Source organism: Gossypium hirsutum, chromosome A11 (assembly GCF_007990345.1).
Source record: "Gossypium hirsutum isolate 1008001.06 chromosome A11, Gossypium_hirsutum_v2.1, whole genome shotgun sequence".
Taxonomy (NCBI): Eukaryota; Viridiplantae; Streptophyta; class Magnoliopsida; order Malvales; family Malvaceae; genus Gossypium; species Gossypium hirsutum.
The window spans coordinates 16,402,373-16,473,909 of record NC_053434.1 but is presented as its reverse complement, the minus strand read 5'-3'; the positions used below and the strand labels follow the sequence as shown (position 1 = coordinate 16,473,909).

The following is a 71,537-nucleotide window of genomic DNA, read 5'->3' as shown; positions in this document are numbered from 1 at the left end:
TTGTTATTTGAATGGATTAGATTTCATTGTTGTATTCTATTCGAGGTGTTGGTAGTTGCAACATTGTTGGTTAATTGATACGTTGTTAGAAAACCACTGCATTGACTATCACTTTTTGGTTGTTGAATATCTGGTCATTAATTTGATCAAATCCCATCATTTTTATGTCATTTCTAGGCAAAACCCAAAGCAAATGTAATAGTGTCCTACAAAATAGTATAACCAATTCCAAAGCTATACACCATGAATGTAAAACTTGCTTCTTACCCTTAACTTGTCAGTCTCCTCTTCACTTTTGCGGCAATCAGTGCCATTGTCAAGCTGAGCCAGTCCACCATATTATCAAAAAATTGGAAACTGGCAGGATTTCCAGGCCAGTTGAGCAGTAAGGTCCAGCAAAGTCCCCAAAAGCCTAGAGTGAAACCGATAATTGAACTTACGTAAAATCCGGAGCCTTTGTACCATTTGTACCATTTGTACCATTTCTCGTCATCTAGATTGCTGTGTTCAACACCTCCGTCTTGCTGTTTCTCGTCTTCAGGGCATATGGCATTGAATGGAAGTCCATTTCCCATATATGATTCAACAAGAAAGCTTTGGAGTTGAGTGCTCAATGGGATTTTTCCAGGAAGGTTGTTATTTGATAGATTCAAGCAACTCAGGAAGGAACAATCAGCCAAGCTCAATGGGATTTCACCAGAAAGTCTATTTGTGGACAAATCAAGAGATTCCAGTGCTCTCAATTGGCCAACTTCCTTAGGGATGATACCACTCAACAAGTTCCTTGACAGGTTTAAGGTAACCAACTCCACAAGACTTGTTAATTCTCCAGGAATTTCTCCACTCAAGTTATTGCTTGATAGATCGATGACCTTAAGTAATCCAAGAGTTTTCCCGTATTCTTGCTCCACCCCTTTCCAAACAACTGATGCATAATCAGTGTAAGTTGCAGCAGAATGGTCACTGGTGCCACCATTACTGTCCCAAATGGAGTTGGAATATAAAATTGTGTACTTTACGGTTGCATTTGAACTCCCTTTCTTGGTCATTGCAGTCAAATTTTGTAAACAAGTTGGAATTGTGCTTGATAAATGGTTGAGAGAAAGATTCAATAACTGCAGATGGTTCAATTTACAAAGTGTTGTTGGTATGTTACCAAAGAATTCATTTGATCTTAGACGCAAAACAATCTAGCTCAACAAGTTTTCCCCCATCCATGCCAGGATATTTCCAGAAAATCGATTTTCACCGAGGTCTAATAGCTTCAAACTCCTGCAATTTGTCAAAGATGGAGGTAGTTCACTGGAAAAAACTGTTGTTACTCAACCGTAATGTTTGAAGTTTGTGCAGCGATCCAAAAGGGCTTGGTATTACGCCGGATAAACTATTGCTTTCCAAGTTGAGAACGACCAGTTGTTTGAAATTCATCCAGCAATCAGGAAGGTTGCCTGATAGCTGATTGTCTGAAAGATAGACATGATTGAGATTGTAATTAATCAATGAGCATAAGGTTGACAGGGTTCCTGAAAACATGTTCTTTGAAAGATTCAGTACTATTGTGTCGAAAAGAAATCTTGGGATAGAGCCATGAAACTTGTTCGAGATTAAAGACACCGAAGGAAAGGAATTGAATCTTAAATGAAGATCTGGAAATTTCCCACTTAGATTGTTGAAGGAAAGATTTAAGAACAGCAAGTTGGAAGGTAGTCTCCAGAACCAGTTGGGAATGTTGTCTGAAATCTCTGAATTGGGGATATCGAGGTGGGAGAAGTTCCTTTGTGTTTGAAGCCAAACTGGGAATGATGGACCTAACTTACAACATCTCAAATTAATAGTATTCAGTTGAAAAGGAGGAATCCAACCGGAACTGAAGTTCAAAGATAGTGAGTTGAAGGATAAAGTGAGGAACTTCAATTTGGATAGCTTCAAAAAGTGGATTTCAGAAATGAAACCATTGAAAGAATTTGATGAAACATCTAAAACCTTGGGACCGGACATTAGTCCAATACTTTGAGGCAATGATCCTGTGAGTTTATTTCTTGACAGATTCAAGACAGCAAGGGACGACAAGTTCCCAACATTATCCGGCAATACTCCATCCAACTTGTTATCGTCAAGATACAGTTCCTTCAATGATGAAAATCTTGTAATAATTTCAGGTAGTGACCCTTTGATTTGGTTTACACTCAAATCCAAAACCTGCAAGGAATCCTTGACACAACCACTCGGTTTCTCAAGAATTACAGGAAGGGGTTCATTTATATAGTTCCCATTCAACAATAAAGTTCTTAATTTGCAGAGATTCCCCAATGAAGAACCCATGTGAGCAAAAGAAATTGGAATTGTACCATTCAAATGGTTCTTGGAAAGATGAAGAGCAATCAACTTATTACTCATATTGAGCAACAAAGGAAATGTTGAAGAATGAACAATACTGTCAATAAGCTGAAGAACTGCAAGAGACTTGGAAGAGTTAATATGAGACAGAGATGAAGGATCAACCACAGGGAATTCGCAATCCTACAAATATAAGCTTGATAAAGAAGGATGGGCTTTAATCGAGTAAAGCCAGTTGACGGGCATGGTTAAATTAGTTCGACTCAGTTTGAAGGTTCTTAGAGAAGAAAGACCAGAATGCCATTCGAGATTATCAGAAATCATATCACCATTGTTGTTGCTTACATCAAGAGAAAGCAATCTTGAGAGATTCCCCAGCCAGTAAGGAAAAATTCCACTTATACTATTACCTGATAGGTTAAGGTACACCAACTCTTTGAGTGAACCAACGAAGCCTGGAATTTTCGTATACTGGTTCCGGCTAAGATCCAAGTGACTCAAGTCGAGCAACGAAGAGCTTATTACACCGTCCATGGGAATCCAAGTAAAGTCATCATGGTCGGCATACGAGAACACGGGATGAAGATCAAGCCGAATGATGTGACCGGCTCGATTGTCACGCTAAACACCTCTCCACCTGCAGCAATCTTTTTCAATTGCCCACGAAGCAAGGTTTCCATAGTCAATAAGTCCTTCCTTGAACTTAAGAAGAGCTTGCTTCTCATGCTCTGAGCATCTTCCATTTGAACCTCCAGAAACAGCTAAAATGTACATGAGCACCAACATGTTCAGAGTTTGAACTGTTCTGTTGTTCTCCTTCATGAAGACGATCATAATTTGGTAACTAATCAATACTGCTAAATGTAAAGCTCCAACTGAATTAAATTTCGGGTTCATATTATTTTATCCTAGTGATTACGTATGAATGCAGGACTTTTAACAGATTAGGTAAAAGAAACTTGGCCAACTTTATAAATTATATCAAGTTTATTATGAGTCACCATTCAGCCTTATATGCCTTTAAATATGTCAGAAATGGATTTTTTTTTTTATAATCATAGGTGTTATAATTTATTTAGTAATACTAATTCATAGTTTTTGACTTGTTCTCCGGTCTTACCAGTGAAGGAATGGATCTTAACTTATCCTGACGATTAATTTTACTTTTGCATGTGTAAATCTTCTTATATTTAAGAAAAAAATAGTGCAAATATCAAAGGTCGATAAGATTTTATATATTAAAATAGTAGAAAATGGCGGGAAAAAAAATAAAAAGTCCGTCGACAGCAGGGTTCGAACCTGCGCGGGCAATGCCCAACAGATTTCAAGTCTGTCTCCTTAACCACTCGGACATATCGACTGGATGGTAGGTTTTCCAAAATTAAGTTTTTACACAGAAAATAAGAATAATAACCCTAATAGACGTTATATGGAAACTACATTAAAGGGAAGTCGATCGAATTACGGTATGGCGGTCCACTGTTGGACACGTGTCAATAAATAATCAAAGTCAACTTGGAACAGTTAAATCACTATGTTCTTGGAGATGAAAGGTTGGCATGTATTGAACTTTGAAGCCCAAAAGTGTGAATCACATCTGCTTATAGTCTCTAGCCCTTAATTACTTAATTAATTGATAAATTAAATGTCAATAACAATTATGACCACATATGTAATTGCCGTTGCTTGCTTAAATACGTAATTTCAGTTTTTTCACACATTATTTATTTACTTATTCATGTATGGCTTTAAATCCTAAATTGCAATGAAAAATATATTCTATCAACGTGTAGAGAAAACAAATTAAAGTTTTATAATACTCTTTTTAGGTTTACTTAGTTATTATTACCAAACTATGGTCCATACTCTATACCTCCCAATCCCTGACAGGGGTATAAATGAAATGAAATAAAATTGTCAATGATTTTTTGGTTTAAACCTCGTGTGTCAAATTTAAATGATTTTTTTTATCTAAATTCATTTTGATAAATTCTCTTTTTACATGGTAAATCAATCACAATAACCAACAATGATAATAAACATTAAGACTATGAGAAGGATATGCGAGCTTTTGACGTACATTTCGCTTATCTCTTTGTTTCTCTCTTTAGTATTTGATTGTGGTCATCGTTGTTAGAGTTGTGACTCAAATTTTTATTAAAATAAAATACAAGTGGCAAGATAGGGGGATCCACGATAAGAATCCGTATAAAATTTTACTTCCTCTATTTGATATTGATTTGAATAAGATGTTTCAACATTACTACATTACTTCTATTAGATGTTGATTAGAATTAAATTTTCTAAACCTATAAATAGACGTAGTCTATACTCCTTGTATTTATTTGAATTTGACATAGTAAATTTGTGTATCCTTAAAAGGTTTTCACTTAAAATCTGTGTATTATATTTTCCTTTCTTTTCTTTGCGATATATTGTCATTATCAACATTCTATTTTAACAATTGTTATGAATAATTTTAACTTGGACAAGCATAGATTGGATGTCTTTGAAGGTTGGAAAAAGTTTCCATTTGACCCTCGACATCCTTAAAATTATATTTATACATTCTTTCTCCTTGTTGATGAGGTTGCAAGTCTTAATTTGTTGTTCCTTGAGAATAAGCAAAATGTGTTGAAGAATAAGAATTTTTACATGTAATTTTGAGTAAACCTTTAAGCTTTTGCAAATAATGAAACAACTCTCTTCACAATTTTAGACCAAAGCTACACCTCCAAACATGTTCCCAACATTTCTTTTAAGGGGGCATAGACTCCAATCCACTTCTTCCCCATTAGTTGCCTTAACTCCACTTGGTATGATGTCCCCATCCTTTTCCACTAATTTTTTTGTTGTACAAAAAGAGAGTTTATCTTTTTGCTAGAACTCTATTAAAATCTCTAATTTCAATCCATTCTCTCGACACTACTTTTGCAAATGACATTAGTAGGTCCCAAACTTCTTGTCTCTCCAAGATACTAGGACAACCATAAATACAAGTAAACTAAAGAGCTTTTGAATGCTTTTTAATATATAGAAAAAGTTGATTTTATTAATAAATTCCACCTTACACATGATAGACTTCGTTCAACAAAACATAGTACTTTCTCTCTTTCCAATACAACCAAACTCAATAAGATCATCATAATCCCAATTGAAGGATTACTTCCTACACTCATCGGCCTTCATTTTTGTTTCCATTAAAAAACAACATCTAACATTAAATCTATGGGTCAATTGATGACATTGAAAGGATGTTAGGGGCCAACTCAATCCCCTAACATTCCAACTTAAGACAATTATTGATGGTTGGGTGGTTGTTGAGGGATAACCTACCTAAACCCAACCATTCTTGTGGAGTGTGCCTTGTATTTACAAGCCAACGTTGTGATAAGGAATATCTGACGTCGCAACAAGACGACCACGATGTCTCAACCAGAAGATTGGCCATATCCTATTGATGCGAAGAACGACGTCCCGACTAAGAGCAGGGGATGTTGCGACGTGGCAATGTGTTCTCCAATTCAACCAGGTTTTCTTCTCCTAGTTAAACTCTGCTATTGTTTCCCAGTTAAACTCTGATTATTCTAGGTTATTTTAGTCACATGTAGTTACGAATTTAGCCTATAAAAGGGGTTGTTGTAACCTAAAATAATAATCTTCATCATCTTTGAGACTTAGAGAGTTTTGTGAGTTTTGGAGGATTTCAGGTTTTAGCCAAAATGCTTTGTTCTTTTGGAATTTAGGGTTGTTTGTTGAGATTATCTCCATATTTGTATTCTTTTGGTTTTTGCTCATTTAGTGAAGTCTCTTTTGTTCGTGGTTTTTTATATTTGTTCTTTGGAGGAATTTTTCCACTTAAATATTTGTATGTTTGATCTTCTCTACTTTTACTTTAATTTTCTCATTGAATAAACAAGTTAATCCTCAACAAACTGGTATTAGAGCCTAGTTCAGCTTCCGCAAATCCACACGTTCAAATATGAAAATGAGGTTCGATATTGAGAGGTTCAACAACCACACAAATTTTAATTTATGGCAAGTTCGGATGACAAAAATTCTAGTTTAGAACAACTTGAAAAAGGTCGTTACCAGGAAAAAAACTGAAAATCTAAATCAGTCAGAATATGATAAGTTTGTTGAGAATGCTCTGTTTACAATTCAGTTGTGCCTCAAAAATGATATGTTGCAAGAGGTACTTTTTGAGAAAACAAAAACAAGCTTATGGAGAAAGTTAGAATCCTTATATATGACAAAGTCTTTAACTAATTGTTTGGTGTTGAAGCAATAGATGTACACATTCCGTATGAAAGAAGATGACTCTATTAGGGCTCACAGCAGTGAGTTTATTTCTCTCTTGAATGATATAAAGAATGTCGAGATTCATATTGATAATGAAGATTAGGTCATGTTATTATTGTGCTATTTTCCCCCTCCATATAAGTCTTTCAAGGAAAACCTGATTTATGAGAAAGATAAGCTCTTGTTCGAGGAAGTAAAGGGAAACTAGTTGAGTAAAGACAAACTCGACAATAATTTTGGTTCAGATAGCAGTTCAAGTTTAACCCTAGGCGTTTTTTTGCAAAAATTATGACTGGTTCGAGATCGAGAAATCAAGACAAAGTATGTGGCTATTGCAAGAAGAAAGGTTGCATTAACATAAATTGTTACAAACTGAAAAATAAGAACATGAGGGTTGCTGAGTACAGCAAGGATGAAGTAGTTGATGCTAATACAATCGAAGACAAGAGTGATGATTAGTTTTTGGTGTCTATTATCGAAAGGTCTCAATATTCATCCAAGTGGATCCTAAATTTGGGGTGATTTTTCCACATGTGTCCCAATAAGGATTGGTTCTCCACATACAGTTCAATTGACAGTGGAGTTGAGCGTATAGAGAATGGTTCACTCTGTAAGATAAATGATATTGGTACCGCTCAATTTAGAATGCACAACATGATTATAAGGACACTGTTGGGTGTCAAGCATGTGCCTGACTTACAGAAAAACATCTTGAGTATGTCAGACTCAAAAAGTGCAGAATCGTTATTGAGCATGACAGTTTATATGTCCTTCAAGGTTCAATCGTGATTGGTGTAGCAGCAAATTTCTCTACAATTACGAAGTTAGAGTCTACTCGACGTTAGTATAAGAAATTTGACTCTTTCAGGTTAGGCAGTGGATTTGCAATTAAGAGTCTTTTATTTTTCAAGTTCAAACATCGGTTTGGACTTGGTAAGTATCTTGGAAAGGTTTAGATAGGCCCGTGGTGAGCTAAAAAAAGGAGACATGAGAAAATACAAGTCAATGGGGAGATTTGTTGAGTGTGCATCATATTTACGGGCCGACGTCGTGATGAGACAACCACGACATCCTGACGAAAAGATTGGCCATGTCCCGATGAGGAGCAAGCAACATTGCAACGTGCTCCCTAATTCAACCAGTTTTTTTTCTCCTAGTTAAACTCTGATTTTAATCTAGGTTATTTTAGTCATATTTTATCTACGAATTTAGCCTATAAAAGGGGTTGTAACCTTAAATAGTAATCTTCATCATCTTTATGTTAGATTAATGCCTTAAGTGTAGTATTTTCGTCAATGTACACTTCTAATTTTTCAAATAGATTGGTTAATAAAACAAACTCATTGATTATAATTAATATACTTTATATTAGTGTCCTTAAATGGTTTTTCCACGCAAAGCAAAATGGAAGCAAATGTTGCTCATTGATTGTCTAATGTTTAACTAATACTAAGCGGTATTACTAGTCGAATCGTAATACAAAAAGAAAACTTGTATTAGTAGACGAATCTAAACATATCCTTAGTCTAATCAGAAATGAGCAAACTAATTGAAAGACTAGTATGTCATCTATCAAGTTCAATTAGGGAGATACTTTGTCTTAGGCATCAGAGTGAATGACTCTGAGAAGATAGAGACATAGATATGATTAACCGAACTGACACCCAAATAGAATAGATCCCAAATCCATTTATGGATTTATTCACTTATGATGTTGATAGTATAACATACTTAAATCCTAAGTGGATGGCGGACTATGTAAGCGTGACTCATACACTTTGATGTAAGTAAAAGCCTGAGTTCAAATAGATAAGGAACTGAAAGCTAGTGTATTGAGTGTATAGGTGTCCATGGGCCAGGCTAGGCCTAATAAATTTTTTTGGCCTATTTGCTAGGCCACGGGCTTTTCCCAACCCAAAAAATGGGCCTAAAATTTTGCCTAAGCCTGATTCGGATAAAAATGCTAAAACCTGAGCTCAACATGACCTGGCCCATATTAATTTTTTATATTATTTTTTATATATACTTTTTTTTTAAAATATAGTACATAAAAATTCTAAAAATATTAAAATAAATGTTTCCCAACAAATTAAAAATAAAATTTTAAATATATATATATGTATAATTAAATAGTAACAAACAAATGCATCTAAAATAGTAACAAAATTAACAATAAAACAAGAGTTGTGCAATATCCAACTAATAACAACAAAATAGTAGCAACATAATTGTGAAATGGTAGCAAAATAGTAAAAAAAAACAACAAAATAGCAAAAGATAATAAAAAACAGAAAAAAAAAACTACAGTTTTTTTATTTTGCATATTTGGGCCTGGTTCGGGCCAAAAAAGCCCTACTCAAGGCTCGACCCCTTTTTTAAATGGGCCTTAATTTTTTTTCAAGCCATTTTTCGGGCCTATATTTTTACCCAAACCCTTCAACGTTTTGGGTGGCCCGGCCCATGGACAGGTTTAGTCGGGCGTACGAATTCTGTATTTTGTAGCGTTATTCACAACAATAGAATTCATAGGCCAAAACATGGGTAAATGATATCCTCTCATTGGCATTACATGGTTGATGAAAAGTAAACGTAGCCACGGGTCGTCCATCTTTGTGATGGATGCCTTCATTATTTGATAATGATTGACCTTTCATGAAGGAAGATATAATGGTTACCATGAGATAAAATAAGATTATATTGGGAGAACATATATTATCCCAAAGAGATCAAAGATATCCTATGAGGGTAACACATTAATTACAAAATCATTGAGTCAGCACTAAGCAGTTGCTTTCATAATAGTATGTCGTTGGGAAGAGTTCAGTCACGATACTATAGTGGAATGAATTCTTGACTAAATGAGTTTAAAAGTTAATAGATGAAAAAACGAAACTTAATTATAAATTATTTGAGCCTCAACTTCATATGTTCAATCGGTCATTCTGCTAGCTCGTTGAAACCATAAATGAATTGTGTGCTTGAATAAAAATGAACGGAATGAATAAAAAAAAGAGAAATGGAAAACATTCAGGAATGATTATGATTTTCTCCGAAATGTAGAAATGGAATAATTTGGAAATGAATGTAATGGAAATTTGCAATCCTATATAGGATTACTTAAAAAATGATGGAAGAATGAGTTTATGTTTTTGAATTGTTTTGAAGCCCAAAAATAAAAATAAATCATTTTGTCATAGTGAACATGTTGAGTTGTCACATATTGAATGAATTTTCTCAAAATTTTACTGGGGGTAAAATCATCAAAATTTTATCAGGGTAAATTTGTAAAAAAATTTAATAGGGTAAATTTGGGATGATAAAATTATTTAATATGTAAATATTGAAATTTATTTTGGGGAATAGAAAAACTGAATCAAATTGGATCATATTACAGAGTACTGAGTCAAAAAGGCCCAAGAAGTACTCGTAATTGGACCCTACATGAGAGAGGCCGAAAACCCTCATATAACATGAAAAGGGTGGCAACCCTAATAGAAATACAAGGGTGAGTCAGTCACGCCCCTCCTATTCTAAGTAGGATGTTGTTTTTCTATTTAAAATAAACTTCTATAACTCTACAAGGGTTTTACCTTCTATTCCTATAAATAGAAACCACCGGTAGAGCTATTAACACAACTTTTGGAAGATTGTCTGCCAAAAAATAGTGAAAATTTATTCTAAACTTATAAACATATTTTTCAGAATAATAATTTTATTAGTTTCTATTAAAGAAGAGAGTATTTTTGTTTTCATCCTAAAAGGAAAACTTTTTCTAGTTTTGTGTTTTGATTCAATTGGTTCGAGCCTACACTTGAAGCAGTTCATAGTACGAGAATAACGACGGATATTGTTTGGTTGAAAGCCGAAAAACATCAATGATACGCTTATCTAAAAACACAAATATGAATTTAGTTAAGGTTTGTTGCTATAAATATCACAAATCAGGTCAATTTTCAAAATTTTAATTTTCCACTGTATAAGAATACCATTTTGAAACAGGGTTTTTTCCCAACACTTTGAGATTGAGAGAGTTTTGTGAGTTTTGGGAAATTTTGGGCTCTAGATAGAGTGCTTTTCTTATTTGGGATTTAGGGTTGTTTGTTGATATTATCTCCATCTTTGTACTATTTTGGTTTTTAATTATTTAGTGAAGTCTTCTCCGCCCGTGGTTTTTTGTCCTATTTTTTGGAGGATTTTTTTCACATAAATATTTGTGTGTTTGATCTTCTCTACTTTTACTTTTATTTTCTCGTTAAATAAACGAGTCGATCCCTACCAATTCCAATGTCATCACCATTAATGGTTGGAAGGCTATTGAGGGATACCCTATTCCCACTACCTTGACTCCTAACACTTTCTGTATCACAACCAACAACATTACGAGAGTTTTTAGACACAACATTAGCCTTAATAGAATTACTCTTCAAAGAGTGGTTAACACTAGTTTGAACAACTTCCTTAGCAGTAACTTCAGACAAAACTTGCAAATTCTCATAAATAGCAACAAGATTTTAAACTTGTAAATTTTCACCATTTTCAACAATTTGAATTTTTTGTCTTTTCACTAGATATTCAATTACCAACATCAATTTAGCTTAATCTTTTTTCTCTTTTCCTTTTTTTTCTTTGTTTTTAATTTCATCATCAAATTTGCTTCATTGATTCCCTTGTTAGCAATAACATTAAAACCTGTACTGTAACACCTCGTTATCCGGTCCGATCGCCAGGTTCGAGTTACATGGTGCCACATTCGTTGCCAAAGCAACTACGGTCAAATTTCATTTATTAACAATTGTTTAAACAATCAAATGTATTCATACAAGTGCATAAAATAATTCATAATCATATTTGCATCTTATACGAGCTCATGGAAGCTCTTTTGCTAACCCGAAATTGAAATAGGACCAAAATATAAAAAATTGAAATTTTTGGGTTAACGTCGCGACGTTAGGGGTTCCTCGTCGTGACTCAACTCACTATCTTATCTCGTTCCAACATTGAGAGTCTGTCATATCAACGTGACTCTCTTTTTGGTGCCCATTATGACCTTGAGCAGCGACGTCTCCATCTAAAATCTTTGCTCTGTTTCTCATCGCGACGTCAAAGGTTCGTCATTGCAATGTGACTCACTCTTTCTTTCTAAATCAACTTGTTTACAAGTAAAAAGTGAGTTGAAATTTTATATACATCTCATACAACCATTCCATATACTCCATATCAATTAGAACTTATTTCAAGACAAGACCAAAACACTAACAAGACCTATACCATATGTATAACATAACATTCAGAACATTTAACATAAGTTTCCTAGGTACTTGCCCAAAAGACCAAATTGAGTTGCTATATACAAACTTTTTTGAGTCGTATACTGTTCTCTAGATGCTGGCTTCAAGTCTCGGGGCTTCGAGAATAACCTGAATCTATGCACAGAGAAAATAAACCCTACATTGAGTAATAGGGCTCAGTGGCACAATTATAATTCAAGTACATAATATAAGCATTAGCAAATCAATTCAAAAATAAACATGTATAACTACATGCAAATACCAAACATATTGTTATAACTTGGAGTTACCAAGCTTGCATCTTCAATATAAACATATTAAGTGTACAAAACTAACACCATTTCATCCTAATTTAATTCAATCATATAGACATATCATTATACTTATAATAACAATCATTTCAAACATAACAATATCTGTAATGACTCAAAATTCACAGGCACCGAAAAAGTGAGTTATAGGGCCTCCGTCTTAGTGAAATAAGTTCGAAAATAATTATTAGAAATATTTATGAGTTTAGTAGTGTGTCTAATTAGGTTTTAATTAGGTAAATTTAGCTTAATTTAGAGTAATTAGTAAAAAGAACTAAATTGAATGAGGGTAAAAGTTTAATTCTAAAGTAATAGAAAATAAAAAGGATTAAAATGGTAATTAAGCCATTTACAAAAGTTGAGGCGGCATATATGTATTAAAATCTAAGATTTTATTTAGGTTATATTTAAATATTATATATAATTATTATAATTATTAATTAATATTATGGTTTTATATTAGATTATTATTATTAGTATTATTATTAAATAAATTAAATAGTAGATAATTGTATGGTAATAAAAAAATTTACATGTGTAAAAATTATATTGGTACATTTGTAATTTAAATACTCAAATTACTTATAATATAAGTATAAAGATATTTTATAATAATTAAATGTATTAATTATATTATGAGATTTTTTTATATAATTAATAAATTAAAGTTATGGCAAATGTATGAGGATGATAGGGTACAAATGTAATAATATGTATGTGTACAAATGTAATATATGTAATTGATATTAAAATAGATATTTATTAATTATTATTATTATGTTAAAGATATTTATTAAATTAAATAAATAAATTATGAGATTTTTGTTTGATAAACAAATTAAATAATGACAATTTTAATAAAATTATTGGTACAAATGTAGAAATATAAGTGTGACCAAATGTAATGCTAATATTTATTTTTAAATAGATATTTATTGAGTTAATTAAATAAAAAGTAAATGAAATATAAAAGAGAAATAAAGAAACAAAAGAGAATAGAAACAGAATTGAAAACGGGAAGCAGGGGAGAACAAGAGAAAGAAAAAGGGAAAGAAAAATAAAAGAGAAAACTAAGGATTTGAAGCTTGAAGCTTTGATTGGTAAGTTAATTAAGTCATTTTCTAGTTAATCTTGATGTTTTAGAAGTTCTAAACAAGGTTTTATTGAAATTAAGTTGTTATTTCAAGAGTTTATAGGTGTTCAAGTAGGGTTTATGTTGAACAAATTATGGAATTAGGGATTAAATTGAATGAATTCTAAGTTAGAATTGAATAAAAGATTAAATTGTAAAAGAAGTTATAAGTTTTATGTTGTAGGGACTAAATTAAAGAAATTTCGAAATTAGGAAAATATGCTGGAAATTTTATAGTTAAATATAAGTTTAAACAAAATTTGAATAGAAAAAGAGAGTGAATTAGATTAAGAAAGTAATGAAGTTTAGTTAGGATTAAATTGGGAATAAGGTAGGACTTGTTTAGAAATTTAATTATTTATTATAATTAATTCTGTAAATAATAATGTAAATTACTATTATTTTCGTAGCTAACAAAGAACCCGAAGCATTGGCACGAAAAGGAAAAGAGAAAGTTATCGAGGAGTAATCGCGAAATCCGGGTTTGTATTACTATAATTCAAGTTAATTATTATTAAGTATTAATTTTAAATTTATTTATTTTATAGTAAAGAAATATTGAGGTAAGTAATTTTATTGAACTGAATTTAAAAAATAGAATTGAATGAGAAATACGTGTTAGTATTACTATAATTCGAATTTAATTATTATTAATTGTTGAATTTTAAGTTAATATACATGGTAAGCATTAGTATTGAATTGTATGAAATTAAATTAAATTGCGATTATATGTGAATAATTGAAATGCATATTGAATTGAGAAAGTGTATTGAACTATGAATATGTGAACTGAAAATTTGTTTGAAAAATGGAAAATGATTGAACTGAAAATGTGAGAAATTGCGACTGAATTGAATTGAGATTTATATGTGATCCGGAAACCCTATTAACTACTCGGGCTGAGTCGGATATAGTTGGCATGCCATAGGATTGGAAGTGTTCAGGGATACTTCGACCTCGAGTCGATGAGACACTGGGTGTCATTCTATTACTTCGGATAGATTCGATGAGGTACTGGGCACCACTTTACTTCGGCTAGGCCGATGAGACACTGAGTGTCAACTTTGCTTTGAACTATCCGATGAGGCACTGGGTGCCAAACTGGTGTGTTTGGCTGGATCCGTGTATCCGCCAAAGTCCGAGTCTGTTAATAGGGGTAATTAAAAGAAAAGTTAAGTCGAATAAAAGGAATTGGTTGAGCTATTGAAAGAAATGTGAAAATGGAACATGAATTGAAAATGTGATTTGAATGTGAGTATGAGAATGGAAAGCATGAACCAATGATTCATGAATTAGATAATGGCTCAACATGAATGTATATGATTTTAATTGACGAATAGCTAAATTAAATTGTACGAATATATTGAGAATGACAAATTTATGTTTAAATTGGTTTAGTAAATATTAAAGTTATATGAATTAAGTTATATAATTATTATGTTTATAATTTGAATTATGGTAATACCACTGAGTATGAAATACTCAGTGTACGGTTGCTTCTGTGCACAGGTTAATAAGCATTCAGAGTCTCGGTTCAGCATCCAGACGATCCTGACTCTAGTGTAAACTCGGTGATGTATTCTTCTTTTAGTAACAGTGGCATGTACATATGTATTATTTTAAATATTTTAAAATTCTATATGGTTTTTGTTGTAAAGAATGATATTTGATATTTTGGTGTTTAAACAATGAAATGGTATGAAAATTTATATGATATATTTCGTATAATTAATACTAACATGATCTTTTGATACTTGGTTTAATGAAATGGAAATAGAATTATCATAACATATTTAGTATAGATGGGAACAAGTTGAAATAGAATGAAAGAAGTTTATTTAATTAAACAATATATGCAAATGTTTACTTAGTAAATTACTGAGTTGATGTTAAGCTATGTTTAGGTAAATTTAAATATGAAATTGTATGGATTGTGATATTGGTTTTGAATTGGTTGCGATTTGAATTTGCAGGGAAGGTTAAATATTTATAAAGGGGTTATATTGAATTTTTCTAAAACAAAAAGGGAGTCAATTAGTAAAAGTTTTATATGAACTTATGATTAAATTATAACATGTTCGATAATTATTTAAATATTAATCGTAAATTATCTGATTATCCGGTAATACCTCGTAACCCTGTTCCAACGACGGTTTAGGGTTAGGGGGCGTTACAATATCAAACATTCATTTACAAGTCCTATATTTGGTAGCCACTTATAATATCACATAATTTATTTATTTATGGCGTTTATTGACTCATTTGAATCCATTTCGGCTATAATGGCCTAAATTCAAGGTTATCGGAACAGTGGTTTCATAATCACAAATCCAATTTAAAGAGAAATTTATTTCAATATTTTTGCATGAAAATTGATATGATAGGAAAATCGTATGAAAATATTGATAGAAAAATTTTACCGATTTATTGGTTAGTTAGAAAAAGAAATTATTGAAGAAATTGGGTAAAAACAAGATATCGGGACCTCTATCTTGTAAAACCGAGTCGAAAATAATTTTATAAATATTTATGAATGTTATTAATGTGGTATTAAAATTTTGTTAGGAAATTTTAATGTTTGGGTAGTCAATTAAATGAAAAGGACTAAATTGTAATAGGTGTAAAAGTTGCTAGAATGATTAAATAGCTCAAGAGTCTAATGAGAAAGGATTTAAAAGGGTACAATTGGAATATTGCAAAATTAACTAAATAAAGCTAGGACTAAATAGGAAATATCTAGATTTCTCTTTATTTCTCTTCAATTCCAGCAGCTAAAAACGCCATAGGAGGGTTCTCTAAGCTGGTATTCCATACTTTTTGCACCAAGTGAGTTAATCCTTGCCTTTTTCTTGTAATTTTTGTGTTTCTAAGACTTTTACAACTAGGTCCTATTATTAAATTCATTAGTTTTTGATTTCATGGATGAAATTGAAAGTCACCATGGTTGAATGCTGTAATTTTATGATTAAATATAATGAAATTAAAGATTTAATTTGTTTATGAGATGATTTTATTAGGTAATTTCAATAGAAATTGATTTTTAGGACCTAATTGTGAAAATGCTTAGAATTAAAGTCTATTGCTGAAATTCTGATTCCTAAAGGTTGTAAACTAGTTTAAGGTGATAGAATAAAATGTTAATTGAGAAAAATCAGCTCAATTGAGAGGCTAGTTGAGTAGGGACGAAATTATCATTTATTAAAAGCTTAGGGGAAAAATGGTAATAAACAGCTTGCACAAAAACAGTTTGGACAGCAGCAGTAGACAAACTTTGAAAAATCACCATAAATTTTATAAATCGAATTAGAAGATGAAAAAAATATTGAATTAAAGCTTATTGAGTCTAGTTTCTCATAGAAGAAATAGTGTAAGCAATGGATTTATAAATTTGGAGATATAATGAATTTTGTGAGACAAGGTCAGAATGAATTCGGGTTCCCCTGTTCTGACTTTGAAAAATCATAACAAAATTAAGAAAAACAATTATGGGCTTAAATTTATATTTATAGAATCCTTAATGAGTATATTTTTAAGAGAAACAAACTAGAACATCATTTGAATTCTGTATGAAGAGATAATTAATTTTTAATGAAGAAGTGTCAGAACTGTCTACAGCAGAACAGGGGTGACTTTAAAGAATAAACTGTACGGATTGGCTAAACCAAAAATTCTGAAAAATTTATGGTAAGAAGATGTGTGAGTCTAGTTTTAGGGAAAATTATCAGATCCTAATTTGGAGTTCTGTATCTCAAGATAAAAATAATTTAGTGACTATGACTCAAGTAGACAGCTTTGAATGAACTCTAAATAATAGTTGAATTATAGAGAATGTTGCATATGAATATGAAATGTATTAAATTGATAATTAAATTTATTTATTTAGATCTATAAGATTCAAATATGAAGCTAGATAGAGGAAAGGAAAAAGTTCGAGATTAGTAGATTTTTACTGTTTACAAACAAGTATCAAGGTAAGTTCGTGTAACTTGAATTATATTCTTAAATGCTTGAAATGCATGTTTTTGATATGAATATGATTTGAATGTTCATTATATGGAAATTTATGAAACATTGATATATTTGATAAAATGGGAAGAAATCTCGGTTGAATGAAAGGAAAATTTGATGGATCTCTGAAAAGGAATTGACGGTAAAAATGATCTAGCCCGGATAGGTGATCCTATCTTGATATAGCCCTCCCGAAGAATATGTGTAAAATGGATTTGGCCCGGACGGGTAATCCGAATTAGGGTCTGAATTAAATTTAGCCTGGACTGGTAATTCAGATCCAAGCTCATTAGAGTAATTGTCGTTGCAGGGGATTTAGCCTGGACTGGTAATCCCGACAATACTCTATGAGTTTATATTGCAGGGGATTTAGCCTGGACTGGTAATCCCGCTGCAAGGTTGAGGTTCGCGGGAGTGTGCTCTCTGAAATGGATATGTGCGCACATGAATATGAATTGACGGACCCGGAATTGTACAATAAATGTGTACCTCCGAAAATCCATCGAAAATTACGATAAATTCAATGGGATAAATATGGAAAAATAACAAGGAAATGGAAATCATGGTATTGACGAGCTCATCAATCATGGTATATATATCATTGATACATGGAAATTATTGTACCAACTTGAATGTTGAGCTTGTGCATGTTAGGGTAATAATGCATTGAATGGATATATGAATGTTTATTATATTGTATTGAAAATATTAGGTAAGTATAATTCTTGTTACATGAGCTTACTAAGCACAAAGTGCTTACCCCGTTTCCTTTTTCCCTGTTTTGTAGTGTTAAGAGCTCGAAGGTCGGATTTGGTCGGAGACACATCACACTGTCAACCTCAGGATTTTGATATGTAAAGAAACTTTATTTTGGAAATCAATGGCATGTATAAGCTAACGAAGTAAATGTTAACGTGAAATGAATGTAAAGTTAGCCATTAGTATGGTTAACAAACCTGGTTTTAGATATGTGGTGGCGTTATCTTATAAATATGTATGAATTTATCTTGAAAATATGTTGAATTGAATTGGTTGATTTGGATTGGTCTCGATATAATATTGCAGGGAAGATTAGATATCTGTAAAGGGATTATATTGAGTTTTTCCTAAAAAAAAAATTCATAAACTCCGGTAATACCTCGTACCCTATTCCGGCAATAAATACGGGTAGGGGTATTACATTTATTGGTATCAGAGCTACAGTTTAGTCGGTTCTAGGACCGATGTAGCAAATATGGGATTAGCTATACATGCCATTTAAATTATTATTGATAGTGTGATATCTCCTGACCATTTAAAATATGTTTTTCTTATAGTAATGTCATCTGACCGAGCTCAATCTGAGGAAGCTGGGAGTCATGCTCCGGCTTCAGTACAAAGAGAAGAAACTAGCAGTAGAAGGCCCAAGACAGAGGGTTGAGGGGAGGAGGCAAAAACAGCCTTTTTTCAAATGATGAATGAATGGTTTAATCAATACTTAAGAACTAACCTTGTAGTGCAGTAAGTTCAAGCTCCCCCTCTTGCTCCTCCACCGGTTCTTGAGATCTCACAATATACAGGTACTGAATCTGTCAGAAAAGGGAAAGCTCCAGTAGATAAAATTCGAAAATATGGGGCCGAAGAATTTCGAGCAGCAGTTGATGATAATTCCGAACGGGCTGAATTCTGGTTAGAAAACACTACTCGGGTTCTGGAGGAATTATCTTGTACACTAGAAGAATGTCTGAAATGTGCCGTCTCACTGCTAAAAGACACAGCTTACCATTGGTGGAATACTAAAGCTCCAGTTGTTCCGAAAGAAGAAATTATATGGGAATTCTTTCAGACCGAGTTCAGAAAAAAATATATCAGTCAGAGGTCTCTCGATCAGAAAAGAAAAGAATTTCTTGAGTTGAAACAGGGTAACAGATCAGTATCTGAATATGAAAGAGAATTTGTTCGATTGAGTAAATATGCTCGAGAATGGGTACAGTCAGAAGCTGAAATGTGCAAACGATTCGAAGAAGGGTTAAATGAAGACATTAAACTACTGATCGGAATTCTTGAAATTTGAGAGTTTGCTACATTGGCAGAGAGAGCTTATAAAGTAGAAGAATTGAGCAAAGAAAAGAAACAGGCTGAGAGGGAAGCTCGAATTTTTAGTAAAAGACCGATGGGAAAATCCCAGTTTTCTGCTTCAAAGAAATTGAAGAAGTATCAGGGTCGTTCTACCTCAGCCATTGGGTATTCGGGCAAAGAGCGAGGTTCTCAACGCACTAATCCAAGGCCTTCTACTCCATCAGTGACCAGTGTTGGCAGTGTTGGCACTCCTAAATTGAGATGCCAGTACTGTAATAAAGCTCATTTTGGTGAATGTCGATTAAAGAGCGAGGCTTGTTACCGATGTGGTTCTTTTGACCATTTCCTCAGAGATTGTCCAGAAAGGGGTGAAAAAGAAGCTGGACAGATATCGAAGCTGAGTAATCCAGTTTCGAGAGGTAGACCACCTCGACCATCCGGTAATGTCAGTGGTAGTCGAGGAGCTACAAAAGATACTGCAGGTAGGCCTGAGGCACGAGCACCTGCTAGGGCATATGCCATTCGTGCCAGAGAAGATGCCTCAGCACCCGATGTTATTACTGGTACATTTTCTTTACTTGATACTGATATTACTGAATTGATTGATCTTGGTTCTACGCATTCATATATATGTGTTAAACTTGCAATTATTAAAAATTTATCTGTTGAACCTACTGAATTTGTGGTTAAAGTCTCGAACCCCCTGGCCAGTCTGTGTTGGTGGATAAAATTTGTAAAAATTGTCCACTAATGGTAAGAGGTTATTGTTTCTCGGCTGATTTGATGTTACTGCCATTTGATGAATTTGACGTGATATTGAGCATGGATTGGTTAACCCAGCATGATGCGGTAGTAAATTGTAGACAAAAATATATTATGCTAAAATGTCAGAATGGTGAGTTGCTCTGGGTTAAATCTGATTAGACAGAGGGGTTATCTGATATGATTTCAGTAATGGCAGCACAGAGGTATGTCAAAAAAAGGAATTACCGGGATTGCCACCAGAAAGAGAAGTGGAATTTTCTATAGATTTGATTCCGAGAACTACTCCGATCTCCATAGCTCCGTATCGTATGGCTCCTACAGAATTAAAGGAGTTAAAGACACGGTTGCAAGAACTTGTTGACAGGGGTTTTGTCCGACCGAGTCATTCACCTTGGGGTGCTCCGAATCTGTTTGTGAAAAAGAAAGACGGATCTTTGAGATTGTGTATCGACTACCGACAGCTTAATAAAGTAACCATAAAGAATAAGTACCCGTTACCCCGGATTGATGATTTATTTGATCAGCTAAAAGGTGCTACTGTGTTTTCAAATATTGATCTTCGATCAGGTTATTATCATTTACGGGTAAAGGAGTCAGATATGCCAAAAACAGCATTTAGAACCAGGTACGAGCATTATGAGTTTCTAGTTATGCCGTTTGGGCTAACTAATGCACCTGCAGTATTCATGGATTTGATGAACCGGATATTCAGACCGTACTTAGATAGATTTGTAGTAGTATTCATTGATGATATTTTGGTTTATGCTCGGGATGAAGAAGAACATGCAGAACATTTGAGAATTGTGTTGCAAATTCTACGAGAGAAGCAGTTATATGCTAAATTCAGTAAATGTGAATTTTGGCTTCGAGAAGTGGGTTTTCTTGGACACATTGTATCTGCCGAAGGCATCAGGGTAGATCCAAGTAAAATATCAGCTATTGTCAATTGGAATCCACTGAAGAATGTATTTGAAGTTAGAAGTTTCTTGGGTTTAGCTGGTTATTATCGGAGATTTGTACAGGGATTCTCTATGATAGCTTCTCCAATGACTCGATTATTGCAGAAAGATGTAAAGTTCGAGTGGACTGATGAATGTCAATAAAGTTTCAACTGATTGAAAGACCTATTAACGAAAGCACCTGTATTAGTGCAGCGTGAACCGGGTAAGGAATTTTTTATTTACAGTAATGCCTCATTAAATGGTTTAGGTTGTGTTTTGATGCAAGAAGGTAAAGTAATAGCCTATGCTTCAGGACAACTTAAACCACATGAAAGAAATTACCCAGTACATGATCTTGAATTAGTTGCTATTGTATTTGCACTGAAGATATGGCGGCATTACTTGTATGGTGAGAAATGTCATATTTATACTGATCATAAAAGCTTGAAATATTTGATGACACAGAAAGATTTGAATTTGAGACAGCGCAGGTGGCTTGAACTGATGAAGGACTATGATTTGATTATTGATTACCATCCGGGTAAGACTAATGTTGTAGCTGATGCTTTGAGCTGGAAATCTCTGTTTGCTTTACGAGCTATGAATACCCGGTTATCATTGACTAATGATGGTTCAATCCTAGCAGAATTAAGAGCTAAACTGATATTTTTACAGCAAATATGTGAAGCTCAGAAGAATGATGATAAGTTACAAGTTAAACGGACACAGTGTAAGTCAGGTAATGATTCTGAATTTCAGATTGGTTCTGATGGTTGTTTATTATTCAGAGGTAGGGTATGTGTGCCTCAGAATTCAGAGCTCATACAGAAGATTCTACGTGAGGCTCACAGCGGTATGATGTCTGTACATCCGGGGAGTAATAAAATGTATAATGATTTGAAAAAGATGTACTGGTGGTCGGGAATAAAACGTGATATCTCTGAGTTTGTATCAAGGTGTTTAATATTTCAGCAAGTTAAAGCTGAACATCAGGTACCTTCGGGGTTACTATAGCCAATTACTATACCAGAATGGAAATGGGAAAGAATCACTATGGATTTTGTATCAAGGTTACCTTTGTCTTCGAGGAAAAAAGATGCTATTTGGGTGATTGTTGACCGATTAACAAAGTCAGCTCACTTTATTCCAGTATGTATGGATTATTCTTTAGATAAACTAGCTGAACTGTACATATCTGAGATTGTCAGGCTACATGGAGTGCCTGTTTCCTTTATATCAGATAGAGATCCCCGATTTACGTCTCGTTTCTGGGACAAATTGTAAGAAGCCTTGGGTACTCAGTTGTATTTCAGCACCGCATTTCATCCTCAGACAGATGGTCAATCTGAGCGTGTAATTCAAGTATTGGAAGATATGCTCCGATGTTGTATACTAGAGTTTGAAGGTAATTGGGAGAGGTATCTACCTTTGATTGAATTTGCTTACAATAACAGTTATCAGTCTAGTATTAAAGTGGCTCCGTATGAAGCTTTGTATGGTAGAAAATGTAGAACACCGTTATATTGGACAGAGCTTAGTGAAAGGAAGATACATGGGGTTGATTTGATCCGGGAAACAGAAGAAAAAGTAAAGGTTATTCGGGATAGTCTAAAAGCAGCTTCCGATCGTCAAAAATCATATGCCGACCTTAAATGAAAAGAGATTGAATTTCAAGTCGGTGACAAGGTATTCCTGAAAGTGTCTCCTTGGAAGAAAGTCCTCCGATTCGGTCAAAAGGGTAAACTGAGTCCAAGATTTATCGGGCCTTATGAAATCATAGAAAGAATTGGACCAGACGCTTATCAATTGGCATTACCACCAGAACTTGATAGAATCCATAATGTTTTTCATGTATCTATGTTACGACGATATCGATCAGATCCTTCACATGCTATTTCTCCGATAGAAGTAGAGATTCAACCGGATATGACTTACAGTGAAGAACCAGTCAAGATATTGGCACGGGAGACAAAAGAGCTTAGAAATAAAAAGATAAATTTGGTGAAAGTATTGTGGCAAAAGTACGGGATTGAGGAAGCGACATGGGAACCGGAGGAGGAAATAAGGAAACAATACCCGAACCTCTTCACTGGTAAGATTTTCGAGGACGAAAATCCTTAAAGGGGGGAGAGTTGTAATGGCCTAAATTCAAGGTTATCGGAACAGTGGTTTCATAATCACAAATCCGATTTAAAGAGAAATTTATTTCAATATTTTTGCATGAAAATTGATATGTTAGGAAAATCGTATGAAAATATTGATAGAAAAATTTTACCGATTTAGTGGTTAGTTAGAAAAAGAAATTATTGAAGAAATTGGGTAAAAACAAGATATCGGGACCTCTATCTTGTAAAACTGAGTCGAAAATAATTTTATAAATATTTATGAATGTTATTAATGTGGTATTAAAATTTTGTTAGGAAATTTTAATGTTTGGGTAGTCAATTAAATGAAAAGGACTAAATTGTAATAGGTGTAAAAGTTGCTAGAATGATTAAATAGCTCAAGAGTCTAATGAGAAAGGATTTAAAAGGGTACAATTGGAATATTGCAAAATTAACTAAATAAAGCTAGGACTAAATAGGAAATATCTAGATTTCTCTTTATTTCTCTTCAATTCCAGCAGCTAAAAACACCATAGGAGGGTTCTCTAAGCTGGTATTCCATACTTTTTGCACCAAGTGAGTTAATCCTTGCCCTTTTCTTGTAATTTTTGTGTTTCTAAGACTTTTACAACTAGGTCCTATTATTAAATTCATTAGTTTTTGATTTCATGGATGAAATTGAAAGTCACCATGGTTGAGTGCTGTAAGTTTATGATGAAATAGAATGAAATTAAAACTTTAATTTCTTTATGAGATGATTTTATTAGGTAATTTCAATAGAAATTGATTTTTAGGACCTAATTGTGAAAATGCTTGGAATTAAAGTCTATTTCTGAAATTCTGATTCCTAAAGGTTGTAAACTAGTTTAAGGTGATATAATAAAATGTTAATTGAGAAAAATCAGCTCAATTGAGAGGCTAATTGAGTAGGGACGAAATTATCATTTATTAAAAGCTTAGGGGAAAAATGGTAATAAACAGCTTGCACAAAAACAGTTTGGACAGCAGCAGTAGACAAACTTTGAAAAATCACCATAAATTTTAGAAATCTAATTAGAAGATGAAAAAATATGACATTAAAGCTTATTGAGTCTAGTTTCTAATAAAGGAAATAGTGTAAGCAATGGAATTGTAAATTTGGAGATATAATGAATTTTGTGAGACAAGGTAAGAATGAATTCGGGTTCCCCTGTTCTGACTTTGAAAAATCATAAAAAATTTAAGAAAAACAATTATGGGCTTAAATTTATATGTCTAGAATTATTAATGAGTCTATTTTTAAGAGAAACAAACGAGAACATCATTTGAATTCTATAGGAAGAGATAATTAATTTTTAATGAAGAAGTGTCAGAACTGTCTACAGCAGAACAAGGGTGAATTTAAAGAATAAACTGTATTGATTGGCTAAACCAAAAATTCTGAAAATTATATGGTAAGACGATATGTGAGTCTAGTTTCAGGAAAAATTATCGGATCCTAATTTGGAGTTCTGTATCTCAAGATAAAAATAATTTAGTGACTATGACTCAAGTAGACAACTTTGAATGAACTATAAATAATAGTTGAATTATAGAGAATGTTGCATATGAATATGAAATGTATTAAATTGATAATTAAATTTATTTATTTAGATCTATAAGATTAAAGTACGAAGCTAGATCGAGGAAAGGAAAAAGTTCGGGATTAGTAGATTTTTACTGTTTACAAACAAGTATCAAGGTAAGTTCGTGTAACTTGAATTATATTCTTAAATGCTTGAAATGCATGTTTTTGATATGAATATGATTTGAATGTTCATTATATGTAAATTTATGAAACATTGATATATTTGATAAAATGGGAAGAAATCCTGGTGAATGAAAGGAAAATTCGATGGATCTCTGAAAAGGTATTGACGGTAAAAAGGATCTAGCCCGGACGGGTGATCCTATCTTGATATAGCCCTCCCGAAGAATATGTGTAAAATGGATTTAGCCCGGACGGGTAATCCGAATTAGGGTCTGAATTAAATTTAGCCTGGACTGGTAATTCAGATCCAAGCTCATTAGAGTAATTGTCGTTGCGGGGGATTTAGCCTGGACTGGTAATCTCGACAATACTCTATGAGTTTATATTACAGGGGATTTAGCCTGGACTGGTAATCCCGCTGCAAGGTTGAGGTTCGCGGGAGTGTGCTCTCTGAAATGGATATGTGCGCACATGAATATGAATTGACAGACCCGGAATTGTACAATAAATGTGTACCTCTGAAAATCCATCGAAAATTCCGATAAATTCAACGGGATAAATATGGAAAAATAACAAGGAAATGGAAATCATGGTATTGACGAGCTTATCAATCATGGTATATATATTATTGATACATGGAAATTATTGTACTAACTTGAATGTTGAGTTTGTGCATGTTAGGGTAATAATGCATTGAATGGATATATGAATGTTTATTATATTGTATTGAAAATATTAGGTAAGTATAATTCTTGTTACATGAGCTTACTAAGCACAAAGTGCTTACCCCGTTTCCTTTTTCCCTGTTTTGTAGTGTTAAGAGCTTGAAGGTCGGATTTGGTCGGAGACACATCACACAGTCAACCTCAGGATTTCGGTATATAAAGAAACTTTATTTTGGAAATCAATGGCATGTATAAGCTAACAAAGTAAATGTTAACGTGAAATGAATGTAAAGTTAGCCATTAGTATGGTTAACAAACCTGGTTTTAGATATGTGATGACGTTATCTTATAAATATGCATGAATTTATCTTGAAAATATGTTGAATTGAATTGGTTGATTTGGATTGGTCTCGATATAATATTGCAGGGAAGGTTAGATATCCGTAAAGGGATTATATTGAGTTTTTCCTAAAAAAAAAATTCGTAAACTCCGGTAATACCTCGTACCCTATTCCGGCAATGAATACGGGTAGGGGTATTACATCGGCCTTCAAGGCTCGATTTAATTTGACTTGTTTAATCAGTTGTGTGGTTGCAACATTACTTTTGTAATTAAGTACGAATCATTCAAATAGCATCATTTATTCTCATTAGTATCATTCACCAAATTACATTACACAACCCTTATTAACCTAACTCGAACGTGGACGAATACTTCAATCATCCAACCAATACACCAAACTAGCATCAAAGTGCATTCGGGTGTATAAAATGCATACCTGGCACACGAAGTGCATCCTCGTGCATAAACGTATATCCCGTACACAAATCAATCCTATGGCATGCCAACTATATCTGACTCAGCTCGGCTAGTTAATAGAGTATCAAATTTCAATTTCATTTATGATTTAGTACACATATCAATTTTTCAATCATATACACTATAATAATTCAATTCATTAATATAATACATAAATTTTGTATCATTCAATACATATTCTCACTCAACTCCTTGTCATATCTCATATTTCAAATGATTTATGCTATTTTCTACTTTATTTAATTTAGTCCTCTATTCCGAGAATTCACATTTAAAATCGATCCAATAATATGAATATTTTCTATATACTTACCTTGGTACTCTCGTATACATGTAATTATGAAAATGCAAGCAATTTATACAACCTAAATTATAGATGCACAAACCAGAATTTTCGATTCAATTACTTTCATCTTTCTTTTTCCTATCAATGTTAGCTAATAAAAAAAAACCATTTCACTATCATTTTCCAATCAAAACAGAATCAAATACCAATTTTTGAAAATTTTGCAAATTATATAATTTAGCCCCTAAAATCAAGACAAGCATAACTTTCAATTTAAAGCCTCAGATTAAAATATGATTTCACCAAAACTCGTTGTGGACCCTCTATTTTGTATTCCTAACAATAATTCATAATAATTTTATATTTTATTCAAGTTGGTCTGAAACGGCCCAATTTCAGTGAAATCGGAACAGTGATTTCGTGACCACAAATTCGAGCTAAAAAGAAAAAAATATTTTAATATTATGGCATGGTCTATATTATGATGGAAATGTGGCATGAAAATTTTGATAAGAAATTTTTATTGATTTTGTAGTTAATTGATTAAAAAGGACCAAATAATAAAAAAAATGCATTTTCGGGGCTCCGCTCCAGTAAATTGGATTCATAAATATTTTTAATAAATATTTACGAAACTAGTTGTGTAGTTAATTAGGTTTTGATTAGGTGTTTTTGACTTAATTAGGAGTAATTATGAAAAAGGGCTAAATTACATAAAGGGCAAAAGTTTAATTATAAATTAAAGAAAGTTAAAAGGACCAAATAGGCAATTATAACATTTTTAAATGTTGAGGCGATTTACAATAAAAAATATCAAATATATTTTAATTAAAAAATATATTATATATTATATTAACTTAATAATTAAGTAATATATTAATTTATATTATTATATTATTATATTATTATATTATATATAATAAGAAACATAATAGGTTGAAACGAACAGGAGAGAAAGAAAGAAAGAAAGAAAGAAAAAGAAAAAGGAGAAATTTGGGTTTAAGGGTTCAAATTCAATTTGGTAAGTTAATTTAACTTATTTTCTTGTAATTTTTGAGTTTTTATGATCCTAGAACAAAATACTACTTAGTATATGTTGAAAATTTGAAAGTTAGTAGATTTTTGGACATGGTTTATGTTAAATTAATTGATGAATTAGGGGTTGAATTGATAGAATTTCAAGTTAGAGTTGAGTAAAAGATTAAATTGAAGAATAAGTTAAAAGTTTTGTGTAATAGGGACTAAATTGTAAAATTGTGAAATTCAAAGAAAAATTCTGAATTTTGTGAAACATAACTGCTGTAAATGATATATGGAAATTTTGGCTAGGCTTGAAACAAGGATTAGGTTGCATAAATTTTATTTTTCGAGCCTAGGGAAGAAATTGGAATTAATAAAAAATTTAAGGGCAAAATATTAATTTTACCTAGAGTGTAAATTGAGTCCAGATGAATATGAAATGTATGATATTGATGATTAAACTTATTTATTTAGATCTGAAAAACTCAAATACGAAGCTAGATCGAGGAAAGGAAAAAGTCTCAGATTAGTAGACTTTTGTATATAAACAAGTATCGAGGTAAGTTCGTGTAACTTAATATGTATGATTATGTGATATGAATGTTAATTGAATATTTAAAATATAGTATGTTTGACATGACTTGAGAAAAGAAATAAGTCCCGGTTGGATAAAGAAAATTTGATGGATTATTGTAAAGGTGATTCTGCATATGTTACAGACAGGATTTAGCTCGGACGAGTAACCCTGATAAGTCTCTCGAACATTATGAGGTACAAGCATAGTAATGGGTAGTCGCATATGTTGTGAACTACCGTAGCTCTTTGTGAGCATCGAGGTATAAATATAGTGATTGGTAGCAATTCCACATAAGTTGTGGGCTACCGTAGCTCTGTGTGAGCATTAATGTATTGGCAGTAATTCCGCATAAGTTGTGGACTACAGTAGCTCTATGTGAGCATCAAAGTATATGATTTACCCAAATGGCTTGAAAAGGTGGCTCGAGAGTTTCGTACACTTTAAGTGTACTATACGAGATTATCCATCGATATTTCGATAATTTCAATGGAAAAACTTAGAAAATGGTTAATGGGTTTGAATAAATTTCTCTTGAAAATGTACATGTGGTATGAAATTATAAGCAAGTATAAATTATAATATGATGAGCTCATCTATGTGATGATATTATGTGTAATTGCTTGACTAACTTTGATGATGAAGTTGTATGTGATAGGATAATGATTTATTTGCTTGAATGCATGCATGTTTGATTAAATTTAATGGAAACACTTCGTAAGTTAGTTTCTGGTTACATGAACTTTCTAAGCATTAAATGCTTACTAGGTGTTATTTTCTATGTTTTATAGTGCTCGGAAGCTTGGAAAGGTTTGAGATAAGTCGGAACATCATCACACTATTAACTTACTCATTTTGGTATACAAAAATGTTTTTTATTTTGGTATAATGGCAAGTTTAGGCTACTAGTACCAATGTTAATGATGAATTGGATGAATGTAATCTAGCCATTGGAATGGCTAGTAATGACTTGATATTGGTATGTTTATAAAGTAAATTATGGTTATACATGTATGTTTGGTACATTTTGGGGTAATTAGATTTAAACATATATGCTATGGAAATGTAATATATGAATTAAGATTTAAAGCATACATATCATGTTAAATGTTTGAAATTGACTTGTAAATAATGCTTGAATTGGTTGGTTGGTATTGGGAAAGTTTTCTGCAGGTTTTGGATGAAACGGGTGAGAAATAGGGCTTGGAAAATAGCCTTATTTTGTCCACACGGGTGTGTGACTCCTATAAGTAAGAAAATTTTTTTGGAAGTCTGCGAAAAATTTCCTCGAGATACCGATTAGTCTCGAATATTCTAATGCATGTTTTGGGCTTCGAGGGTCCATTTAAGGGACGTTATGACTAATCTCGAGAAATGAATAGTGTTTGACTCGATTTATCTGAAAATGTTCTATAAACTCCGGTAATGCCTCGTGACCCTGTTCCGGCGACGGATACGGGTTAGGGGTGTTGCATGGTCCCTATTGTATGCAACTAACAATTAAGCTGTACAATCTAGTCCTTATTATATACTAAACTTATTTGCTAACAATTTAACACCAAAATTAAATAAAACTTGTAAAATGTATAAATATAATTTGTTAAAAGTAGACAGATCTAGATCATGTTTCATGTTTCATGTAAGCTACAAAACTTTTTTTTAGTTTGACTGAGATTTTTAGTTTTGAACTTTTAGTAGTATATCAAATTTTTATATCAATTATTATATTGAAGAGTTGTGCCTAATTGTACAATTATTTTGGCAAGAATTAGGCGTGTGGGTATTGAGTTTTCTTTTGAATTTTTACAAAATAAAGCTGTCTAAAGCTATGTGAAATGACACTATCACATGCTTTGTGTAAGAATAGGAACTAATGTATTTATATATATTTCCTTTCCCCCTAAAATTCAATTAAAAGCTTTAAAGCAATTGTAAATTAGGGTCCAATTTTGTTTTTCACTAATAGTCTACCACAGAATAACATTTTTGGGTGAAAGAGCAGGAGTATTGAATTTCAAATTCTCCCAACTATTCTCTTCAACATTTCAAGAGCTATTTCTTCTGTTTTCTATATCAAGAGTTGCGCTATTGAGTTAAAAGTGAGGAATCAATATCATCTCAACTCATTTGTGAAGCAAAAAATACAAGTAAGTTATGTAATTATTATTTTTAAATTATTATTATTTTGTTTATTACTTGGTTAAATAATATATTTGTCTTACTAGTTGAATGTAGAGTTGCTATGTAATTATTATTTTTACATATTTAATTAATAATTAGTTATATTTATATTGAATTTTTCTGAATTTTTGTATATATTTTGTAGTGTTAATTATGAGTTTTATATTTTTTGTGAATATTTTGTATTATTAATTGTAGGTCTTTTAATTTTTTTTCCATTTTTTAGTTTTAAATCTTATTAGTAGTGTTTCTCTTGTTAGAGTTTTAAGTCTTATTATTTTTATTTCATTTTTTAGTTTTAAGCCTTATCATTTTTGTTTCATTTTGGTGAATACTTTTTTATTGTTAGTTTTAAGTCCTACAATATTTATTTCATTTTTATGAATATTTTACTAGTTGCTTTGAACTAAAGTAACTATTAATAATAATTTTCATGCATATATAAGAAAAAATACCACGTTCAAGAAATACAGTGATGCAGCTACTAGTGATTATTATGGTTGGAGGTATGGAGAACCTGTTGAAGGTAATCATAATAATGTCAAATGCAAATTTTGTGGAAGAATTATTAACGGAGAACTAACACGGTTGAAAGAGCATTTGGCTGCGAAAAAAAGGGAATGTCATCTTGTCCACATGTCTCGACAGAAGTTAGAAAAACCATTGCACAACAGCTTCAAGAATATCATAGTGAAAAAGCTGCGAAGCAGAGGAGGAAAGAAGAATTAGAGGAAAGAATAAAATTATGAGACCGTGGAGACTATGGTGATAGTGGTTATGATGATGAGTTAACTATTGCAAGACGTGAGAGTATGATGTCTCAAGTTGAATGGGAAGAAAGGGAACGTCGAAGAGCAAGAATTGATCAAGATCAGTTTTTGAAATTAGAGAAGGTAGTAATTTTGGAACTGAAGAAATTAGACGATTATTTAGTGTCTATAATTCTGAAAGAAGTGGGAGGGAACGTCAATGGACTAATCTTGACTCTCCTAAAGCTAGATTAGTGAACATGGATCATGTTCTTGAAAGATCAAAAAGTTCGAAGCAATCAAAACTTAGTTCGAGCTTTATTAAAAATGCAAAAGCTAAGCAAGGGAAAGTAATGTCCAAGTTGATATTGCATAAAGCTTTACCTACAAGAATAACAGAGTCACCATTTCTCCAACTTGTACTTCAAGTTGTAACGTAAGTTGGAAAATTGGTTAGGGGTCCTTCAGCTTATGAGGTGACAGAAGTGTATTTGGAAGATGAGTATAAAAAGATACAAGAATGGGTAAATAGCTTTAGGCCTATATGGGAAGAAAGAGGGGTGTTCATTATGTGTGATAGGTGGAAAGGGACAGTTAATCAACATATAATCAATTTCTTGATTTATAGTACAAGAATGTACTATTTTTAAAAAATTCATTAATGCTAGTAGTGTTACCTCTTGTACTACTGAGTATTATTTTGGTTTAATGGACAAAATGGTTAATGAAATCGGTGAAGAATTTGTTGTTCTGGTTGTTACAGACAATGAAGCAACTATTAAAGCTGGCGGTCATATGTTGATGCAAAAGAGAAGGCACTTGTATTGGTCTGCATGTTCTGCTCATTGCTTGAATCTTATTTTGAAAGAACTAGGTAATAGAAAAAGTGTGAAAAAGGTCTTAGATGAGGCAAAAAAGATAACTTCTTTCATATAAAATCATATTTGGACAATTGATTATATGAAAAAATATACCAAGGGTGTAGAACTCTTACGACCTAGGATCATTAGATTTGCTACCAATTTTATTACTTTCGAGAGCATTGTTAGAAGCAAACAAGCACTAAGTGAAATGGTGACTTCTTCCGCATGGAAAAGGTCCACATATGCAAGAAAACTAGCTGAACTAGAAATGATGGAAGTCATTAACTCAAGTGAGTTTTGGAAAAAGGTTGTTGATGTTTTTAAAGATCCAAGAATCGTTGGTTAAAGTGTTAAAAATGTATGATTGTGATGAAAAACCAACTATGTGTTTTATTTATGAAGCTATGGGTCAAGCAAAGTTGGTAATTCAAAGAGATTGTTGCTATTACCAAAAATATTGAGATATCATTGATAAGAGATGGAGTAATCAACTTCATAATGATTTGTATTCTGTTGGTACGTCGTAAGACTTTTAAATATTTTAATTTGAAAAGTGTTTTATTTAGATATTTACTATATTATTTATTATACATGATATTTCTTAAATCCACAATTTCTATGGAGGAATTTCACAAACCATATGCTTTATGAAACCATGAATGGAGTTAGAAATGTTATACAAAAGTTAGAACCTAAAATGAGTAATCAAGTTTTGGCAATAAATCATGTAAATATTTATATACCTAAATTTGTAAAGGAACCTATAAATTCTTATATTGTAATTACTGATTTATTTATTTTTTATCTGTTACTATATCAAGATAAAGTGGATTCTTTTGGAACAACGTTAGCTCAAGCTGCAATTTTGAGGACTAATCTTAGTAAAAAAGAAAGATATATTTATAGATGCTTTACGAATTGCATCTTATTATTTATGTTTTTTGTGTAGCTGAATGGTGGATTAATTATGGAGGTTGTGCACATCAACTTCAATGCGCTGCTGTTAGAGTTTTGAGTCAAACAACTTCATCTTCAAATTGTGAGTGCAATTGGAGTACATTTAGTTTGATCCACGTAAAGAAGAAAAACAGGCCCAAGCATAAAAAGCTTCAAAAATTAGTTTATGTCCATTATAATATGAAGTTGAAGCTAAGGCACATGAAAAGAAAAAGTGTAAAAGAGTTAGAAATGAGATTTAATCCAATCAATATCGATAATATTTTTGAAGAGGATGATCCATTAAATGCATGGATTGAAGAAATAGAGAATTCTACGCTTGACAATGAACCCAATTTTTCATGGTTACCTGAAGAGTTACTTAATGAAATTGATGAACAAAATGTCGATGAAGAAACTCAATGCGACAATATGGATGACATTTCACCTGCTCAATCTAATGAGGAAAGTATTCAACTATTGACATCAAGTGGTGGTGAGGTGATGATCCTGATGGAAATAATGAAGATGCATGCCAAACAGAACCTGAACACATGTATTCTGACACATTTTATGGAGGCCAAGGTATGACTAGATATCTTTATGCTGCTAATCCAAGTTTGTATAAAACAATTGCATTTATTAGTTCACAACATAGAAGAGGTAGAGATGATAGAATTCATAGTAGGATGAGAGAGCACTTTCATTTCATTTACAGGTTCATCGTCACATAGTTTAGCTACAAATGAGAATGAAATTAGTGAATCATCATCTCAGAGTTCTCATTCCTACCAACCAAATGCATTTTATCCACCTTACTTTGGACATAATTCAAGCTATGGATTTTTTTATTATCATTTACCTCATCACATGTTTTCTACCAATGATGCATCTCATGGTTCTATCCCTCCACATTTTGCATACAATGTAATGCCTTTTTCATATGGAACGGGAGGTGATTGAAACCAAGGGAGTGATGAAAATAGAGATGATTTAGATCTTCCACGTCAATCAGTATGGTGGTGAATTATATAACAAATAAAATTCTTATATTTATATGCTTATATTTTTCTTTTTTAAGTTGATGTAAAATTAACTTTTCAAGTTAACATATGAGATAATTTATATGTTATTTATTAAAATTATGGTTACTATTATTCATAATTTAATGTGATAATGTTTGTATGGTTCATATTTGTTTTCAATGAATTTTTATTTATAAAGTTAGATTTTTATTTTTATAAATTAAATAAAACACATAAAACAGTATTGTCAATGTTAGAATAATAAAATATGATTGTAAAATGTATAAATATAATATTTTTGAAACATTGTGATTTTTGAAGAAAAATTGGTTCGCAATAACTATTTTACGTTACATAAGGTCCGTAACATCCACAACCGCAACACGTCAACCACAACGGACTCTGCAACCACAATTTAATACTATGCAAAGCAGCTATGTAGTAGCCGCTCTTCCCTGCATGCACCAAATCCAGAAAGTAGCTTCAGTCCGGAGGGTTGACCCACCACCAATCATCCTCCACGGCCGCCATTATGCTGTTCAGGCCTCCTCAACCCAAAAGGTAACCTCCCTTATCCGAAAACCCTCCTTAGCTGAAACATGAGCAGCTCTGTTGCAACTTCTTTGGACATGACTGATAGGAACCTAGTAAGCTAATAGATTCTTTTACTAAGAAATACAAGAAATAGCAAATGACTGTATTCAATTTTTTATTGAAATCGCATGATGGAATAGTGTCCAAGTATACGTATATATACATTTGAGAAACCTTTTGAGAAAGCTGTTACCAGCTCACTAACTGCTTAACCTCGTAACTAACTACACATTAAACACATGTGTAATCTCATACTATAACATTCATCCAGCTTCCTCAACTGGAACAACCCGAAGAAGATGACGAAACTGAGTAAATACTGAAACAGACAATGGCTTAGTGAGAACATCTGCTACTTGGTCATAGGCGGGAACTTCACCGACAACCAACGCACCACTAGCCACCTTCTCTCGAACAAAAAACAGATCAAGTTCAACATGTTTGAACTTAGAGTGCAAAACTAGGTTAGCTGCAATAGCAACAGCACTAGAATTATCACACCATATCGTCGGATTATCAACCGAGCGTAGATTTAACTTTGTTAACAACGAGACCAGCTACGTAACATCGCTAGCAGCAACTGCTAAACTCCGATATTCAGCCTCGGCCGTAGACCGAGAAACAACTTGTTGTTTCTTCGAACACCAAGAAATAGGTGTGTGACCAAAATATACACAATATCCCGTAGTAGATCGACGATCATCAAAATCAAGTCCCCAGTTTGCATTGGCATAACCGACTAGAGATAGCCGATCCGATTTCCAAAAAAGTAGACCATGAGAGATGGTACCACATAAATACCGTAAAATTCGTTTCAAAGTGACCATGTGAACAGAAGTGGGAGCATGCATGAACTGACACACTCGATTAACAACATATGCAATATCTGGTCGTGTCAAAACAATGTACTGAAGAGCTCCAGCTAGGCTACGATATTCAGTTGGATCGGCAAGAGGTTCACCTTCATCTTTTGACAACAGGGAAGAGCTCACCATCGGTGTATGAACACTTTTGGCATTAGTCATAGAACTCCGGGCAAGAAGCTCACGAATGTATTTGCATTCGCACAAATGAAGTGTACTTGAGGAAGATCGACTTACTTTAATCCCCAAAAAATAATGAAGTTCACCCATGTCCTTCAGGGTAAACTTGTTGTGAAGCTGTTGAACAAAGCAAGCTATTTCATCAGATGAACTGCCAGTGACAACAATATCATCGACATATACAAGAACATAGAGAGTAGAATCCGAAGAGGATCGAATAAACAATGATGTATCCGATTTTGACAATAGAAACCCAGCAGAAACAAGAAACTGTTTTAACTTTTCAAACCAGGCGTGAGGTGCTTGGCGTAAACCATACAAGGCTTTAGTCAATCGACAGACTAACTTCTCACCATTTGGACCAGATTGCTCATACCCAGGAGGTTGCTGCATAAACACGTCATTGGTTAAATCACCATTCAAGAAGGTATTATTGACATCAACCTGCCGCAGAGGCCACCCCTTGGATACGGCAACAGATAGAATGATTCGAATGGTAGCAGGTTTGACTACCGGACTGAACATTTCCGTAAAATCACAGCTAGGAACCTGTGAGCACCCCTTGGCAACTAATCGTGCCTTCCGTCGATTAATTGTCCCATCAGGATTCTTCTTGATCTTAAACAACCATTTACAACCGATGGCCTTCCGGCCAGGAGAAAGGGGACGAAGCTCCCAGGTCGAGTTAGCTAGCAAAGCATCAAACTCAGCTTGAACTGCTAAGCGCCATTCGGGATGAGCAAGAGCCTCCTCAACAGAACATGGCTCAACCTCAACTTTGTTTGCACACAAGTCTTTGGGTTTAAAGATTCCAACTTTAGACCTGGTTACCATAGCATGAGTATTAGTAGCTAGGACGAGAGGAATGGTAGGAGACTCAGTAGGAAAAATCGGAGACAGAACTTCTTCGAGAACAGCAGAACTTGAAGGAGATCTATGCTGAGAGGCACTACACATAGCAGAGGAATCACCAGGAGGACTAACTAGAGGAGTCCCAATAGCAGACATAGGAGCTGAATGATCCTCGGTAGGTATAACAGACCGCATAACTGGTACATACGTAGTAGTGTTTAGAGGCAACTTGTCATCAGTAGCAGAAGATAGCGGAAACAGAAACTGAGTCTCATCAAACACAACATGGTGAGAAATAATAACCTTCCCATCAGGCAGAAGGCAAAAATACCTTTTATGATGGGAACTATAGCCCAAAAACGTAGAGGGTTGAGACTGAAACTCAAGTTTGTGTTTACCAAACGGACGCAAGTGCGAAAAACAACAACAACCAAACACACGGAGATGATCATAAGTCGGTGCACAACTAAACAGACTATGAAACGGGGCCTTCCCGTCGAGAACTGACGTGGGCAGTCGATTAATAAGATGCACCGTACTACAGAACGCATAACCCCAATAAGTCATCGGTAGATTAGCCTGAACCAGAAGAGTGAGGCCAGTCTCCACAATATGTCTGTGTTTACGCTCAACAACACCATTCTGTTCAGACGTGTGAGGGCAGGTAATGCGATGAAGAATCCCCTGATTGGCTAAAACAGAGGAGAATGCACGAAACTCACCTCCCCAGTCACTTTGAAATTGCTTGATATGTTTTCCAAATTGAGTGAAAACCATCTTCTGAAATTGACCAAAACACTCTATAGCTTGAGATTTGCGACTTATCAAGTAGACCCAAGTAAACCGACTAGTCATATCAATGAAAAAGACATAATACAAATTCCCTTCACAAGGAACAGCAGCTGGACCCCACAAATCCGAAACAACCAATTCAAACAAATCAACATATTTAGTACTAGAGGGCGAAAAAGGTAACTTATGTAATTTACCTTTCTGGCAAGCTACACAAACACTATCGAGATGACTTTTATTTCAAGAAATCTGACAATTTGTAAGAACAGTTTTTACAATATTATCAGCCGGATGGCCCAGCCTTTTATGCCACAAACTAAACACAGTAGTAGGCGAAGAGCAAACTTGAAGTGCAGCACTATGAGCAGAAGGAGTCACACTAGCCGACCCTGTCGAGAAATGATAGAGCCCATCACGAACCTAGCCCCGCATTAAGATTTCCCGGGTTTGGATGTCCTTAATCACACAATACGAGGGATGAAACTCAAAAAAGACATTATTATCAGTAGCAAACTTAGAAACAAATAGCAAATTCTTTCGAATGCTCGGCACACACAGCACGGTAGAGAGATGTAGTAATTTTTGTTTCGTAGGTATAACAGTACTCCCAATAGAGAGAATATCAGTAGATACGCCATTTCCCATTAAAAGAGAGGACTTACCAGAATACGAGTGGAACCATGTAAATCTGAAGAATCTCGACAAACGTGATAAGTAGCCCCGAGTCTGGGCACCACGACGTACTTTCGACTGGCAATGGAACATAAGAATCATTAGTATTAAAATTGGAATTATAGGCCGTAGCATCCGAATAGTCTGAAGCATGTAACTCAGGAAGTCTGAGGGGAATCCCAACAAACTGAGACGAGTCATACGGAGAGGAATCCACACTAAACACACGAGCACGCAGCTTGGTGCGCTACAGAGCTTCATGCACAGTCTTCCAGGAGCGATCAACATTTACACAATTAGCAGAGGGCCCAGGCAGAATATGATCATCATTTGATCGAGACCGAACCGACCCACTAGGCCCACGCGGTCGGAAAGTAAGCCCACCATACGGGTGGCCCAAAGAATCACCATCAAGGTGTGGCCCAAAGGAACGACGTCCAACATTAAAGGCACGCCCATGAGAGCCAGAACTGAAGTTTCGGCCATCAAAATCAGTCGGTCCATTACCACAATAACCAAATGGATTAAAACCATGATTGCCATAGCCAGGTGGCCCACGTGAGGCAACATTATTAACTCCAGCATTTGACCGATCGTGAGACCACCAATTTTGACCAAGAGACCCCCAATTTTGATCATAGGCAGGGGGTCGATTCTCACGCTCCAGCTCACCTCTGTTTGCACCAAGATCAAACCCACGATTATGCATAGCCAGAGCATTTGCTTCCCACGTCGGAACCAACTGCCCATCACGATCATAACGGTAGTAACACCGCTGCGCGAGATGACCGAACCGACTGCAAATCTGGCATTGTATGCGTGGACGGAAGGTTCAACCACGGCCACGACCAGATGAGCGACCACCACGAAGACCCCCGTCCGTCGGCTGCAACGGAGTCCCTTTCACAGCGTTCGCAGCTACCAAAACATCCTGGACAGAGCGGATCTGGCGAGCCTCACACTCGAGCAACGCATCAACTAGTCGTTGAAAAGATAACGGAACCGGAGAGAGCGACGCGTGAGATACGATGGCTTCAAAGTCAGTCGGAAGACCGGTAAGAAAAACCGCCGTGTGTTCAGCCTCCAAGATCAGAGATCCAGATGCTGCAAGAAGAGCGCACAAATTCTTGATTCTGTCAACATATAACCGAACAGAGGGAGTACCTTTTCGAAGAGAATGAAGATCATGGCGCAACTGCGATTACTTTGCAGTAGTATCGGCGGCAAACAAGTTATTCGCCATACGCCAGACATCACCGGCAGTGCTAACATCCGTGAATGAAGAGAGAAATGAGGAGCTGATCGTGGACAACAACCACGAGGTAAGTAAGTTATCTTGTTGTTCATAAATAGATGCCGCCGGATTGGAAACAAGAGCCCCATCGGAGGACGGAATAAATCACGATGGAGCCGACAGTGTTCCATCAAGAAAGCCGAGCAAGCCATAACCACGAAGGATGAGACGAACTTGTTGTTGCCACTGAATAAAGATCTCTGCGTCAAGCTTTACAACCTCATGCCGAGGGAAGGACGTGACCACCTGATCACCAAGGAAGCTAGAGCCAGAGTCAGACTCGACGGAATGCACGGTAGCCATGGCCTAAGATCACCTTGCGACAGATACCATGATAGGAACCTAGTAAGCTAGCAGATTCTTTTACTAAGAAATACAAGAAATAGCAAATGACTGTATTCAATTTTTTATTGAAATCGCATGATGGAATAGTGTCCAAGTATAAGTATATATACATTTGAGAAACCTTTTGAGAAAGCTGTTACCAGCTCACTAACTGCTTAACCTCCTAACTAACTACACATTAAACACATGTGTAATCTCATACTATAACAATGACGAAAATGACAACTATTGAAACTTTGAGCAACCATCTTATAATATACTAATCCGCGATCTGTCAATTTTTGTAACTATCAGCTTCGGTAAGACCGTCTAAGAGTATTTATAATAACACCGCCAACAAATATCGACATATTCCAAATGGCCACCGGTGTTTTCCTCCAATTGTTTGTTTGGTTTTTCCCGGTGGATTCAGCAATTTGTCTATGGCTTCTTTTAAGAGAAGCTATATATATTCATTGTTAGATTTTATTTACCAAATTTACTTGTCTGGAAAGAACGATTTCTATAAAAATCCATCACGGAATCTTTTTTTCTTGTAAAGAAAGTTTTTCACAGAGTTTTATCACTTATGCTCAAGGAGTATGGTAACAGTTATTTAATAGCCACCGCATATGACAATCCATAAAGCTGTGGTTGTTTCATTCATCTAATCTACTATTCCTTGATAAATGTCCATGCGGGGCAAACTATCGTCTTTGTCCGAGTCAGGATCATCAGGGTTGCCTTGTTGATCTTCTTTGCATCTGTCTCTACTTGGCGGCTGTTTATCCCTGATGACGATACCGCTTCTTTCCTCATTGTTTCCATCCTTGCTTTCCTCTGATCTCTTTCTCTTTGTGATAATCTTCAGCCGATTTCTACGCCCTGGATCTGTGATGAAATGGCAACTTTATTATAACTTTTGATGAAAGACACAGTGATAGTAAAATTTAACTACATTATTCTACGATTAATGCTGTCCATATTATTAGTAGTAATTTAGAAATTCCTAAAGGAGACTTGAGAAAGAGGGAAAATTAATAGTGTAGTGTGCAAATTACTGGAGAAAAAGGGTCAAACCAGGTTTTGCATGTGAAGGCGTCGCAGAACCAGAATGGTTTAGTTCCAGTGCCACTGATGATCCAGCCATCCCTTGAGATTGTGATGTACATGTTAAGAAAGGTCGTGCTGCTAAAGCTGGACTTGGCTGCCTTAGCGGTCTTGGACGTGGTGTGGGAAATGAAAATCCAGGGGGTCTATTACGAGCAAAAGATATGAAGGGAAACGAAGAGAGGAACATACAAAAAGAAGATGAATTAGATAATAGAACACGCAATGTTACTTACGGCGGAATTCTTGCTCGGAGAGGATCTGTGGGACGTGAAAAACTAAAATTAGTAACAGTTAGAGGCCTTCGTGGAGGCGGAGGAGGTGTATATGAGCGAAGAGATGTACGAGGTGGAGGCCGAGGCGGTGGATATGAAGGAGTGCGTCTAACAGGTGGAGGCGAAGAAGGTGGTGGAGGCGAAGAAGGTGGTGGAGGTGGACTATAATTATGCAAGGGGAATCTACTTGGTTCCGGTTGGTGTTCTTGGCCAATGACAACGGAAGGATTCTGTGTTACCGTGGTGGAAGTGGAGCCTTCTATTGGTTCATTTTCGCTGTCACTAACACCATCTCCGCCGCTCCCTCCACCATCCATCTTCTCAGAATAAAACTATGATCCATTTTAAAAGAAACCCAAATCAGCAAACTAGGAGGGTTGCAGATTATCTAAGATGGAAACTATATCCTGCAAAACTGCAGTAGATAGTTCAAATATATAATAAAAAACTAGAATACCTTGTTTCAGAAATAAAAGAAATCAAGAAAGAAATGAATGAATGAAACGAAAAAGAAGCAGAAAAAGTTGGCAACGTATGCATAACTCAAGAAACCATACAAGAACCATTTTCCCAGAGCAAGGCTTACAATTACAATCACGCAACAAGGGAAATACGTACCAAGAAAAGAGTGTTGCAGATTCTTGGAAATGAATCCCAGAGAGGTCAGGAGAGCTTATATGCAAGCAATACCTGTCATTTGATCAGGGTACATATTACATAGCCATGCCTATATAAATGTTCGAATGTAAAATTTCACCTAGTATTTGAATTTAAAGTTGTCAAATATTATTTTATAATTTTATATTTAATAGGTATAACTTGTCTAGTTAGAGGTAAAAACTTGTTTATTCTCTATGTATTACAATAGTTTATATAAATAAATAATAGTTAATATATAAATTTACATATAATCTATATTAATTATTTAAAAAGTATTTTATATATCAGAATACTAACAATAGGCACCATAAATTAATATATTATATTCGTAATATAATTTAAGTTGGATATTTATTAATACCTTGCTACCTAAGAACATATAACAATAAGGATTCTTTACATTTGAGTAAATTATAAATTTTGTTATATAATTAATTATAATTTAAGGTTATATATATTTCATATATCATAATATTAAAGAATTTAATTTATATATTTTCCATGTATTACTTATATCATAATATTTATTACTTAATATAATTTAAGTTTATATATTCCATATATTATAATATTAATGAATTTTAAATACAAATTTTTACTTTACAATAATAATAAACCGTACAACATTTTTAAAAAAACTTATCAATAGCAATTATTAGTACTTTAAATTATGAAAAACCAAAATGGATAGCAACATAAATGGAAATAAGAAAAATAATTAAATAAAAAAGCAATTAAGAATCTTTTTAAATGGAAAAACAAATTTTCACGAAATAAATTATGAATTTTTATTTTTATATAATAAATCTTTAGGCTTAACCAAAAAAGCCCAGATTGGAAGGAAAACCCATAAAATACTCGTCATCTTCCTCAAGTAAAAAGTAAAGCCCACTCAGAAAAAACCCAAGGCCCACTAAAATCAGCTGATCCGAACGAAAAAAAAAACTCGAAGGAAAAAAAATCGCTTAAAAAAAAAACCAAAAACTTTTTTAACGAGCGAAAACGAAAAAAAGTTACACAAAGGTGTAAGGACTCTTAATAGAGAGGGACTCGACAACGTGCTCATGGCTTGCATTTTACAGGGATGTGTCGTATTTTGGGGTAATTCGTGTCGTTTTGATTGAGGACAACGACGTTGAGGAAGGGCTCGAAGCTTGAAAACCCTAGGAGAGAGAGATAGAGAGGTAACGAGAGTGTAAAAAAGAGCGGGAACATTCAGGTGCTCCTCGGTGCTGTGCCCTAGTTCCCAATTGCACGACTCCGTACCCCAATTCAGGTTTCATTTCGTGCTTAATTTTCGTTCTGGAAACCCTAGAATTTGAGTAATGTTCCAAATTAGGGCACTCTTTTCGTGATTCAATGCGTTTAGGGTTTCGGTTTGTTCCTTCCTGTGATTTTCTATTCACATTTCTATTGAATGCTTGTGGATTTACGTGGTAGCGTCTTCATATATGTTTATTGACATTAATTCGAAGTTAAATGCTGGGAAAGGTCATTTCGCACTAAACTTTGTTGTTTAGCTACTGATTTTTGACTTCTTGTGGTTCTTATCCGGAAGTTGTAGAGAATTGCTGGTGCGGAGCTCTTTTCATGATATCATTTACTCTTATGCATGCGTATATATGAAATGCGAGTATGCTTGTCGGGTGCCATTGATGTAATTGTTAATTTACTATCATTCAGCATTGCTTTTTTCCTTCAAATTAATGTCGGGATATGTTTTTCCTTTATTGTGTTTTTTAACTGTTCAAAACTTAGTGGGAATCTCTCCTCGTGCAAATTTAACTTTGTTTCGCATGTTTTTAAATGGATACAAGATATGGAGTGCACTTTAATGGCTTTTGGAGATAAATTAAGTTGCTATGAAACTGCTGTGTGGGAGGGGAAAATTAAAAGATAAAAGATATGATATCTAAGTGGGATTGATGATGTTATGTAAAACTTTTTTTTCTTTCCCTTTCTGGCAAGTGCCAACACATTGTGGAAAAGAATAAGAAAAAATAGGAATAATATTGCTTCTCCTTATTTCTTAATCTAGTTCAAGTCATTCTTATTGTAAACAATGTACAAAATACATTCATGATTCTTCTCTTTGTATTCTTGTCCATTTGCTGGGAGTTTCTACCTTGTATTTTGGAGTTGGTTTCATACATATCCGAGCTTCTGGAAAACTTCATGCCTCTTTTTTTTATTTTTTATTTTTTATCTTGAGTGATTTGATGATAGTAGTTTTTGTATGATTGTGAATTGTTACAAACTTGAATTTTTATTAAATGAATAAAATTATCTTTACTGTGGTTATGAGGTTGTCTGGATTGCAACTTACTGGAGGGGAAATTATTTGTTCATAGTTCTTTGCTGCTGCTTTTCAATTCATTATTTGTTTATTTGCCTTGGTTTCTGTATGCTCTGTTTGTTATTCTGATTTTCTTTTTCCTTTTGTTTACTCAAACATCTTTTGTAGGTATTCACGAATATCATATTCTTTTTTCTTTTTGCATCAATGGGAGGGGCTATCCTGTAGATATTTAGGTAGGGATGCATGGATGTAACTCAGGCTCTGCTCTCTTAGTAAATGCTGAGGTTGATTCCATGGGAGGTGTTGTTGATGGTGGAGTTGGGATTGGTGTCAAGACCTCTCCGCGCAGAGTAGCTATTGAGAAGGCTCAAGCAGAGCTTAGGTTATACTTGCAGTCCATTGCTTAAACAAATTCTTTTAGTTATCTTGAAAAGTTCACTTGGTTCACATCTCTAGCAACATGCAAATATTCCATTTTAATTATCATTTTTACTTGTCTATAACAGGCAGGAGTATGATGTTCGCGAGGAAAGAAGAAGAGAACTGGAGTTCCTTGAGAAAGTATGCATTTTATCTCCTGTTGCTATTTCTTATTTCTTATTGATCAATATTCACAATAAAACACATTGCTGTCAGGGTGGAAATCCTTTGGATTTCAAATTTGGCAATGCAGCTTCAGTTAGTGTCCAGTCTACATCTCTCACTGATCAGCAAGCAGAACATTTTGCTATCAGGTATGTCCTTTTTTCTGTTATGTGCTGCAAAATTATGTTCTAAATTGTAATGGAGTAGTTAGCTGATGAGTCACCTATCCATTAATAATACAGTGAAGCGAAGGGCAGTTTTGGATTGACTGCCTCACCTCATGGTGATTCTGTAGAAAGTAGTGGTAGACCAGGGATCCCTGCAGTTTGTGAACCCAATAGTGCTGATAATCTCTTACTTTTTCATGGTGAAAATGAGTTGCCTGAAGGTGAAAGGAAATCAATGCATCCTCGTAAGAAGCATACTGTTGTTCCATCGGAGCAGTCTTCTCAGATGGGTCGGACTCAAAATGTCAAGGAATCAGAAGATTCTGCTATCTTCCGCCCATATGCTCGAAGGAACCGGTCAAAATTAAATCGAGATGCAGCACGATCAAGTTCAACAGAGATGGGTCAGGGTCGAGGTGGTCATGGCCCTTCTTTACCTGCTCGTGTATCATCAAAGGATGAGAAGGTTTTGACAAATAACCAAAAAGACAAGAATATACCTTCTGTTAATACCGCAAAATCTGCAACTTCAAATGGTGATTTGGCTTCAAAGGTGATCACTTCTGGTAATCTGTTGAATATGGAGCTAGATGGTGGGCGGGCTGCCGAAGCAACGACTGACCAGTCAAAAGGTGATCTACCCAAAAGCAAGGTTGATGCTACAGTACCTAATGAACCTGTTCAAGTGGATGTTCACAAATCTGCGGTTAATTTGGCTTCTGAGGAACCTGATCTTGTTGGAGGAAAAGAGCAGGCAATTTCAACTGGTTTTGAATGTCCAGCTGATTCAGGTGCAAACAAAGCTGAAAATGAAACTATTTCGAATAAGTTAAATGGGTTTGGTGACGCCAAAAGAGATGGGAAAAACATACGAGCTGAAGGGAAAAATAGCAGTGCTGCAAGAGGGGTGAAGGGATTAGATTCTGAGTCCTCTTGCACTGAAAACAGCTTAAGCTTAGATGTAAATAATGATAATGATGCATGTATTAATCCAAAAAATGTTGATTCTAATGGAAAGCCCATGGAACAAACATCAGAAAAAGAGGAGTCGCTAAACTTAGCTGTTGGTGAATTGGCAAAAGAAAAGAATGAGATCGCGGCTGTTGATAATGTTGCTATCATTTGTGATGCCCAAACTTCCATGACGCAAAACCACTCTCTTACCGATTCTATTGTCAAAGTGGAGGAAGAGATTAGATCTGAATTACAAAATGAAGTGAGTTGCCCTTCCAACAAAGAGGAGCAACAAAGCAGTCCTCCTGTATCAGAAGCTGATAGGAAAACTAATACGGTGCTGGGTGGTAATTCTAACTCCAAAAACGAAAACATTTGTGCTAGTGGGCCATTGGGCACCATGGGTAACTTTATTTGCGAGATTCCTGAGAGGACTTTGTTAGGAAGAAGCTCGACGGCTAATACTGATGTTCAGACTAATTTGGATGATCATGTAAAAGTGGTGGACAAGGCGCATGAAGATTCAATCCTGGAAGAGGCTCGGATTATAGAGGTGGTTTGTTTATATTTTTGGTTTATATATGCCCTCTGATCTCTTAAATTAGATGCAAGGTTTAAAAAGTTTCAAAAGTCTCACGTTATGGTAAACAGGCTAAGCGGAAAAGGATTGCAGAGCTATCTGTTGGCGCTTTACCCTTGGAGAACCGCCGGAAATCTCACTGGGACTTTGTGCTTGAGGAAATGGCATGGTTGGCAAATGATTTTGCTCAGGTATTATTTTATTAGATGTAAATTGAATCCATCTTATGCATTCTTCTTGTTGTTTTTCCCTTCTTATTGTGAGCTTTTTAATTTATTAGCTTTAGTCAGATACTGCAGCTGTATAAGAAGTTGACTAGAGAGCATAATTGACATAATTTGCCTATAAGCTTACTTTTTTGTTCTTTATGTGCCTATAGGAGCGTCTCTGGAAGATGACTGCTGCGACTCAATTGTGTCGACGTGCTGCTTTTACTTCACGGCTGAAATATGAAGAACAAAATCAGTTCTGGAAACTCAAAAGAGTAGCTCTAACCATTGCTAATGCTGTCATGGAGTTTTGGCATTCAGCAGAATTGCTTCGAAATAGTAAGGATAGAAGTCTTGGTCCAAACAACTGTGGTCATGATTTGGTGGGGTCAAGGGCCAATGAAGTTACTGAGAACAAGAATGCAGAACTGGATATGGTATTGGTTATATTGTTGGACCTTTTTATCTTTATTTCCAAGTAATTTATGCATGCCTCTTGTGATGACTGTCATGATGATAATTTTTTATGTTTGAATTTCTTACTGAATCATGGTGCTAGCTTTTTCTATATTCCTTTTAATAACTGGTTTTGTATGTTAATCATGTTGGTTATCTGCTTATAAGTTCTGTTCTTAGATATATGGTATGGAGGTAATTTTACTTGAACTGGGGAGGAAGAGAAGATGTAATTGAGAACTTAGGTATATATATGGATTAGTCTTGGATGGTTACAATTCAAAAACAATAACTTAGGTCTACTATAAAATCTGAGCCTTGGGCAAGAACTTTTCAGCCCAGGCTTGGCCTTTTCTTATTTTTAATCATTAACTGTTAGTTTTAATTGTAAAATATATTTAATACTAATATATAAAATTTGATCTTTTTTAATATTAAAAAGGTTTTCCTTTCTCTTACGAAAACTTCCAAATACTTCCATCATATTGATGCTACATTTTTCTTTCTATCTTCTCTTCATGTGCAACATGTTCTGGAGCAGGATATCCATAAGGAGCAGCAGGAGCACCGTGGAAAGAACAATGAGTTTGCTATTCAGGCATATGCTGTTAGATTTTTGAAATATAACAGCTCCCCTGTCCCAACACTTCAAGCTGAAGCACCAGCAACTCCTGACAGGATATCTGACTCTGGCATTACAGACATTTCTTGGAATGAACACCTAACAGAAGTATGGCTTAAAATTTTCTGGCTATTAAGATTTATTAACACGGCATTGTTAGCTTTTGAATATAGCATTGTGATCTATCTCTTTTAATAGTTTGCATCTGTTTAACTCTTCATGCTCTGTTTTGGGGTTCTTTATCTTGTGCAGATGTTTTCTTTTTCTCCTGTAACGTTTTATGTGCTTTATTTTCAGGAAAGCCTCTTCTATTCAGTTCCTTCAGGTGCTATGGAATCCTACCGGAGATCTATTGAATCTTATTTGGTACAGACTGAGGTAAATATAGGTCCTTAATGAGTTTATACAAGACCTTTCTCTTTTTCTTCCCTATAATACTGGGCTGATGTAATGCATGTGAAAAGTACATCAATGAAACTTATCATGGAGAACATATATACATTCCCATTTCGATTTCTTCTAATTTGCCCAGTGCAGCAGCTTTTGGAACTTCTCTGCTCAATCTTGATTATTATTGTATATTTTCTTTTTCTTAGAAAACTGGGAGTAGTGCACAAGAGGAAGTTGAAACATCCGCTTATGATGATGGAGCAGGTAATCATGACACTTCCTTCCTAGTTCTTTTGGTCATTTAATAGTCTTCTGTTCCTTACAACTTCTTCAAATTCAGAGTTTGGATATGGTGACTTTGTTTATGACGAGGATGAAGGAGAAACAAGTACATATTATTTGCCCGGAGCCTTCGAAGGTAGAAAATCATCAAAACTAAACAGGAAGAAGCGGAAGAACCCTATGAAATCATATCCTGCAAGACCCTATGAAATGGATGCTGATTTGCCATATGGAAGCTGTGCTCAGCAGTCCGTGTTGATTGGAAAAAGGCCAGGTAGTAGTCTAAATGTTGGTCCAATTCCAACAAAACGTGTGCGCACTGGTTCCAGACAGAGGGTTATAAGTCCTTTTGGCAGTGCTGCTGCTGCTGGGGGCTTACAGGCTCCGATGAAAACAGATGCTTCTAGTGGAGATACTAATTCTTTTCAGGATGATCAGAGTACTTTGCATGGAGGATTCCAGATGCAGAAAAGCAATGAGGTTGAATCAATCGGGGATTTTGAAAGGCAGCTACCATATGATTGTGCAGAAACACCAACAAAACCTAAAAAGAAGAAAAAGGGCAAGAATCTTGTACGTAGGAATTCCTCTGTTTTAACTGACTGGGGTCTGTTTATCCCAGAAATGGTATGGCTAGTTTTTTTTTTTTTTTCTTTATGGTTTTTAAGTGCCTGAATCTTGCTTTTCGTAGTGTACTGCATATGATCAGGGTTGGCAGCTGGAATCTACTGTTCACAGTGAACAGGTGAATTTGTTATCTTTATTATGACAAGTTGTTTATTCTGATATAAACAGACTTGTTTTCTTTTCTTTTCTTTTGCTTCATTGTTTTCTTTATATATTTTTTAAAACAGTATATTTATTTTATCATTAAGAATTAAAAAAAAAATTGCTGCCTAGATGAGTAATTAGAGTTTTAGGTTATTGTGTATGTTACTTTTAAATTGTGATTTTACCCATCCATTTTTCGAAGGAATTAACAGTTTTTAAGTTAATTTTGAATAAGCTTTGTGCCAAATCTGTTCCAGTTTCTTGATTTAAGCAAAATCTCAAAATTTAAGTTCATTTTAGTATTTTCAATAGTACATCAGAGCAAGGAGTATGCTGACCATGTTGATGTCATTCTTTGCATGATAGATATGAGGATGCCTTAAGTCATAAGTCTTTTTTTGTGGCATTGAACTTTATTTGATATTCATCTGTTCTTCCTTTGTTCTAAATTATTTGTTCATTGTACTCTTTTTTAATTGATGATCTCATGTTTGATGGTGCCATTTCTTTGACAGCGAGATTATTCCAAAAAGAGATCAGAGAGTCATCATTTTGATTTTAATGGATCCAGTGGTAAAGCTCTATTTTCTCATTTTTGAGTCAATGGTTGGTTAGTTGGTTGGATATATCTATTCAGTGTCATGTTCTTCACACTTTACATTTTCAATTGTCTTTTCCTTAGTTTTATATGGGCAACAGAATGCCAAGAAGTTGAAGCTAATGAAGCAACAGCCAGATAATGCCTTTGACATCAATCCTAGTGGATCCATCCCTTCACCAGTAGGGTCACAAATGAGTAATATGTCCAACCCCAACAAAATCATTAGATTAATTCATGGTCGTGATAGAGGTAGAAAAGCCAAAACACCTAAGGTATTTTTTTCATTTATGCATTTTTTGTCTGGTTGATCATGTGCTTCATGGTTGTCTTATCTCTTGTTTAATTATTATAATCATGTAAACTGCTTCTAGATGTCTGCTGGCGAGCCTGGTTCTGGTTGTCCCTGGTCGCTATTTGAAGATCAGGTTAATTTTTGTTATCCTGTTCTTATTCTTCTGTATCTATTAGCATTAGCAGCAGAATCTTGAGGTGTTACTGCATTTATGTTCAGGCACTTGTTGTCCTAGTACACGACATGGGTCCAAATTGGGAGCTTATAAGTGATGCCATTAACAGTACCCTTCAGTTTAAGGTTTGTGCTTCAGCTTAATTTCTTAGCAAATATTCTGTTATCTAAGGCTTCCTTCTAATGTGCCTGAAATGCTTTTAAATTGTCACCAGTGATGTGTATATTGCTCTAAAACCACTACTCGTTGTTTCATTTGTCTATAATCTCATTCTATATCTACAGCAGCCTTACTAGTTCTATTCTTTTTTTCACCCTTTCCTCATTTTCCCATCTACCTCCCCTTTTCTGCATCGGGCAATTATCTCATGAAACTTATCAATGCATCTAGTGCATCTTCCGCAAGCCTAAAGAATGCAAGGAACGGCATAAAATCTTAATGGATAGAAGTGGAGATGGAGCTGACAGTGCTGATGATTCAGGATCTTCTCAGCCATATCCATCCACATTGCCTGGCATTCCCAAGGTCCTCTCTGTCCCTAAAAACTAGTAGATTTCCTTTTTTCAATTCATTGATGATGGACATGTTCAATGGAGCTAATTTTACCGTGATTGTGTCCTCCTGCTGTGTGTCATGCAGGGAAGTGCGAGACAGTTGTTTCAACGTTTGCAAGGACCAATGGAAGAGGATACTCTGAAGTCTCATTTTGAGAAAATTATACATATTGGCAAGAAACAGCACTACCGGCGGAATCAGGTGCATATGGGATACATTTCTAATCTCTAGAGATCCTGGCATTTGATAGTTTTAAGAACAAATGAGTCTGATTTAATCAATCAGTTGAAGATAGTCTTTTTGGCATCTTCAGCAATGTCAATTTTGCCATTTTTAATCAGTTCGATGCAAATTTCTGACCATGAACATTTTGAGAAGACTTGCGCACTGTTAACTGAATTTCTGAAAGTGCATGTAACTTGTTCATTTAAAATATACTAGATTCGCTCTACTCCTGCTATTTTGAAAGATTAGAATCTATTCATCAAGGAAAGAGGTCAATTGTCACTGTTTAGGATTCTATTTGATATGTCAGGTGTGTCTTGATCAACACTGGTATGCTGTCATTCTTCTTTTTAGATGTAGAAATATGTGAATGATGTTTCACGTATTGTGATTGTTGGTGCCTCGAGAGACCTAGGCTGAAATGAAAGTACTAACTTCAGGAAATTCCTAGAAGATTATGAATAAATCATAAGGTGGCAATGGCACACTTTTATTCCATTGTCCTCGAGCTGCAACTTCTTGAAAGTTAAATTCTTTTTTTTCTGTTAGGCTTCTTAGATATGTAGAAGAGCGATAAAAGAATCTTTTGGTTTTAGATGACCTCTTCTCTTCTTCCAGTCATAGAATAAAGGCTTGCTATGAATCCATAGTATCCATTGTACTTCTCGCTGCTCTTAGTCTGAGCAATTTACGTAGCAATTGAGTGGTAGAATAAACATTAATAAATAGTGATATATTAGTTGAATTGCACAATAGACAGAGATTTTTGAAGTTTGAGATATTATTTGAAAACTTTGAATTAGCTGCCTTTGAACATCTCAAAGTTGCGCCCCTATACGTGTACTTTGTTTAACATAAGATTGTGCTCTTAATTAAATTTCAAATTAATTTTGAACCTAGATTTATAATGCTGTCAGGTATTTTTCTCGTTGTTTCACAATTGTGTTAGCACTCTCTGGTGTGGCAATTAGTATGGACTTGAACATAACCTACACTCTTAATACTTGGAAGCATAGTAGATTATCTTTTCTTTAATTTCACCTTGATTCTTTCAAACTCCTGAATTGGCCTTTATCTTATTGTATCTTGTAAAGCATGATAACCAGGATCCGAAGCAGATAGTGCCAGTCCACAACTCTCATGTTATTGCTCTTTCCCAAGTCTGCCCCAATAACCTAAATGGAGGGGTTCTAACGTAAGCCTTGTTGTCCCCTTTTTATTAATGTTTTAGCTTTGTTAGTTCAATCGTTGTTATTAGTTTCACTGTTGCTATTGTGTTCGCGCCAATATCATTTTTATTTTCATTGTCTGGATAAAGGCCTCTTGATCTTTGTGATGCCACTGCATCAAGCCAAGATGTTCTACCCCTTGGATATCAGGCTTCTAATACCAGTGGTTTAGCAATATCAAATCAAGGAGCTGCAGGATCAATGCTTCCTGCCTCTGCAGCGAATTCTTCACTACAGGGATCTTCCGGCATGGTTCTTGGCAGTAATTTAGCATCACTGTCTACACCACTCAATTCATCTGTGAGGTATTGAGCTAATGTGTAGATTGCTGTTATCTGTGCCTGCGTAGTTTCACATGCTAATGGCACAAATTTTGGGTCATATTTTGCTCTCAGGGATGGTAGATATGGTGTTCCGAGAACATCTTTGCCAGCTGATGAGCAGCATAGAATGCAACAATATAATCAAATGTTATCTGGCAGGAATGTTCAGCAGTCCAACTTGTCTCTCCCTGGGGCTGTTTCTGGATCAGATCGAATGGTTCGTGTACTAAGTGGGAATAATTTGGGAATGATGTGTGGGATAAATAGAAGCATGCCAATTTCAAGGCCTGGCTTCCAAGGAATGACATCATCAGCAATGCTGAATTCTGGCAGCATGCTTTCCTCCAATTTGGTAGGTGGAATGCAAAACCCTGTCAATATGCACTCTGGACCAGGTTCTGGTCAAGGAAACTCAATGTTAAGACCTCGTGACACCAAGCACATGATGCGAGTAAGTTATTTACTTTTATAAAGCAGTATAATCTAGTCTGTGCTCCAACATATCGTGGTTTGGCTGTTTGGGCCTCTTCTATTCCATATAAATGGTTAATTGTTATATATCAATAATCAGCTTTGATTTTTTGCTTGATAATTGGTTGCACTATCAAAGATGCCAGTTCCTGAGCATGGGGAATTTAATCCTGCATGCTTTAACCATATGGATGCCGGTCAAAAGCCTTGTGATAGTTCTGTAATATTTTAAAGTAAAAGGAATTTTCAATGACTAAGGATCACTTACTGCCAAAAATCTCATCAAAGTGAATCCCTTTTACAACTGTAGACCTAAAATTTTCCTTTACCATAGTTCTCAGGATACCAAGCAGAAAGATAATAACTGTGAGCATCTAAATAACCACTTTCAGTAGATTTAAAACTTGATGAAATTCAAGACTTAAGTAAAGGCTGGATAATAGGGCCTTTAAGTTGGATGGTATTCTGGATGATCAACAACAAAATGCTTTCTCCTACTAATTTTTTACCTTTCTTCATAATTTATTTTGATTATCTATTAATCTCATCTCTTGAGCTTTAAGGTGTTCCTCTACGTATAGTTATGTGGTTGAGTTGGCCATGTATGTTTGTTTACTTTAGAGTTACTTTGAAACTTCTTACTAATCAATGACATTAGAGCTCTATCATTCTTGTCCATGTGATGATGTACAACTTTCAATTATATGACTTTTTTCCCCTTCTTTTGATAGCCTGGCCACGGTCCAGAGCTCCAAATGCAGGCTCAAGGGAATGGCCAGGGAATTTCTGCTTTCAATGGGCTGAATTCTGCTTACCCTAATCAATCTACTGCACCATCTGTTCAGTCATATCCTGGTCATCCCCAGCAGCAGCAACAAATGCCTCAGCAGCAGTCCCATGCACTGAGCAATTCTCATCATCCTCAACATCAGGGTTCCAATCATGCTTCCGGGCCGCAGCAACAAGCATATGCCATGCGCCTCGCTAAAGAAAGGCAAATGCAGCAGCAGCGTCTTATGCAGCAACAGCAGCCCCAGCAACAGCAGCAAAAACAGTTCACTGCATCTAGCACTTTGATGTCACATGTCCAGCCTCAGACCCAACTTCCCATATCCTCTTCTCTTCAGAATAGTTCCCAGATTCAATCTCAAGCATCAACTCAACCAGTGTCACTCCCCCCTCCATCTTCACCAATGACTCCTATGTCATCACAGCACCAACAGAAACACCACTTGGCCCCTCATGGACTTGGTAGGAGTCCCCAAACTGGTGCTAGTGGATTGAACAATCAGATAGGCAAGCAACGGCAGCGGCAACCCCAGCAACAGCAGCAGCAGTTTCAACAGTCTGGCAGGCACCATCCTCAGCAACGACAACAACCTCAGTCCCAACAGCAAACTAAACTTTTGAAGGGAGTAGGAAGAGGGAACATGCTGGTGCATCAGAACCTTTCCGCTGACCCTGCTCATCTGAATGGCCTCAGCATGGCCCCTAGCAACCAAGCTGCTGAGAAAGGAGAGCAGATCATGCACTTGATGCAAGGTCAGGGCTTGTATCCCGGGCCTGGTACAAGCCCTGTCCAACAATCTAAACCTCTAGTTTCCCAGCCACAGCAAAAGCTATTTTCTGGAGCAACGTCCCCTTCTACAAAGCAACCCCAGCAGATGGCTTCCCATTCAGATAATAGTTCTCAAGGTCAAGTTTCCACGGTGCCTTCTGGTCATATACCATCAGCTGGGAATCAATGTGTCTTGCCAGCCTCTGTGGGTCCAAACCACCAGCATTTGCAGCTACAGTCACAGCCACACCAAAAGAAGGTTAATCAAAACCAATCTACTGTTCAAAGGGTGCTTCAACAGAATCGACAAGTGAATTCGGATCCTCTCAGCAAACCTCAGGCTGAACCAGCTCAAGCTGACCAACAGCCCATGAATAATGCTTTGCAGATGGGTACAACCACAACCGCAGCAGTGTCCGAAGTTGGCATTGATTCAGCTAACAACACAGTGCAAAATGTTCCTTCTGCTGGTTCTCAGTGGAAATCATCAGATCCAGTGTATAATCCTGGTATGCCAACTGTGGCCACTCAAGTGGGATCCATAGGGAGCCCCCCTCTTACAAATTCAGCTGCTAGTGTTCCAGTACCTTCTGTCAGCCAAGGGTTAGGGCAGAGACAATTACCAGGTGGCTTACCACTTCATGGGAGCAAGGCTGGGGCACAGCTGCCACAACTTCCACAAATACAACAATCTTCAACACCGGCCCCATCTCAACAACACTACCAGCCACAAGAGCAATTACAGCAAGACCTGCATAATTCACCCCCACAACAGCTGCCATTGCAGCAACAGTCACAACAGCAAACTCCACATCTACAAGCAGTACAAGGCAGCTTGTATCACAGGCCTTCCAATTCTAAGCCAGAATGAAGCAATCCTATGGACGGAACAGTTCCAACAGCAAAGGGTTATGCTAGGCTGGGTTTGGATGTCCTCGTAACAGCAATGTACAGGTACTAATGATTTTCAGAGGTAGGCAGGTTTGATATTAGAGCTATTACATGTTAGGTTGGCATATTAGGAAAAACTAAAACATTGGGAATTGTCATATACTGTTGTAATACTATAATGATGATAAATGCTAACCCCTCTCTAGCATCGTTGTTCAATTGTTTCTTAAAACTTTGACTCTCTCTATCCCAATATACCCTCTGTTGATTGAAAATTATTTATGGATGGACTACCTTTTTACAGCTAGCAGTCTGTTGGTGCTTGGCTCTGTGAACTGTTTGGATTATGTACTTTTTCTTTTCCTTTGTGTTTACGTATTTGGTATCAAAATCTCCTTCAACTTGAATGGGGAGTGGACACTAAAGGAACTTTGGGTTGTATGCAGATAAAGCTGGTTATTCTACGGGGGCATTGCAATGCGGAAAGAGGTGGTTTCTATTTGCAGGTTAGAAATTCACAGAAAGAATGGACCTTTTCTCTTTCTGTTTTTACTTCTTCTTGGGTTTTTGGGAGATTTTATGTATATTACCAGTGGTCTAGACGAGAGCATTGGGAAGATGGGGACGGAATATAGAGGCATTTTGTACATAATAGGTCACATCTTCGATTTCTTGTACTTCCTTGCCCTCCCATTCCTTTCATGGTGTCCCTGCTCGTATGCAGAGGGGAGGGGAAGTCTTATTTCATTTTACCCCCAGTAGATCAGTGCCATGTATTATTTACCCTTTCCAGATCAAGTGGGTGGCAATGAATGATTGTTATGGGCAAAAAAGCCTTCGGAAATTTTGTGAATATATAATATAAGGTTTGTTTCTGGTGCGCACTTGTTGGTGTAAGTATCCAGATTATGATGGGCGTTTGTGACTGCCATTTCATGGCCACTCAAATGAATTATTGCTGTAATTTGTGTACCACTCCTCAAATTCTCATAATGCAACAACCACCCTTTAATTGCTCATCTTTTCCATTTCTTGATGTGTCTATTAATTGAATCACGAATCATTGAACGTTCACTGATGCTTTGGGTTTCTCGCATTAGTTATTCAGATGTGTTCAACATCAAATTTATTGTCTTGCCTATCTCCACATACACCCAAACATGTCTTGGTTCAAAGCTTGATGTTTTCCAACGTTACTGGAATTGGTTCAAAGCTTGATGTTTTCCAACGTTACTGGAATGTGAACAATGTCGAAGCTCTGATCATGGACAGGAAGTACGCTTCAAGGCTCTTGTATTACAAGACAAAATCAGACAGTAGCACATTCTGTAACAGTGTCGCCGAACTTTTGAGAGCAAGATGCAATAAAAAATACAGCAGGGATGTAATACAACACGGCAATCCCTATCTTTACATAATCATTCAAAAAATAATAGCTAGGGTTGATCCATCGAGCACAAAGAAGTCACTCGTATATACCAGCAGTCATTTTACACTAGCACAGCTAAACCACCGACTCAAAGTAAGGTTCCAACTTTTCAAAATGTTAAAACACTAATACAAACAAGTGCGAAGTACAACGTGAATAATTCCGGGAACATCATACATTCTTCCCGTAAGATATATACATATATATAAACAGTTGCCCTGCAAAAATCTTGATTGTATGAAACCCGAACCTGCTCTGAGATTCTTCAGGAACCCAATTTTTTATCCACCTTGTTTGAGCCGAAACTCGCTGAGATCACATCCACAAATTTCTTATTTGCATCCAGTATCATCTCAATCCTTGTGTTCTCCATTTCCATTCTTAATCTTTCAGTTTCTCGCATCATTTCCATCCTTTTCCTTTCTACCCACATTAGCTTCTCATCAAATCTCCTTATTTCCACTGCTAGTGCCATTTCCTTGTTCTCCTCCATTGCCACAACTGCCACGTCATTATCCCCATCCTCTTCCCCTCTAATCCTTTCCTTCCCCCCCGCTTAAGAATCCAGAAAACCGGTTCACAGCACTCGGCCGTCGCAATATATTGTTAATACTGCGGCTTTTACTGAACTGGTTGTTTTCTTCTTCATCATCATAATAATAATCTTCTTGTTCCTCCTCGACCACGTAGTTGCTATAGTAATTATTCCCAGCTTCATGTCCATTTTCGGAATAGAAATTTAGCCCTCTGGTAGGAACCAAGGAAGCCAACGGTCGAGCCGAGATAGGCAAAGGCTCGTGCTCGAGAGCTTCCATGGCGTCGTAATAAGGCCAATGGGCTCCCGAAGCGAGACCTTGGCGTTCGGAGCGGTAACGACGGCGGAGCTTCTCCATCTTGTGACGGCACTGGAGAGCGGTTTTGGCGGGTGAATCGTCTAAGTGGCCGCAGCGTACAGCGACGGTTACAACTACTTCTTGCCACTGCCAGGCTTTGAGTTTGCTGCGTTGGAGAGAATACCATTTTTCTTGGTAGGCTTGGATTAGGTTGAGAGTTTCTTGGTGTGTCCATGGAAGGGGTTGGGACTTTTTTCCGGGTGTTGGGTCGGCCACCGGAGATATATTTGACATTTTAGGGGGAAGATTTGGATTCCTAAACCTCAAATTTTGGAGAAGAGGGTGGCGGTGTAGAGTGGGTCGGTTATATTTTAGTTTTTCCTTTTTTTACGTTGTAATTGAGGGCCAATTTCTTTGCCTAGCCAATAAAATTTATTACATTATTATTTATAAGCTTGCTTTAATCTTGTTTTATTTTTGAAATTTGTTGCCTAAAAGATCAAGTAGTAATAGTTTCTTCATTTATTGCTGTAATTGACTATAATCCTTGGTATTACAATTTATAACCATCTACATTCATCTTACCAAAATTCTGTATAAATTAAAAGTCACAAAGCATCACCAGTTTTTGCAGCACCTCTCTAACTTAGCCCTTTAACACTTAGCTTTTACACGAACTTACCTTCTCTTTTCAATGCTATGCGAGTGAGCTCAAGAACGGCTCTTTTCAACTACTTTGTCAGAAAGTTTATTTCAATGATCATCTCGCAACTGTCTTGCATCAACCTTGACTGCCCATTTCAAGGCCACACAGAAACAAAAATGAGATTCAATGTTCTATATAGTATCATACCAGTGAAAGAGTGTGATGTAAAAGAGTTAGTCAACCTGATTAAAGCTGTCAAGAGAGACAGATACCCAACTCCTGCTCTTATATATAGCATTTTTGAGAGACAAAACAAGACAGCATATTGGCTACTCAATCTCATCACAATCAAAGCTAAACCAGCGGCACCCAAGCAATTTCATCTTTCTGGGTTCAATGGTTTGTAGTTTCTTCCCCAACATGAAAATTTCCCCTGTTAACGTCATACTCAATACCATCAGAATAAGCGCCTTATTTGAACACATCCACAGGTACTCTTCACTTAATCTATTCCATATTTAGAAGTTTAAAAAAAAAAAAGCATTTTTTGTTGGGCATGCACCAAGCAAGTTCAATTTTCTATATAAGACAAAGGGGACAGATAGTTTTACTCTGAACCTGGTCAACCAGATTACTTACCTTCAAAGGAAGAGAAGCTTCAATTTCATACAACACAAAATATCTTTGTGTTTGGAAAGCTTGGGTTAAAGCACTAGATTGTAACAGCTTTTATTGTCGTGAAGCATCTATATGCTTAATAACATATTTCCTTTGGCTCTAACAAAATGGATATATCAACAGTTCCAAATATTCAGGTATATGCTGCGGTTGAACAATTACTGTCACCAAATTACTTTCCTACACCAACAGTTAAAATCCATTCTTATCTTCCTAAGGAAGATTCCCAGTTCTATATTTTCTTCCCCAAGAAAATAGGAACTTACAGCTAAGTTGCTCTCCTTTAAATCCTCCAACAACTCAGCAAGTTTTACTTGTTTTGATGCAGTTGTAAATAGTGCCTACAAAAGATCAAGTCTGTGTTCAGCAACCATGACTTATGAAGGCACAAAAACAGGCTGCAATAAAGACTAAAGAGTAGAAAGAGGTCCTACTTTCTTAGTTCTCTGTAAATCTTGTTCCATGGATTTAATCCGATTCAATGATTCAAGAAGTATGTCCTCTTTTTCAGGAGGAATATTTGCAGGCTTGTTATAAAGCTTGGTTACCATTGTTTCTAAATTTTGTAGCCTCTGCCAACATGGACGGAGCAAGTCCTCTTCTGCTTCTGTCAAAATTCCATTTTCTGTAGACCCTGAACCTGCCATCTGGTCATTTGACTGGTTTTCTGTTTGTTGTTTCGAGTCTTGTGCTTTCAGAAATCTTCCCAGTCCAGGGACTAAGAAATATATAAATGCTAACAATTTGAGTACAAAGTGAGTAAAAAAACTTGTCACATGGTGTACAAGCTTCTTTCCTGCATTTCTGGGACTAACATTGGTAGTTATGTCATCTGAAAACAGCACAAAATTAAGATGTAAAAGCTTGCGGCATTAGAAAAAATTAGCATTACCATTAAGAAGTTTTAATACTGAGAAAGAGGAGATAATGATCTTATGTCAAGAAAGCTTCACTAGAAATCTTATTGTCAAAACTTGAAATGTTGAAGGTGAATACAATTATACAAGTTCAAAACTAGAATGGATGGTGAAATCAGATAGATAATTACAGGCTTCCACATCTTAATCAAGCTTGGCTAATTGATCAAGTTTTCCCTACACATGGAAGCATATGCTAGGGCTACTATTTTTACTTTTACTTTAAGCCACCTTCATTGGCCTAAATGATAATCATTTACTATGATATACAGCAACTATGTCTTAAAAATTTAAGAGACACACCAAAGTTACAACTACCAACTTTCATATGTTAATAGTGTGGATGATTGGACATAATTCTTCCAGTACCTTTCCGAGACTAATTACTGCTACTAGTTATGCTTTAATGGCCCCATTCTTGGTCCAAATTATGGTTTTTACTATGAGATCGTAGGAACATCTCACAAGGACATATAAGAAAATTACCACAACATGTGCCCCGACCAGATTCAATGATCTGATATAAATCAACAGACAACAATAGAAACACAAATATGATGTCCAATTAGGATAAGTGAGTAATCACTCACTTGTTGAACTAGCTAGAGTTCTTGCAGCGTTTTCTGGTTTGCTAGTACGATACAAAGAGTTAGGACCACTCATCCTTCCCTGGCACAAGGATCAATAAATATTAAATAATATTGCACAAAAGGAAACAAGGATTATAAACTCTAATAAATAAGTTCATAACCAAACTTAAAATAGAAGTCAGAAAGATGAGGCAGAGATGATTACTTCGTTGGAAAGTGACACTAACTGCATGAAATCTGAAGTATCTGGCCTCACATCAGAAACGCAAGATATTTCACTAGTTGCAACCTGCCAAAGAAACAATTAACTTGGAACATGATGCATAGCTAAATAATGATAAAATGACAGTACTCAAAGAAATTGATGAATATAAAAGGTAGTGAAAGGAACCCTAGTAGGCAAAAACTTGACTTCCAAATTGTCATTCTCAGAACTTTCTGTTTTCCTCAAGTACAAGGCATCACCCAAGTGTGTCAACTGCAAGTAGACTACCGGCAATCAGTTTTAGCTTAGAGCATAAAAAATAATAACCACCATGGCATTTCTCAGACATCAACATGTCTGAACAGAGAGGAGTTCTACTAAATGCTTCAATTATTTATTCATTTTCCTTCTAAATGCTGATAAGGATCCTACCTTCATTATTTCTGGGTTTTTCCAGGGTCCCTTATCAGATCTAAGACACCCACCATCATTAGGGCATGAGCAAGTTCCACCAAGAAACTCTGGCAATTGGCTGCTTTGGAGATTTTCCACAAACAAGTTTAGTTAGAAAGTCCAAAAACAAGCAGGCAGGAAGATAATTAAGTAGTAATACAGAAGTCGCAACCTTGGCTCAATAATCTCCAATAATTTAGTATGGAATTTGTTCCCAAGAACCTGTATGGTGAAAGAAAACTGCTTGATTAGTAAACCAGCCTCCAAAACAAAAATCCTGCATCAAAATATATTTGTTTATGATCACATGTTTCAATATTTTTCTACATGAATCTTTGCAGTAGTCTTTGGATCAAGAAAGCCTCTTGCAGTGTTCCATAGTATTTTGAATCTGCTTCCAGCATTAACTATGTACATTTGATGTAGAGTCTGAGGAGAGAATTATGATGTTACCAACAATAGAGAAATTTACACATAAATAATATATATATTCATTCAGCTTAATGAAACAATTAAGACACCTCAGGATAGTTGTCACCATCAATTTTCTGCATGCGCATCACAAGATCATTTGCAACCTTGCCAAAGCTCATCCAGTTCTGCATAATGAGGGAAATAATGAGATATATGATACAGCATGAAATGCATATGTTCTGTGATTGATGAATACTGACCAACCCCTGCACATCTAATATTGTCGTTGTACAATCTATAGGCTTTTGGCAGCCATAGAACAGGCAGGAAACTTCTCCAAGAAAGCCTTCTCAAAGCCCTGCACATGATATTTTAAAAATCTTTCCACTGTAGTGACCTTCATCAGCTTGCCAACGTCAATTTTACCAATTCTTTCAATATAAACAGGGTGCCCCTGTTTGTCCACACCATGGTAACCATGGGGGTAACACTGCTGAACTTCTTTGTATTCATCATACACAAAATCCTGCATATGCATCACAGCATATGTTAAAAACTATGATACCTGAAACTGTTACCAACATTAAAGAGAGACAGCACACATCCTTCATAAGCAACAAGATATAAAAAGTTGCTATTTCCATCATTTAAATTTTTACTGCACTTCTTATGATTTGATGAAGTTTAAAAATAATAGAAGGAACAATTTACCTGTACAATAGTATCTACACCATTCTCATTTCTCTAGTTCAGCATATCTTCCCACATCTGGATAGTTTTATCAAGGTCAAACTTCCTTGCTTTCAAGAATCTGCAAAAACAAATTCCAGATTTTTAAACGAATGAACACTGTTGAATGGAAGCTTTTGAACATATGATTTCTTTTTCTTCCCTCTTTTTTTTTTAAAAAAAATTTGGATGAGCTGGAATAAGTATTTTTTTTTTAAATATTATGTTTAGTGGAGCTAAGTTTCCACTTCTATGTATACTGGTTCTGAGAGTATAGTCCAGGGTTAACTGGGGAGTCACCAACTCATCAAAGCAGACTCCGTTACATCATGCTTCAGACCAAACCCCACAGTGAATTTGCATTATGTCCATCAAGATACTCAGAGTACGAAGTTAAAAATCTTAGTTTTATTAGAATAAGAGTCTACTGATAAATCCTCCGAGTTAGGCAGTAGCTTTTTAAATAATTCATTTATATAAGATACATTTCTCAAATCCTTGCTGCTAAAAATTTGATGACCAAAACTAGTACACTGCCCAAAACTCAATAAAGGGGGCAGTTGCAGTTCATGAAATAAGTAAATTGAAGATGGTTTGATATAGTACACCAAGAAATGAACCACCAATAATGCAGCCAAGAAATAATTCTGATATTTATATTAAAAATTCCAATAAATTTCTTCACTAGAAAACCTAGACCATAAAGGAGAAGCTGCATGAGCCATGAGGTGTGGAAAACATTTTTTCCTGATCAATTATTCTTTCTTTTTCATTTGGATCCAATTTTGTTAAATCTTTATTTTGAGCCAGAATTTCAATAGTGGCATCCAAAATTCCTATAGAAACTCAGGGCTGTAACGATGAAAAAAAATCCAAAAATTGCCTTCTAGATTTCAGATTATGAAATTGTTAAGTGGAATTATCCGCTTTGGGTTTCTGTGGTCTTATATTCAAATTGAGCCCTCCATCTATTTCCAGATGTTTTAGGTTGCATTCTGATATAGTATCTGAGCCAAGGATTGTTATGTTCTTCCTGCCTAACCCTATATAAGGTTGAAAGCCACTTGCAAGGCTATCCACATGTAAGCCTGTTAAGCTACAGGCAAGGGGAGTGTCAAGTAGTACAATCACACCTCTAATAAGTGTTGGGAATTATTACAGGTCTTATGTTCAAGTTGGACCCACCAGCTACCGTCAATTGGTTGCTTGACAAAAGTAATAAAAAATTACCAAGGAAAGACCACAGAAAATTATGAAAATTAGAGAACAAATGGAAAATGTTGTTCACAGCAATAAACATTTATAAAATCTTCTTAAAGTCAATTGATGGGTAGCATTATTCAAGCTATCATTTGTAAATTTTAAAACAGCACATGTTTGGCTCAAAGGAATGATCTCATCTCTTATCAACATGGTTAATGCGAAGTGCCTACGCAAATGAATAACATAACTTCCTTCCAGAAACTGCAGTACAAGTCTACTGGTTGTTTACCTTAACAAGGTGTAGTAATCATCATGACGTGGGGGAAGCTGGTCCTTTGCAAGCAACGCCTGGCGAAAAGCTTTGACAGCCTTTTCCTCCTCCCCATCCCTTACATCCTCGATAGAAATTGCAGTGTATTTGCAATCAGACACGCGTCTGCCACGCTTCTTAAGGCTATGAGTTAGCTTCGTCGAAGCAGTCATCGCTTTCTTTTTCAGAGATCTCCCTCGTCCCCTCCTCCTTTTGTCGTCTTCAGACGTCTCAATATCCAAATTCGCATCCTTGCTAAACTTCTCACTTTCTTCAAGTGCAATTAACTCTCCTGGAACTATTAAAGAAATTGAAAAATCAATCCACGAATCACCATTTTGATCTCGAATTTGAACAAAAGTCAGTAAAATTAAACATAACTTACCAGGCATTGTAATTTTACCCTCGATCAAGATCAGAATTGTATCTGCAACCAAACAGAATCTGAAAATCTCAGAAATAACAAAAGAAGGTAGTTTTACATGGTAGAAAAACTTTCAGATCTGTTCGATTCTCTTTTACAGCTCGTTGTTGTTAAAAAAAACAACGAAATTGACCAAAAAAAAAATCAAGCGGAAATGGACAAAAAGGACATGAATCGGCATACAGAGAGAAAAAAAAAAGATTATTACTAGTCAGAAACAGGACCGAAATTAAATTACGTCAGATCCAACAACGAATATCAAAACAAACACAATTAAAAGAAGAAAAAAAATCCTCCAAGGAATCATTAATGTATCAATAAATAACAATAAAGTTTATGAAAATATATATCCAAATATACCTTGAAAGAAAAACGTATTCACTTCACACGAATTGAACGAAATTAAATTCACGAAAAACAGATGATTGAATTTCTCAGATTCTCTCGTTATTCTTTATGTACGAAAATATTTTTTATATATAATAATCGAAACCATGTATAAGAGGATATGAGCAAAAGCCACTACTTTAGGAGGTTACAAGGGCGGGCTTTTTCTCTCTATCGTTTTCAGAATAAAATAATTATTGGTGTTTTTTTTTTTCCTCTTTTGGGTTAGTTAGCTTGGGAACGTAGCAGAGGCGTGTCGTTGTCAAAAAAGGTTTTTTTTCTTAGATTATTTTAAAAAGAAATCATCGTTTTCGGAGAGCGAAATTGGAAGTTGAAACGTAGTAACGTAGCGTGAAACCGCCGCTTCAGCTACTCAAGTGGCGGAGATTCCGACGACGACTTAACATTTGCTTTGGGCTTTATTCCTAAAGAGAGAGGGAAGCGGGGTTTCGACGGTTAGCTAATGGAGGATGAGATTAGAGATGGTTAGGTGCAAAGGAACAAAGCCAAATGGGAAACTGATTTTCTTTACTTGTGTATTTGTACTACTTATACACAAGGAAAACCAATAGAAAACGTTTGGCATCAAACAACTCATATGCCACGTGGGTTTAGCTTTTGTCATTTTCTTAAGTTATAATAAATCATGTGATAAAATCTCAAACTCTACGATGTTAGAAATTGGTGTTATTAAAATGTCAAATAATTATCTTATTATTTAAATGTTTTACTAAATTTGTTTCACTTATTTCAAAAAAATTATTAAAAATTTACTCTTTTACAAAAATAAAAAAATGTTACAAATTTGATGCGTTTAAATTTAAGTCTATATGATTTTTAACATCTCAATATTATGATTTTAACTAAAGTTTAATTTTTTTATAATAATTTTTAATAAAATTTTAATTAAAGTTTAATTTATTTTTATAATAATTTTTAATAAATATATTTGTTATAGAACTTTTTTCACATATATCATGGCGTGTCATAATCTAATATTTAAAAATTAATTTAAAACAGCGATTAAAGCGTCCACTTAACAGTAGATGAAAAGGGTTCAAACTTCAAAGCATATCTCCCCCTCTCTAATGTTTTAATGATAAAAAAAATAATCTTATCTTATTAATCGTTATTAGTATAACTCTTTAACAAAATTAAGAATTTCACATACTTTTCTTATTTAATTTTTATTTTTAAAAATTTTATTTGTGAAATTATAATTTTGTAGATATATTGATATTATTGGATGTAATTAGAGTTGTCCATAGGTCGGGTTCGAGTTGAGCCAAGTAAAAAATTAATGCTTGTTTTCTAGGCCCAACCTGTAAAATCGGCTTAAAATTTTACCTAAATTTGACTCGGATAAAAATATTAAAACTCGAGCCTAGTTTAGCTCGTCGATATTAAAATTTTTTATATAAAAATAAATTTAAAAAATATAATACATCAAATACATTAATAACATTAAAATAAATGTTTCCTAATAAATGGAAAAAAATTAAAAAAAATATTCTTAAATAACACTAAGATAAGTGCAACCTAGCAAACAAATATCTCTATATTAGTGGTAAATTTAATAATAAAACAAAAGTTATACAATATCCAAACAATAACATCAAAATAATAGTAATATAATAGCGAAATGATAGCAAAACAATGAAAACACAGTGGCAAAACAGTAAAAAAATAACATCAGGTTTTATTTTTTTACAAATTCAGGCTGGGCTAAGCTCGGGCTAGAAAAGTTTACCCAAGACCCGACCCATTTTTCTTATCCAAGCTCATTTTTTGGGCCGATATTTTTTCTTAAACCCTCCCACTTTTCAGGAAGGCCTTAGGGCTGAACTAGATGTAATGAAAAGATATTACACTTTTAAAGGGAGAACTCATATTCAAACCGTAAAGATGATGTTCTTAGATATTTAAGAACATCAAGAATACCTTAACTCCATACACACACAAAAAAAAAATCAATCATCACGAAAAAAATTAATTTTCTTTTTAAAATTACAACTTACAAATATATCAGTTATTTCAACAGAATATGGCGGAATGAGTTATAAGTTTCTAATCTTATTTGTGAAATTAAAAATTTTGTGAAAAATTCTTTTGTTCTAAATTACAAGTATATTGGTGATTACAATATGTATATATATCCTTTGTAGTATGGTTTTCTTTTGGGTTTCTTTGGCAATTGTTGTATTCTTTCCCTCTAAACATTTGTTTCTTTCTGTTTTGGTTGGCATGTAGCAGATTTATAAAGGTTTATAATTCATGAGCGACAATTGTGTCAATCCATTTTCACCATCCATTGAGATTCTCTAGTTGGCCATTAGTATCTTGCCATCTTGTTTTCATTTATTGATGGTTGCCTTCTCATCTTTGTTAACCCTTTAAATTCTATTTCAATGAATCATCATAAAGGTAGGAACGTCAATGATTTCTCCTTTTGACACAATCTATATTTTAAGCAAATTGCATACAACACCCCTCTTTTCAGTTTGAACCAAATCAAATAACTTATTATCTTCTACCTCTTCTCCTCCAAAGATGAACAAAAATTCAATCAAAGATTACAGTTAGTCTAAAAGCAATGAATTGAAGGCTTCATCATATGAAGAAAGCCTAATGCAACATTTAATGGAAGCAAAGCTCCAACCATTAATCATTGTGGCCATTAGAAGGGGAATTGTTATTTTATTTGATCAAGAAGATTTAGCCCTTAGAAATGCTCCTTGAGCAACTATTTGGTTGTTTATATGTATGATTTCAAATAGTTTTTTATGTTGTTACTCAAAATGCTAGTAAATAAGGTATGGAATCTAGTGGTCATGTCTTGGTCTTCTTTACTTTTTTCGTACTAAGGATCAATAACATATTTGATCTACATTTTGTCCACAAATAGGGGCCTTGGGCGCTTGATGGTTCACTATTAATGACGGCTAAATGGAACCCTAATATCTCCCCTAGCTTGGACTTTTTATCTTTCTTGTTGTTACCTTTGATGTCATAAGCTTGTGATACAACAACATTTAAAATGTACAAGCTAAAGGGTTTTATTTAAGCCATAAAAACTAGGGGAAGGTTATGTCTCAACTTTGTGAAAAAAGATAGGGATAGTAAAGGTTATACATTTTCATTAAAAGACAACAATTCAATTATAGTGAATTGGGAGATCATTGGTTTGTTGGATCTGGTACCTTGAGTATGGTATATTCGTTTGTAAACTTGTAGTTTTTTTTAATAGACTGGTTAATAAAACAAATTCATTGATATACTTTGTATAATTGTCTTCATATGGGTTTTGCACGAGAATCAAAATTGAAGCAAATGTTTCTCATTGATTGTTTGATCTTTAATTGATAATAAGCAGTACTACGTGATCAGATCGTAATACAAAAAGACAACTTATATTAGCTGATAAAGAATGAGGCAAATGAATGCGGGAGTGGACCGTAAAGTTTGTCAAAGTCACGGATTTGACTTAGTGCTCTAGACATTCAAAAAGAAACTTGGATTCTGACACAACCTAAAACACAAACAAAATTCAAGTCAGATAAAAATAAAGAAAAACAATTAAAAATAAATAACTAAGATGAATAAAATAGTATAATGAAATCTAAAATTAGAATCAATAAAGAAGAAAAATAAAAAAGATAGATGGAAAGATAGAACATGGTATGCAGAAGTCCTAAGAAGCATTGGAAACACGAAGAATCCACAATTCTTTTCAAGCGGCTCTAATTTTCCCTCCAAGAAAGAAAACTTGACAAGAAAAAGTTTGAAGATGATCCCCACAATCTGAAAGATTGTTAAAACTCTTCTAAAAGAAAAACTCAAAGAGAATTTATTAACTCAAAAAGAAAAGTTGAATAATAATGAATTGTATGATTTGTGTACAATGTAAACGCCTATATATAGGCTAGCTAAATAAATCTAAATAAAACTCTTAAGTATACTAGAATTCTAATTTAATCTAAATAAGAAGTAGTTTTAAACTAAACTTTCTTGTTAAGATAAAACTCCTAAGTAACTTAAAATACTTAATAATTATAAAAAATTTGAAATAAAATAATCATAAAATAATGAGAGCTGATAAATACAATATTGGGCTAATATATAATAAAAATTAAGCCTGAAACGCGAACTAATATGAAAAGTCTAGGCTTATGGGATCAATTGGGGTCCTTGAACTGAAGTGCCTAAGCTTGTTAACATTTTTCACATGGGCTTGTCATAATAGATTGAAAGTTTAGGCCCACGCAAAAAATTAGTCCTTTCTAATTCATAATTGCTCCAAAATCCATCATCTTGAAGCTTCAACTTTTCTTCTCGAATTTTTTTTCGTGATAAAATCTTGAACGAATAAGTTAAGTTTTGTCTTTAGCTGCTTGGATTTGGATCTCGTAATTGGGCCTTGAGGGAAACTAAGCTCATCTCTATTATAGTATTTGAATTGGATTGAGTTATTCGTACCATTAGTAGACAAACCTAAATATTTCCTTAGTCTATCGAAAGTAAGCAAACCGATTGAAAGACTATTATATTGTCTATCAAGTCTAATTAGGGAGATGCTTTTTCTTGGGCATCGGAGTGGACAACTCCCGGAATATAGAGACATAGATGTGATTGAATGGACTGATAGTACATCGGACTGGACCTAATAAGAATAGATCCTGAATCTGTTTATGAGTTTATTCACTTGTGGCATTCATAGTGTTTCCTACCTAAATCTTGAGCAGATGACAGACTATGTATGCATGATTCGTACACTTTGATGTAAGTAAAAGCCTGAGTTCGAATAAATAAGGAACCAAGTCGGTGTGTTGGGTGTATGACTTCTGTAGTCTGTATCATCATTTACAACAGTGGAATTCATAGCCCGAGACATAGGTAAATGATATACTTTCATTGGCATTACATGGTTGATGAAAAGTAAATATGGCTACGGGTCGTTTTTCTTTGTGATGAATGACTTGATTACTATTTGATAGTAATTGACTTTTCATGAAGGAAGAAGTAATAGTTACCATAAGATAAAATAGAATCATATTTGGAGAACGTATACTATCCCAAAAAGAGATTAATGATAGCTTATAAGGGTAACACACTTATGAAAAGATCATTGGACGAGCACTGATTAAGTTGCTTTCGTAATGGTATACTGTTAGGGAATGCTCAATCACGATACTATAGTAGAATCACTTCGTGACTAAATAAGTTTATAATTAATAGGTGAAAAGCTAGAACTTAATTATAAATCATTTGAGCATTGATCCCTATGCTAGCTCGTTAAAACCATAAATGAATTTCATGTTGAATCAAATGAACAAGAATAGATAGAAATGATGAAGTTAGAGAAATGGGATACATTCAAAATTGAATGTGGTTTTCTCAATAAGTATGAAAATGATCTGAGAATTAATTTATGGTTTTTTGAATTATTATTTAATTGATTAATTAAATAATTGAATTTCAAAAATATATTTAAATTATTTGATCATTGTGAAATTCGTTGAATGTAGAAAAATTAAATATATTTTCTCATAGATTCTTTTACAGTAAAGTTGTCATGATTTTAATAAAATTAGAATTAGGTTGGGAAAATTATTTACTTGAAAAATTAAAATATTTAAATTAATTGAATAAATGATATTTAATTTGGGAAATAGAAAAACCATAAACTCGGTTAGAATAAATTATAAAGTGTTGGGTTAAAGTCCACGAAGCACATATAGTTAGACCCAGTACATGAGAGACCCAACTCCCTTTATATGAAATGCATGGGACAACAAACCCTAGTATTCCTAACTAAGGTTGTCGCTCCTCTCCCTAAATAATAGGGAGTTGGAGTTTTTTTATTAAAATAATATTATTTGTATTCTGTCACTTCAACCAAGAGTTTACCAACTCTCCTTATAAATATGTGATATTGGTCGGCTTCAAATCACGCCAAAAAAAAGAGAAAAAAAATTAGTTTCTTTGAAGTTTTTAATATTGTTATTCTGACAGAAAGTCAGAAAATAGTGGAAATTTTTTTTAAGAATAAATTATATTTTCTAGGAATTACAATTCTACCAGTTTCTATTTAGAGAGATTTACTTTCCCACTAAAAGTAAAGAAAATATTTCTGGTTCTATGTTTGATTCGGTTTGATCAAGCCCACACTCGAAGCAGTTTGTAGTATGAGAATAGTGGAGAAGATCATTTGGTTGAAAGCTAGAACGACAAATATCCACCTATCCGAAAACAAATGTACGAATTTGGTTTAGGGTTTATTATTATAAATATCATAAATCGGGTCAATTTTCAAAATTTTAGTTTTCTGTTATGCAAGAAAACCATTTTCAAATCGGATTTTTCCAACATGATTGAGGTATATCAATGTAGTGAAGGTAAGCAATTAGGGCCAAACCACTACAAATCAAAGTATCCAAGCCATTCTCCCTTGTTCTTTTATTTTTAGAATAGTTTGTAAGAGATTTTTAAAATCCTAATTCACCCCTTTTGATTTTTATGAACCTAACGATTGTCTATCTAAATACAAATCTAGGGTATCCTTAATGAATACTTGATACTTTTTGTTGTAACTAGATTGGAACGAATTGCATATAATGTACTACATATTGATTGGAATGGAAATACCCTAAAAACATTAATTTTTTTTAGGGTTCGAGGTGATATTAATCCTTAGAAACCATTTATAGTTGGGTACACGATTCAACATGATAACAGTGCGAGGAAGTAGGCAACTTCCATTACGAGAGGATTTGTAAAATGTGAATTATATGTGGCCATCATTAGTCACTCGAGAAATAGTTGTCACGATGTTAACCAAGAAACTAAAGACATGTTAAATGATATTAATCAAGTAATGCTTGGGGTTATGAAATTGAGTTTGATGTCAACCAAATACATCTTAGAGGTACAAATCAGCGCCACTAGGAGTAAAGGCTTAATAAGATCCACTTAT

At 34.7% G+C, this 71,537-nt stretch overlaps 6 protein-coding genes, 1 non-coding gene and 1 pseudogene across 25 annotated transcripts in view; 2 read left to right on the top strand and 6 right to left on the bottom strand.

The window, feature by feature from the left end:
• The window catches only part of LOC107924534 (60S ribosomal protein L13a-4), a 1,013-nt gene extending 920 nt beyond the window's left edge, over positions 1–93 (top strand). Inside the window, exon 3 of the mRNA XM_016855028.2 lies at positions 1–93. This exon is cut by the window's left edge and continues 266 nt beyond it. The gene's annotated coding sequence lies outside the window, so the exon portion shown is untranslated.
• The window catches only part of LOC121209776 (receptor-like protein EIX2), a 1,138-nt gene extending 89 nt beyond the window's left edge, over positions 1–1,049 (bottom strand). Inside the window, exon 1 of the mRNA XM_041081216.1 lies at positions 1–1,049. This exon is cut by the window's left edge and continues 89 nt beyond it. Within this exon, the coding sequence (XP_040937150.1) occupies positions 270–1,049 (780 nt within the window). The 3' untranslated portion in view covers positions 1–269.
• Positions 1,050–1,299: 250 nt separating this feature from the next.
• LOC107923351 (receptor-like protein EIX2) lies at positions 1,300–3,159 on the bottom strand. Its single transcript, XM_016853553.2, has 3 exons — positions 2,975–3,159; positions 2,683–2,854; positions 1,300–2,520 (listed from the first exon to the last, which is right to left on the bottom strand). Exons 1-3 carry the CDS (start codon positions 3,157–3,159, stop codon positions 1,300–1,302), a joined length of 1,578 nt encoding a protein of 525 aa, XP_016709042.2.
• Positions 3,160–3,615: 456 nt separating this feature from the next.
• On the bottom strand, positions 3,616–3,697 carry TRNAS-UGA (transfer RNA serine (anticodon UGA)). The gene has a single exon. It is a non-coding gene; the product is annotated as a tRNA-Ser (tRNA).
• A 36,489-nt stretch (positions 3,698–40,186) lies between these two features.
• On the bottom strand, positions 40,187–41,819 carry LOC107923352 (extensin). Of its 4 annotated transcripts, none has more exons than XM_041081213.1 (4): positions 41,670–41,819; positions 41,013–41,383; positions 40,747–40,922; positions 40,187–40,557 (listed from the first exon to the last, which is right to left on the bottom strand). In XM_041081213.1, the coding sequence occupies exons 2-4, from the start codon at positions 41,366–41,368 to the stop codon at positions 40,334–40,336; spliced, it is 756 nt and encodes a 251-aa protein (XP_040937147.1). In that variant the 5' UTR covers positions 41,369–41,383; positions 41,670–41,819; the 3' UTR covers positions 40,187–40,333. The 4 variants fall into 4 exon arrangements, with proteins under 4 accessions (XP_040937147.1, XP_040937148.1, XP_016709043.1 ...); XM_041081214.1 differs by lacking the exon at positions 41,670–41,819 and having other exon boundaries at positions 41,013–41,037; positions 41,122–41,468; XM_016853554.2 differs by lacking the exon at positions 41,670–41,819 and having other exon boundaries at positions 41,013–41,467.
• An 885-nt stretch (positions 41,820–42,704) lies between these two features.
• On the top strand, positions 42,705–56,255 carry LOC107923897 (chromatin modification-related protein EAF1 B). Of its 16 annotated transcripts, none has more exons than XM_016854082.2 (23): positions 42,705–42,987; positions 44,284–44,392; positions 44,517–44,571; positions 44,647–44,744; positions 44,838–46,269; positions 46,368–46,487; positions 46,676–46,942; positions 47,503–47,691; positions 47,881–47,961; positions 48,180–48,237; positions 48,314–48,882; positions 48,947–49,000; positions 49,542–49,599; positions 49,709–49,899; positions 49,999–50,052; positions 50,139–50,219; positions 50,485–50,619; positions 50,734–50,850; positions 51,969–52,069; positions 52,193–52,408; positions 52,499–52,877; positions 53,629–55,409; positions 55,793–56,255. In XM_016854082.2, exons 2-22 carry the CDS (start codon positions 44,304–44,306, stop codon positions 55,324–55,326), a joined length of 6,042 nt encoding a protein of 2,013 aa, XP_016709571.1. In that variant the 5' UTR covers positions 42,705–42,987; positions 44,284–44,303; the 3' UTR covers positions 55,327–55,409; positions 55,793–56,255. The 16 variants fall into 16 exon arrangements, with proteins under 16 accessions (XP_016709571.1, XP_040937142.1, XP_040937139.1 ...); XM_041081208.1 differs by lacking the exon at positions 42,705–42,987 and adding an exon at positions 55,651–55,694 and having other exon boundaries at positions 44,177–44,392; positions 48,314–48,828; positions 52,586–52,877; XM_041081205.1 differs by lacking the exon at positions 42,705–42,987 and adding an exon at positions 55,651–55,694 and having other exon boundaries at positions 44,177–44,392; positions 48,314–48,828.
• A 1,053-nt stretch (positions 56,256–57,308) lies between these two features.
• On the bottom strand, positions 57,309–57,902 carry LOC107923355 (trihelix transcription factor ASIL1). The gene has a single exon (XM_016853555.1). It carries the CDS (start codon positions 57,900–57,902, stop codon positions 57,309–57,311), a length of 594 nt encoding a protein of 197 aa, XP_016709044.1.
• A 210-nt stretch (positions 57,903–58,112) lies between these two features.
• On the bottom strand, positions 58,113–65,083 carry LOC107924320 (phosphatidylinositol/phosphatidylcholine transfer protein SFH9-like; annotated as a pseudogene).
• Positions 65,084–71,537: the final 6,454 nt, after the last annotated feature.

Excerpts from the sequence above, each read along its gene's own strand:
- LOC107923897 (XM_016854078.2), top strand. The coding sequence starts at position 44,250 with ATGCATGGATGTAACTCAGGCTCTGCTCTCTTAGTAAATGCTGAGGTT. Across the intron at positions 49,001-49,541 it reads CTACTGTTCACAGTGAACAG|CGAGATTATTCCAAAAAGAG; the intron begins GTGAATTTGTTA and ends TTTCTTTGACAG. Across the intron at positions 52,878-53,628 it reads ACACCAAGCACATGATGCGA|CCTGGCCACGGTCCAGAGCT; the intron begins GTAAGTTATTTA and ends TTCTTTTGATAG.
- LOC107923355 (XM_016853555.1), bottom strand. The coding sequence starts at position 57,902 with ATGTCAAATATATCTCCGGTGGCCGACCCAACACCCGGAAAAAAGTCC.
- LOC107923351 (XM_016853553.2), bottom strand. The coding sequence starts at position 3,159 with ATGAAGGAGAACAACAGAACAGTTCAAACTCTGAACATGTTGGTGCTC. Across the intron at positions 2,855-2,974 it reads ATTGAAAAAGATTGCTGCAG|CTCTTCGTTGCTCGACTTGA; the intron begins GTGGAGAGGTGT and ends CGGTGTAATAAG. Across the intron at positions 2,521-2,682 it reads CAAGATTGCTTTCTCTTGAT|GATTGCGAATTCCCTGTGGT; the intron begins GTAAGCAACAAC and ends TTATATTTGTAG.
- LOC107923352 (XM_041081213.1), bottom strand. The coding sequence starts at position 41,368 with ATGGATGGTGGAGGGAGCGGCGGAGATGGTGTTAGTGACAGCGAAAAT. Across the intron at positions 40,923-41,012 it reads CTCCGAGCAAGAATTCCGCC|ACCCCCTGGATTTTCATTTC; the intron begins GTAAGTAACATT and ends TGCTCGTAATAG. Across the intron at positions 40,558-40,746 it reads GCCTTCACATGCAAAACCTG|ATCCAGGGCGTAGAAATCGG; the intron begins GTTTGACCCTTT and ends ATTTCATCACAG.